General features: G+C 31.5%; 5 protein-coding genes across 5 annotated transcripts; 3 read left to right on the forward strand and 2 right to left on the reverse strand.

The window, feature by feature from the left end:
* Positions 1-14176: 14176 nt before the first annotated feature.
* On the forward strand, positions 14177-15727 carry LOC112798070 (dirigent protein 9-like). The gene has a single exon (XM_025841229.3). It carries the CDS (start codon positions 14425-14427, stop codon positions 15529-15531), a length of 1107 nt encoding a protein of 368 aa, XP_025697014.1. The 5' UTR covers positions 14177-14424; the 3' UTR covers positions 15532-15727.
* Positions 15728-16766: 1039 nt separating this feature from the next.
* Positions 16767-25811, reverse strand: LOC112798069 (histone-lysine N-methyltransferase ATX2-like). Its single transcript, XM_025841228.3, has 25 exons — positions 24819-25811; positions 24388-24439; positions 24204-24278; positions 23853-24075; positions 23556-23676; positions 23346-23450; positions 22892-23094; positions 22325-22417; positions 22069-22166; positions 21533-21703; positions 20939-21082; positions 20675-20722; positions 20394-20505; positions 20246-20311; positions 20102-20163; positions 19814-19870; positions 19516-19584; positions 19195-19390; positions 18576-18848; positions 18360-18421; positions 18193-18270; positions 17778-17873; positions 17560-17663; positions 17262-17404; positions 16767-17147 (listed from the first exon to the last, which is right to left on the reverse strand). Exons 1-24 carry the CDS (start codon positions 25517-25519, stop codon positions 17263-17265), a joined length of 3351 nt encoding a protein of 1116 aa, XP_025697013.1. The 5' UTR covers positions 25520-25811; the 3' UTR covers positions 16767-17147; position 17262.
* Positions 25812-35274: 9463 nt separating this feature from the next.
* On the reverse strand, positions 35275-38723 carry LOC140178790 (uncharacterized). The gene is made up of 3 exons (XM_072216052.1): positions 38633-38723; positions 37369-38507; positions 35275-35349 (listed from the first exon to the last, which is right to left on the reverse strand). The coding sequence occupies exons 1-3, from the start codon at positions 38721-38723 to the stop codon at positions 35275-35277; spliced, it is 1305 nt and encodes a 434-aa protein (XP_072072153.1).
* Positions 38724-42572: 3849 nt separating this feature from the next.
* Positions 42573-46352, forward strand: LOC112798071 (WD repeat-containing protein VIP3-like). The gene is made up of 2 exons (XM_025841230.2): positions 42573-43114; positions 45549-46352. The coding sequence occupies exons 1-2, from the start codon at positions 42776-42778 to the stop codon at positions 46161-46163; spliced, it is 954 nt and encodes a 317-aa protein (XP_025697015.1). The 5' UTR covers positions 42573-42775; the 3' UTR covers positions 46164-46352.
* Positions 46353-47205: 853 nt separating this feature from the next.
* On the forward strand, positions 47206-56296 carry LOC112798072 (importin beta-like SAD2). Its single transcript, XM_025841231.3, has 22 exons — positions 47206-47970; positions 48423-48558; positions 48648-48735; positions 48889-49038; positions 49334-49496; positions 49755-49939; positions 50022-50195; positions 50602-50747; positions 50838-50961; positions 51035-51215; positions 51823-51982; positions 52073-52114; positions 52191-52309; positions 52602-52800; positions 53053-53184; positions 53710-53813; positions 53936-54115; positions 54377-54516; positions 54648-54787; positions 54924-55084; positions 55338-55464; positions 55550-56296. Exons 1-22 carry the CDS (start codon positions 47881-47883, stop codon positions 55708-55710), a joined length of 3102 nt encoding a protein of 1033 aa, XP_025697016.1. The 5' UTR covers positions 47206-47880; the 3' UTR covers positions 55711-56296.
* The last annotated feature ends 607 nt before the right edge of the window (positions 56297-56903 follow it).

The raw sequence follows: 56903 nt of genomic DNA on the forward strand, positions 1-56903 counted from the left end.
AAAACTCCTAACCACTATTACTAAGATATATATGAGTGTTGAATGGAGTACTATATATATATATATATATGTAGTTGTAGTAGTTGATATGTTATAAGTGGATGATATTGTTGAAAGATTGATGGAGAAAATATATTTTTTTTATACGGTATTTTTCAATTCAATAGGTTAAGAACTAATCTATTGCGAATCTGAACTCTATTTATAAAGTTTGTTGCTGATTAATAGGTTGCTGTATGCACAAGCTGGAACTCGAACCCTAACACTACTTGATTAAGCGAACGAGTGAGATGACCACTCGACCGACTCAAGTTGGTTTGACGGAAAAAATAATTATGATGGAGAAGAGGGAGATGGAGACCCTTGGCTGCCCTCTCTTGCTGAAAAGCTGGCCCTCTTCTTTCCAGCCCATCAAACATGCAACCAAAGCAGCTTTAATTCGAAAGAAACCATACATGACTTTCAAAGAATGGTCAATCAACCAATTTCCTAACATAAACTATCTCATCCAACATATTACATATTCCTACATACACATATATACAAATAATGGAGCAATATTATATATGGATATAAAAAATGATTATCAATGATGAAAATTGAAAACAAAACAATAATACACATGTCTTTGTTGAATAATAATGACTTCACAATTAACTTGTATATGTACAAGTAGGTGCATTATTTGGCAAACATAACTTATTTTAAAAGTTTAAGTGGATATTAGTTTGTCTTATGTTGAATTTTTTTTTGAAGATAATAAAAATTGAACTTAAAATATTTTAGTTATATAGACTTTGATACTATATTATAAAATTTTTTATTTAAAAATTTATACTGATAAAATGAGATATATAAATAATTATATTTAATAGTATAATAGATGATTAGGTGATCAACTAATATTTGCCTAGCTTTATCTTTGACATGAGATGGTATATATTAATCATTCATATGAAAATAATATTTTTAATTAACCCATCTAACTTTATTTAAATATAACTTAATTAGGAATTAGCATAATTAGGATGTGTAGTAGTGGACTAGAGGTAATAAGCAAGTTGCAAATTTGTAGAAGAGAATCTCAATTTGAATGTTGAAAAAGACAACTAGTGAAAAGGGCCTTTCAACATTAATTTCCAAGGGTTTAAAAAAAGTAACTTAGGAACTTATATATATTATATACTAGGTTTGTGAAATAATTTGAGCATGTTATTTTCAAAGATATGAAAGAGTAGAGTTTTTCCAAGTTTCCTCTTTCTAATGGTTTAATTAATATGTTTTAGTGTACATAACCAATCAATTATAATTGGAGGTCTATTTTAATTTACTTGCACCAAACATAAACTTTTAGAATGATAACTTTCATTACTACTAATGATAATCAAGTTGGGTTCGTTCAGTAGTTAGCTCACTAGTCCGTTTAAGTAAGTGTTGCAAGTTTGAATTTCGACTTGTACATATATAGCAATTTATTGGCTAGTGATAAACCCTTAAATGAAATTCAGTATCACAAGGAATAGTTTTTGACCTGTCGGATTGAAAAATACTGTGAAAAACTAATGTATGTGTGATACATAAGGTGTGAGATGTTGTAACCTAATTTTTCCAATAAAGAAAATGGGTTTGCCAAATAGAGAAAAGAAGATATAATGTGTGATGCGCTTATAAAGGCAGCAAGAAACCAAAAGAGATGAGAGGCGTGACAGTGCATGGATTGGAATCAAAGGGACGCTCTCTCCTTCTATGATGCTGATATCTTTCTACCCTAACATTTCGTCTTCAAGATTCATGCAAAATATATATAGGGCGAAAATTCACATGCAATTGTTTTTATGTAAAATTATTAGTTGATAATCATTAAATAATTTGATATATTTAATTAAATTATTATTTAATAATTTTAATTAATAATTTTATATAAAAATAATTGCATTTGAATTTTTATCATATATAATACATAGTAAGAAGTTAAAATTTAAACCCATTTAGATAAAATTATTTATCTATTTCAATAGTATCAAAAATCAATTAAAATCGTACTTATTTAAATTTGATTGGATTTCACTTTAAAAAAATTACATGAATAAATTGAATTTTTAGGTTTATTTTTTAAAATCGACAATTTGAGATAAAATTTTATTTTATATTTAAATTTAATTTTTATTTATAATATATTTAATTTGTTGTTAACTTTTATCTTATTCATGTACGTATTATTATTTAGAAGTACTTTGTGAATGTAAAATAAAATTTATTTATTATTTTTCAATCTAAAATTATTTTTATTTTAATAATAAAATATAAAAAAATTAAATAAATCGAACCGCAATAAATTATGTATATATTTTGGATTTATTTATTTATTTTTAAACCGATCCAAATTGTACTACTATACAAACACCTATATAAATTAGTCTGAATTTTAACGCGTATAATTCACATCTTTCTTTTTATATTTTCATATTTTTTTGCACAGTTGTCTATTCTGATTGTTTATATAGTATCATTGTTGATAAAAAAAAATCTCATAGGTATAAAATTCGTGCATGAAAATGATTTCGCACAAAATGTGGATATATATAAATAAAATAAATAACGGGTGAGATAATTTAATTAATTAGATAAAGGAAAAAAAAAAAAAAAGGAGAGGCGAGAATAGCTACTTTGTCAACTAAAATTCTTGATAGCAATCATAAGAGTATATATTTCATATATAAGCACAAATCTTATAATATATATATATATATATATATATATATATATATATATAAGTGTGAACGAAACCAAGTTAGACGTAAGTAGTGTTATTTAAAAATAATAGTCTCACAACCAATCACAATTCACAAGTTTATTGGTATAAAGTTGGCGCTGAAAACAACTCCAGATTAAGAGTTTGTCTTTTTGTGTTTTTCTTCTTCTTCTTCTTTTCCCTTTTCCTTTTCTTTTTTCTATCTCTCCTTTTTTTCCCATTTTCCATAATGAGGTTCGTCCATGTGTCACTTTAATTAATTTGTTTCGAATTACGGTCTTAGACTTAATGCTTCAATTATATAATATTTTAATTAACCATGAATTCCATCATCAATTATCCTTACAACAGTGTTATTATAAAATTAATTAAGAACTAAAAAAGTAAATTATATAATTGAATAAATTATTATTTGTAGTTATAAAAAATTTAATTACTGACAAAACTAATCATAATAAATTAATACTAATGTAATACTTATAAAAAAGAAAATATGTTTAACAAAACTAATAAGATATTGATTAATAATTAATTCGGTTAATAAATTTCTATTAAAACTTTTTTAAAATTTTTTTTCATTTTTTATTATTTTCTCTTACCTCTTTATCTTTTGAAATTTTCTTTTTCATAGTTACCTCTTATCTCTTTTTACTTTTGAAATGTCATACAGATTTGCTAAAATTTTGAGTTTGATGAGCATTTTGGTTTGCTGATAGATTAGGAATTTTAGTTAATATTAATTTTTTTTAAATTTTAAATTCTGAATATTAAATTTTAAATTTGTAAATTATTCTATTTTTTTAATTCTAAATTCTAAATGATTAAACTTCCAAAAAAATAATTTTATAATAAAAAATTAATTAATATTGACTGACTAAAAATTAATTTTTTATATTTATTTATAGGGGGATATTTTTATAAAGACACTTAAAACGTCTTTTTGTAAAGACGCTTACATTTCGCATTATTATTTGATGTATTAATAAACATGTTATTTTAAATTTCTTAACAAATTAGAATAAAACCGATTTTTTTTATAACAATAACAATAAACCTATTTTTTTTAGATATTTAATTGTATTTTTAAATTTTTAAGGATTTAAATGTCCACAAAACAAAAAATTAAGAATATATTTGTCTTTTTATCAAAAAGTTTAAAGATATTCGGTTTAGATTGTGTAATTCGATCGGATCAAATCGGGTCTAATAATTATAATGCAAACAATTGGGTTTATTATTATTGCCATAATAAACTGATTTTGTTCTTTTTTATTAAAAAATAAATTATTAACCAGTTTAATAAAAATGTCTAATAATAACATGACACGTATAAACGTCTTTTAAAAAAACACATTTTTAGTGACATTATTAAAATAGTCTCCTTATTTACAACTAACCGCTTTTAATTTGGATTTAGAAAAAGAGTATAGAAAAGATAATTAAGGAAAATTTGTACGAATATTATTATGAAAACTCAGATGAAGTCGACTTCATGTAAAGTTGATATCTGAGAGCCGTTAGATAAAAATTTAGTCAAATCATCTAACGGCTGTCAGGTATCAACTTCACATAAAGTCGACTGCACCTGAGTTTCCACCGAATATTATTGTGGTTGTGTGTATACGTAATAATCATGCATGGGGTGGCTAGCATGACTTTTAGTAATTGGTAACACAATAGATTCCATGGGCTATGGTGTGATTTTGATTTTGATTTATGATTTTAGCATGGTACTAAGGGAAGGGGACCAAGAACAATGATAGCTTTAGCAATGTACATGTTCCCATTAAGAGAAAGTGCGTTAGCTTAGCTAGACGCTATGCTGTCTTTTTCCCACTCTTCTTCATTCATATATGAGTGCCCAACTAAACACAGATAAGTCTCTCTCTCCCTTTCTATATTTTTTTTTGTATTTTAATATGTATTATTATTGGAGAAAATTTTTTTGTTTAATTATTTGTTTTAATATATATCGTCATGATGGCATCATCAATACCATCATCATCACCGATTTATGTATCCATATATAAGACAAGAGAATGAGGCCTAATTTAATTTATCATCACATAACACTCTAACTACCATGTATTATTATTTAATTTATTAGCCTTGTTTATTTTATTTTTATTTATTTTTTTCTTGCTTGCATTGTATAGTACTCAACATTGACTCTAGACTATATTGATCAAACCATGAAAGGAAAAAGGAGAAGGGTTTTGTTTGTTTGCTTTTTTGGATGATGCATTTGCCTTTAAACCAAGAGAAGATGTAGTGATAGTTAAAGAGAAAAAAAGAGGGAGAGAGAAAAGGAATCAGTACCAGAAATAATATAATACTTTTACTGCAATATTTTTGTTTTTTTTTTTTTAGAAAATTTATTGTGTTATAAAAGTAAATGAATATTTTTATTTTGTGTCGTTTATTTGTCATATTAATATTAATTTTTTATTTTAGAATTTAGGATGTAAGATTTTATTTTAGGTTTAAAATTGAAAAAAAATAATAGTAAACTTATTGGTAGAGATATAATCATTTATATATTTTTTTCTGTCGGTTTAATTTTTGAAAGAAGTAATTTTATGACATATTATCAAAATATTTATCATCGAAAAATTTATAATCCAATCATTGTTAGACTCTAAAAAAAATTAGCACAAATCAATTAAAAAAAATAATGGAATATATAAAAATTTAAATAAATTCAAAAAGAGACTATATTACTTTAAAAAATATGTTAAAAATATAATTTTTATATGTCTCTTTATATTAACTTAAATTTTTTGAAAAATGAATTTCATGAGACTTATAATGCTGATGTAGAAATCAATTAAATTTATAAGAACAAAAATATTGATTTACTCTCAAAACACCTTAACATTTTTCCTTTTTGCAGTTAAAAGAATATTACGACATGTTGTGACAAAAATTGCTATAAAAAAAAGTTTTCCAACAACTTCTCAAGTGGAATGTTAATAGGCCATGCCATCTAATATTTATTTTGAAAATATTTGTGATTATTTAATTTTTTAAGTTTTTATATACTACCTTAGCTTATAGATATTCTAAAGGTTTAATTACTCTGTTGATCCCTATAGTTTCGCGAAATTTTCAATTACATCCTTATACTTTTTTCTTTTTAATTGAGTCCTTGCACTAAATTTTTTTTTAATTAGGTCCCTACACTTTTTTTCCTTTTATTTAGGTTCTTATACCAATTTTTTTTCTAAGTTAGATCCCTATAAAATTAAGCCAATTACTAGTTACTACTAAGAAGGACTTAATTGAAAAAAAATTTAGTGCAGGACTCAATTAAAAAGAAAAAAAAGCATAAAAACCTAATTAAAAATTTCACGAAACTATAAGAACCAACAGAATAATTAAACATATTTAAAATAAAAGAATTTGCTATGAATATTCTAGGACACGTTCAAATATTTAAAAAAAAATGATTTGTTTAGTGTATTAGTGTGTTTGCATGTGCATGTGTTATAATGAGTGGCTATGTCAGGCCATGCATGTGAGAGTGTGGGGGATAACTGTAAGTTTTTGTGAGAACCGAGATAGAGAAGAAAAAATAAAAGAGAATATTGCATGGCTTATGGGGGTTTATGTTTTTGTCAGATTCGTGTGCACGGTCCACTTTTCAACCTTAGCTTTAATTTATATATATAGGAGTGCCATGTGAATTAATTTAAGGCTATGCTACCATACATTATGCTATATATATTCATATATATATATAATCCACTACCAAGCATGCATTTTGTTTGGTCAACAAGTGCTTCTTCAAAATTGATACTTCTTTTTTGCATGTTAGCATTTGCATTGTCATGTTGTATAGTATATAGTGGTATCATTTCATGCATGCATGTTTCAGCAATTATGATGTGATACTACTATATGTGGAATATATATTTATAAAGTTGTTCATGAATTTTATTTTATTTTATTTTATTTTGTTTTATTTTATTTTTCTCATGAAAATATATATCTAAATATAATAAATTTCATCAACTAATTAACTTTTGTCTTTTATTTAATTAATAGATTAATTACCATAATCTATCCCAACCTATATGTATGTAGAAATTGAGAAAATTATTAGGAGTGAGGGAAATCTTCTGTTCACTGTTCAGTTATTATTAGTTTTAGATCTTGTAGTCTATCAAAAGCAAAACTTGTTAGAAAATGTCTTTCAATAATGTTATTAATAATAATATATTTGGATATAGACTTAAATGTTTTTTTTTTTCTTTTTTAAGACCTACTACTCTATTAGTTTATATTATAGTTATGAAAAATTTTTAAATGTACCTAACACACTAATATTTCAATAATTTTAACTGTTAATTTTAATTAATATATATTATATATTTTTTATAATTAAAATTAACGATTAAAACTACTGAAATATCAGTGTTTTAGATGCATTTTAAATTTTTTTTATAATTATTGTAAGTTTATAATAATTGATGAACAGAAAATATAACCATTACCCAATGTTAATATTTTTTTATAGGTTTAATTACTCTGTTGATCCCTATAGTTTCGTGAAATTTTCAATTAGGTCCCTATACTTTTTTTCCTTTTAATTGGATCCCTGCATCAAATTTTTTTTTCAATTGAGTCCCTACACTTTTTTTTCCTTTTATTTGAGTCCCTGCACGAAGTTTTTTTTAGTTGGGTCCCTATATAATAAAGTCAATTACTACTAAAAGGGACCTAATTGAAAAAAAAAATTGGTGTAGGGACCCAATTAAAAAGAGAAAATGTATAAAGACCTAATTAAAAATTTTGTGAAACTATAAGGACCAACAGAGTAATTAAACATTTTTTATAAACACAAAAATATATTGTTGAATTCTTATTATAAGTGTCAAATACATATACAATAAATAATTTTGCATAATTTATTTTTTTTTAAAATATGATTTAGTCTCAATTACAAGCCTATTTATTTGTATACGTACAAGACTAAAGAGAGAAAAAAAAAAAGATAATAAATAAGTTTATGAAAATAAAAAGAAAACATATAAAACAAACAAATAATTGGCAGATACATATGACAATCATGCTCATTCACTGTTAGCCTCTTGGGAACAAGGAAGTTACAAAATACTATCATTGCTACCTACTCTATTCATCCTACTTCCTATATATATATAGCTACGAAAGTGAGAAAAAAAATTAAAATAAAATAAAATAAAAAAATATATAGGGCAATGTGTTCAAGAATGCAAATTACAGACCGTATTGTCATAACCATGCATGCATATACACAATAAATTAAAGAGAAATTAATGACATCTTCCTCCTTAGTCAGTCATAGAAGAAGTAAAGATTCTTCATCTTTTATAGAAAACAATTATTTCCCCCTATATAGTGCTCATCAGCGTAGCTTCTAAGCTCAACAAATAAAAAGTGGAAGGCATCTCCATTTATATTATTTTATAATTAAAACAAATCATTTTCCTTTTAATTAAGCATACAGATCGATATGCTTTAATATTTAAAAAACTTTTTAAATGTTTTTAGAACATTAATTTTTTAATAATTTTAGTTGTTGATCTTAATTATAAAAAATATATAATATATATTAATTAAAATTAACGATTAAAATTACTAAAATATTTAATTTTTTTAATATTTATTGGGAAGGAATAATACGAATAAAATTTAAATTCTTAAAACCCTAAACTCTTTAGCTTTACTTTCCTAGACTATTCTTTTCTTTTCCATTCCCAAACCAAAATAAATTATTTTCTATTAAAATTTAGAGCAATTTTTGAAGAATAATTCTAATAGTATTGCTTATGTTCTTGTATATGGAAGTATGGAACTAAACACAATATTATTATATTATATCAATTTTAAAGAGATATGTCTTTTTTTGTTTTATAAAAAAGTTAACAACGTAAGAGTTTTACACAGTCATTTTATCCTATATTGTTATATCAGCAAAAATAATTAATTTTTAAATTCATTACTAAAATGATTTTGACACATAAATTTAATTAGATGGTCTTCTAAAATCGTACTAAACTCTTTTTAAAATAGAAAAAAACAATTATAACAACTATCTTAAAAAATAAGAATTATTTATCATTTTTAATTTAATTTTGGATGCATGCTGCAAATAATTAACTTTGGTACTATGACATGAGTACAATATTCTGTGCCATTTCTCTTTATCTAATAAATATATATATAAATAGATAGATAGCCTGTGCAGGGTTGTACAGTATTAATACAACACAAACATGCACATCTTTTTTACAATCCTGTGATGGGGACTAGTCTTGTGAAAGAAAGAAAGAAATGTGGTTTTAATTTTTTGCAAGAACATAATTAGAATTGAAAGAGAGAGAAAGAGAGAGGGGTTTGGTTTTGTAATATAATTTGAATGAAGTATTGGTTTGGTTTTGATCCTATTTTGGTTTTGGGTGATGGAATGTTATACACACACTACTCATTTCCCAGGGTGAAAAGGGTACCAACTTTTTCTATAAATTCTTCCCTTTTGGTTTTATTACCACTTTGCATTGCATGTATGTCCCCCTTTCAAAGCAAACCCTACACCCTCTTTTATCATCACTACATTCAAGAATATTCTTCAATTTATTTTTCCAATAATTCTTTTGGGTTTCTGCTCCAAAAATTTCTCTATCTCCTCTCTTCTTATTAGATAAATAACAATTTATTAATAAATTAATTAATTAATTAAACTCTTTTGTCTTATAAGGTAGGTGTGTCCTTATGGAGGGACCAACTAAACCAAAACAAAATGTCTAATTTAGTGCCAACACTATTATTATTGCAGTTAATTATAAAATTATATTGGGTTTGTTAAATGAGAGCATTAATCTTAGGGTTTACTAATATATATTAGGATAAAGTATATTTTTTGTTCTTGAAATTTGACAAAAATTTTAAAAATATTTCTAAATTTTATTTTGTTTCAATTTTGTCCCAAAAGTTTTCGATTTGCATCAAATATATTCCTAACAGCTAATTTTTCAAAAAAATTTAAGACCGATTCAACAATAATTTCATAAGAACAATTCCTCAACACAAGCAAATCAATCAAGCATAATTTTTATGTATTATTATTAGATTGGTTTTAAATTTTTTAAAAATTTAGCCGTCAAGAGTATATTTGATGTAAATTTAAATTTTTTAAAATAAAATTAAAACAAAATAAAATTTAAGAATATTTTTAAAATTTTTGCCAAACTTTAGAGAGTTTACCCTATATTATAAGCTGAATCTTCTACCCATAAGAAGATCCATGTCTAATATGCATTTATTATATAATATATATATGTGTATTTATAGGAAATTAAATTAAAGTTTCAAAGAATATAATAAATTAAAGTAGCATATTTTTCACAAGTCCTAACTTCTTAATTCAACAATAATAGTGACATTATTTTGGGTTTGAACCTAGCTCCTATATTAAATTTACAAGAGATTGTATATTTGATTTGACAAATACTATGATATATAATAATAAGTGGTATAATAATTGATTCATCCAAAAATAAATAAAATTTTTAATTTCAATTTGCTTCTCATTTTTTAACCTTTTTTTTTTTTTCAAAGTATAGGCATGATTTAACCATGCATGACAAATTAAAGTTGGTTCAATGCAACTTGTATGTGTGTGTTTATTATTTACAAATTAAATTTGAACAAGAAGAATATGTTATTACCCTATTGTCTGATGGCAAATGGCAAATAAATATAACATAAAGTCAAATCCAAGTTGCTTAGACAGTTATAGATATAAAGCAAAAATTCCTTTTATCACTTTGCACGCATTACAATTATTTAGTGTAGCATATGCTGCCACAACACTCTGCTCTCTAACTAGGAATTGTTCAGTATATCCATCACTGCATTGCAGGCCACGCTTGCCTAATTTCTATTTGATTAAAGCACAACACAATTATATAATATAAAATACAACAATACTAGGGACTCAAGAAGGTATCAGCTAAAAATTAGTCAAATATCTTTTAGTGAATTCAAAACTTTTACATAGATGGTGTTTATATTAGGTATTAGGATGTTTCTTTTTTTTTTATAAATTAGATGGCTCTGAATCTATTTTCTAATTTATCATGTTTTAGACATTTGGAAAGGGAATGAAGGTGAAGAGACCGAAGCTAATTGAATCAGTTTTTGTGATTCACGTTGCAATGATACTGAACGTATCTCTTCCTAATTTAAATGTGGTGAAACATTTAATAACCGATGTTTTAAATCATAAATAAATAAAACTAATTACTATATTTATAATTAATTAAGTTATTTTATTCTTGGCTGATTTAAAGTTGGTTCCATATGCTTTTCCTATAAAATAAGAATTTAATTTTGATGTACTGAACAGTAACATAATTATGTAATCATAATTGTTTCTTTTATAACTATTAGCGCAGTTAATATAAAAACTAAAAATAGTTATTTTTGTTAATAAAATATTATGTAATTGAATGTTCGTGTAAAACGATTTTACACTGATAATGTATCAAAATTAAATTTATAAATAGGAATTTATAAATATTTACAGGATCAACATGCATTAACATGTTACTATATTTTATTATTCTTAAATAATTAATCAAGTGATGATGATCAGAGAAACCCTTAATTTGCATGTCACCAAACCCTAAATATTCCATTCTTTCGTATATTTAATTATTTTAGTCTTCTTCTTGGCTGCTTCAACTTCATCATTTCCAACCCTATAGAGTAACAACATTTTCTTTCTTTCTTAATTTTTTTTCATGTTATTTTATTATATTGTTTTTCCTTTTCTTTTTTGCATAGTTTGTTGACTAAGAGGTGTACTTTTTCCCCTTTCTTTGTAACAATAATTATTCACGTTGATAATCTTTTGCTGACAAAAAGTGCTTGTAATAAGTCTCAAATTAACTAGGAGAGATCCCCTTTATTACAATCCCCTTTTTGCATACTTTTCAACCTCTTTATTAAGGGATAATGTGATTAGGAAATAGTAAAAGAAAAAAAATATAATAATAATAATAATAATAATAATAATAATAATAATAATAATAATAATAATAATAATATAAAATTGATTAAGGTCAAGAGATATAAACTGTATAGTATATATAACTATATATTAGTGAGAAAAAATGAATTATTACACATTTTCATAATTATAAAATTCAAACTTCTAAATATATAAAATCATCACTTTATAATTATATCAAGGAAATACTCTGAATGTATAAATTATTGGCATCTCTTTTTTTTATGAAACCAAGGACCCATCTCCAAAACTTGAAGAGAATAATAATTAAAAAAAAACAAGGTGTATTCACGAATTAATCTAACTCTCAAGTTAAAATGTTTGAAGTTGCTATTATTAACTTCTTATTTTAGTTTATGGTTTTATAGTACATATATTGTAGGAAAAAAATTATGTAATATATTAATTAATCTATTACCGAGACTTATTGTTTGGGATTTGTTTAATCATTCCAAGTTCATTCAAATAAGTTAATTCATAAATTGATCATTTATATTAAAATTATCTCACTACTGCCTCATTTGTAGATATTGTACAGAAGTATATCGGAAATGTTTGGTAACCAAAGAAAATTAGTCAAAAATAGCCATAACTTGCCTTATTTAGTATTTATTAATTGTTGCGACAATTAATTAATGCTAAATAAGACAAGTTTTGGCTGTATTTTTTGTCTCCCTAGCATTACCCGAAGTATATATGCTTGAATTTTAAATTAAAATATATGTAATTACTCAAGTCCATCTTAATGATAGTTGCTCAAACTTCACTGCACCCCAAAAGAAAAAGAGAGTCTAATCAAAGCAAGTAGCAAAAGATACAAAAAGTTTGAGCTCATGCAAAGATTCAAGTCTTCTACAAAAAATAGTAACTTGTATTTATTAGGCCAACTCACCAAAATAATCTATTAATTTATGTCATATTTTTCGTTATTTATCAAAATCAATACTTCTTCCTCCTAAATCAATGAGGTGTATATTTAAAAATTCAAAATAATTCAAATTCTATGGATATTAATTTCCAAAAATAATGGATAAGGTTGTTTAATTATGACACAAACAAATTCCTAACTAATAATTAAGGGACATTTTATTTCCCAAGTTAAACATATATGTCACAAGACAATTATAGCAAATATTGTGACAAATAATCTAATCATATAATATTTGATCATCAAAAGAAAGCAAATAATCCTAATCATGAAAGAAGAGAAAAGAGACACCAAAGTTTAGAAGGTAAACAAATTGCTAAAAAGGGGTTTTTCTTCTTTGGGTTTCATAAAAATAACGCTTTTTTGGGTCCAGATGAAAATAACCTTTTGCTTCAACTTTCAAAGCAGCCCAAAATAGGTGCTATTTACAAAAAAAAAAAAAAAAACCCAAAAAAAGTTGTGAGATAGCTAGCAGATGTAAATTCACAAAAGACCCAAAGAATAACAACTCATCAGATGGCATCCTCTTTGTGATTGGATCACTCTCAACACTGATGGGTCTATGAATGGGTTCACCAAAAAGACTGGCTGCGAAAATTTATTAAGAAATGAGAATAGTAAATAGATAGGGGGATTTTCGTTCAACATAGGTAGCTGCACTGCCTTCAAAGCAAAGTTGTGGGGAATAGATCAAGGTCTCAAATTGGCTTGGACTATGGGTTTGAAGAAAGTTAGAGTGGAGTGTGACTCAAAAGCTGTCATAGAGAGTATCAACAGCCCCAAAAATAGAAAAAATCACCCAAATGTGTTGATCAGAAACATTCACAATTGCCAATGAGCCTTAACTCAGACGACATTTCGCCCCCTCCCCATCCAAAAGGTTTCGGACTCAACTCCTACCAACTGCAATCGAGGAAGAAAAAAATGGTAAGTATGTGAGGGACGTGCAATAGATGTGCTGATTGCCTGGCGCATAAAGATTTAGAACTAGATATTGGATTCCACTTTTGGGATACTCCTCCAAATGAGGTAGTAACTTTTTTGTCTGATGATGAACAATGGGTAGCTTTGCCCCGTTTAGTTTGTAACTGGGGCTCTCTTCTTTTGGGTTTCTTTACCCCGTTTCTAAAAAAAAAAAAAAAAAAAAAAACGGTCTTAACTAAAAATTTAGAAAAAAAAAAGTCATCATATTATGCAATTCAAAAATATTATTTGTACATTAAAATCAGTTATTATATATTTGTATACAAATATATATATTATTTAATTCATTTTCAATGTGTATTTTATATAAATAATTAATTTTAATGACTAATTTTAGTATACATCTAACATAGTTAAAAACAATTACATAAATTTAATAGGTTAAATTTTAATCACATCATTAACAGTGTAATTTTAATCAAATTGGTTTCGTTGGTGACAAATGAGAACACTAATTCTAATTAGTGAGGAGTTGTTTTAACCAAAGCACACACTCCATGGACAAATATCCAACCACTCCATAATACATATATCAACATATATATCAACTCCACTTCAATCAAAGATTTAATTACATATCCTCTCCTATATTCTTGTGTGTGTGTGTATATAACAGAAAGAAGAAATCTGCTTCAACAACAAAATCCTTCTCTCGAACTCAAATCATCACTACAACACATACAACTTTCTGTGTAAATTAAAATGGCCAATGGTTTTTGCATCTTTTTCTTCCTGTTCACAATATTTTCAGTTGCTTACTCCGCAAGAAATCTAGATGAAATTAATCCCCAACCCCAACAACCCGTAGGCAATCTACCAGGACCTGGAGTTGCTACCATTCCTTCAGTCACAACAGGACCAGTTCCCACCACACCCCAAATAACTCCGGTCGTAGCCGCAACCCCAGCCACAGCCACAGCCACTGCCACTGGTCCTGCAACCGGAGATTCAGGTGTTGAAGATGCCAATGCGGGCACAGGCATTGAAGTTACCAATGCAGGCCCACCAGTGGCTAGTCCGGCCAACAAGGGAACTCCGGCCGAACTTCCACAACCACAAGCCCAAGTCCCGGCCATCCCTGAAGCAACACCACAATCAAAAGAGCCGTCACTTTCTTTCTTCATGCATGACATCCTTGGAGGATCACAACCATCAGCCAGAGTAGTGGCCGGAATCATCGCGAGCACCGATGTAACCGGCCTACCATTCTCAAAAGCCAACAACAATATCTTCCCAATAAGTGGAGGAATCCCACTAGTTAACCCCAAACTCAATGGAATCATCACCAATAACAATTTGCCACTCCTTGTAGGCCTAAGTGGTGGACAAGCCTCCCCTGTGTTCAAAAATAGTGGTACCGGCAACACGGTTACAGGAAGCAGTACCCAGCCGTTTATCACGGCTGGGAACCTCCCGGCCGGGTTGACGGTCCAAAAACTCATGTTTGGCTCTGTGACTGTGATTGATGACCAATTAACAGAAGGGCCAGAGCTAGGTTCTGCTGTGATTGGAAAGGGACAAGGATTCTACTTGGCTAGTTCATTGGATGGTTCAAGCAAAACAATTGTGCTTACAATTTTGATGCATGTTGAAAGTGAGAATCACAACAATGGAATTGAGGATACTATAAGTTTCTTTGGGATTCATAGGACTGCATCAACAGAATCTGAGGTAGCAGTGATTGGTGGAACTGGTAAGTATGAGAATGCTAAAGGGTATGCTACTGTGGAAACACTTCTCAAGGAGGATCAGCACACCACAGATGGGGTTGATACCATACTCAATTTCAATGTCTATCTTTCTGAGTAGTGAATTATAGATTGACTTTCATATTTGTACTTTCAATGTGTGTGTGCGTGTGAGTGGCTAAAATTGTCACAATCATAGTCAATGTTTGACTAAGATTGATCCATCATTGCTAAAGAAACCTTTGGCATTCTTATACTACATGTGTGAAAATTATTACTATGTTATTATTATGTCTAGTTTCATGGAAATTGCAAAATCATAAATGACAATATAAAATGAAGTACTTTTGAACACAATTTTGTATGATTTCCTTTTGCAATAGGTGTGATCTTCGTAAGAAACATCCATTAAGAAAAAACGTGAACATAAACTTCATTATACTAGATTTGGTGAAAGTACAGTACATACCTCTTGTAGAGATGTCTTTAACTCCAACCAAGAAGTCAAGAACTCAGTGCTTTCACTGCTCAGTTAGTTTCATGGGCCATAACAGAAATAATTTTGAGAAATTATATTTGTATCATTTTTTTGGCACACCACTAAGTGATATTTTTCTATGGTATAAAGGATATAATTTTATTTTTTTTAATTTATTAATCACTTTTAATACCAAAAGTGAAAGATATATATAAAAATTGGTGTATATAAATATTCTTCAATAACTTTTGTATTCATCATTAGAGACTGTTGACTTATTTTCTTCTATTATGATTAGGTTAGGTATGTATGTTATGTGGATTCAACATTCTATCTATGAGAATTTGAAAACTAATACAATATAAATTTATTTTGAACTAATTTCTTGAAAGAGTATACTATGTTTCAATTATATATCATATTTTAAAAATATTTTAGCTAAAAAACTTAGAATAAATGAAATGTACAATAATATTTAAGTAATAATCTAGTAATAATCTCTTAGAATTAAACTCAATATCCTGACATCTCAGCATTATTTTTGTCCTTTACAAAAGTCAATTATGTATTGAGTTTAGTGTAGGGGATAAAATTGGCTTTTTTGGAGTAAGGAGCTAGTGGCTCCTCAGTATGGGCAGAAATGAACCAAACAGGTTAACTTTAATTAAAGAACGAGACTAAATCACTAAATGCATAATTGATGAGCTTGGGCTAGCTCATGAATTGCTCAGTCTCAATGAGATAAAATTCATGGAATAGCTATCTTTCAATACAAGAATATAGCAACAATAATAAAAATAATAAGCATAATAAGATAAGAGTAATAGTAAATGTGCATTTGGCATTCCTATGATGGGCAGGCAATTTTGCAATCAGCATTTGCTATAATTCGAATTCTAAATTTCATTTCATTTGTATGAAGCTTTAATGTAATTACAAATGTGTACCTATCCAATGGCAAGTTACAATATCTCAGCAAGTTGGTTGAAGTTAAACAGAGGCCTTAATTCTGGCAATGAATTTCAAATGTGGCATTTGTAATAGGTTTGGTGGTGTCTTTCCAAATTACTATAACAGTAACACCAAAGGAACCCCACAATCGCGAGCCTGACATAAGCTTCTCAGTTGGAGTTACGATGAAGCAATGGGATATGTACAACAATGTCGTTCAGGAAACTCGTAGAATCCATGGCAGAAGTAGTTGGACAAAAAAGGATCCAGATGGATCTTACAACTTCTGTGCATAAAGATTTAAAAATCTGCAACAAAAGAAGAAAGAGAAATGGGGGAGACTCTAATAGTCTAATTGGGAACCTCAATCGACAAGAAATGACCAAAGGTGTCACACTGCAAGAGCACTCGCAATTGCTTACCTCATTCTCCTCTCCAATCTATCAACTCGTTCCGAGGTGCATACAGAGCAGTAGCTCGCTCTTCTGCCTCAGTATCGTTAACTATACCTCGGCATTTTGGGAAACCACAGTAACAAGAAAGCCGCTCATCAATTGAGAAAAATCTGTCACATGAAACAAATATAGTCAGCACAATATTAAACAATGAAGTATAATATATTTGAAAACTGCAATTTTGCACAGAGCTAAAACCAATATAAAAGTCAGTTGTATGGTTGTTTAGTGTGCATATCATAATTCTTTTGAAGAAGAGAGAAACCTATAATCATATGTAAGCTCTTCCCATTGTTTAATGTCCCTCTTTGCAAATATTATAATATGCTCATCCCCATTAGCATTAATAACTCGCGAATAGCAATTCGGCTGCACAGAAACAGAAACTATATAGGTGAGCAATAAATTGAAGATCTGACTCTTGTTCTTCATCCAACATGCAGGTACAAAAACCGAATCAAATTTAAGAGAGAAAGGACGCACTGCACAAGAATGATTAATTAAATGAGCTATGCTTCCTGCTCTAGTGGCATCAATGACTCGTTCATCATTAACCCGGAACATGTATGTTCCAGCACCCTGTACAAGGGAAAGAGACAAAGTGAGAACATCCTGCACAAGCATATTCCAGAAGATAAAATATAGTAACTAGATTTATTCATAACAGATGCTGCAATAGTTGTATCATTCTTGTCCATGTTGGCAATTGATGAGCTGAAATTTGAAAATATTCCTTTTTTTTTGTGTTAGGGTAGGGGGAAGATAAAAACAAAGAACAATGTAATATCACTAAATGATTGAAGCTGATTCAATGGACATCTAATTCTCAAACAAATTAGTTGCCAGACAACAATGTCACCTTTAATGCAAGCAGATATAATTATTCAGAAAAACTTACCACCAAAGAATTGTATATGAAGCGCTCTCTCCGGTCAGCTATGGGAGGCCTAACAAGTTCACCAGTGTATTCAATCACCTGGAGAGAGGAAATTATTACAATCACCCCTTCAAGATTAATTTCTCTAATATAAAGTAGGGCCATTTAAATGAGAATGTTATCTTTACCATGTCTCCACCTTTATATGGATGCTTTGCAAATATGCCAAATCCATGAATTCTTGATTTCCCTAAAATTTTGGTAGACACAGAATATCGAATATGTTATAACGAGACAGGACAGCTTCATTGCTATGAAAGTAGATTACGATGCTTTAGGCCAGCAATAGGCAACAAATACATATATAACATTTCTGATCATATAAAGCAGAGAATGATTCCTACCAAATGCTAGCCGTTTGCGAAAAGTTTTCCTCATGTACTTGTATTTCTCTGAAATAGAAAGTATGTCACCCGAATCATCACCCAAAGAGGTCCTCAGCCTATGTACTTGGGGGAAGACTCCTCTGCCAGAAGGTTCTAGCTCATTAGACAACCCATGCTGGCAGTACCCACCTACTAGGTATGGTTGGTTCTCAACAAACAAACGTTTTGACGATGCAGCTGCAAGAACTTCAGGTTCTTTCCGTCCTCTCCTGCCAAAATAATCATATGGTTCTGCCCAAGAAGAATTAAAACAGACGTTTTAGTCAATCCCATTATCAATTAATTATTTGTACTGAAGAATTCATACAAAGCAACATGAGAACCCATATCTAGAGAATAGGAATCCATTTCCTGTAGCCAATATAAGAGCTAACATACAGAGATAATGGGCAGCCCAGTGCACATAGCATCCCGTGTTAACACAGGGTCCCGGAAAGTGCTGTACCCAAACACCCATAGAGAGATAAAACATCCAGAAAAACCTTTTACAGCTTTACCTTTCCTAGTTTTGGGACCCTTTTATCAAGGCTCCACTATGTGCTTCAATAAAAATAAAAAGGACTGGTAAATATTTTACCACTTCGAGCACATCCAGATGGGTTGGGTGGTGGTTCATAGTCAGAACATGGACCCGCAGCTCGAACAATTCGTTCATTGGCAACAGAATGTTCATTAGATGGCTGCCTATGTTTCTTGCAAAAAGAAAGCAGTCGAATGCACTGCTCTTCATCATCATCAACAGAAAGTAGATAGAGCCTGTCCTCATTCTCAAGCTATAAATAATGAAAATTAAAAATAAATAAATGGATAAAGAATCATATCAAAGCCAACACCACACTCTGTCAAACAGAGTAATCAATAGAACATGGTATATTGAATAAGAACAAAGGAGAAATACCTCAACACAAAGACCAGCAGCACGAGCACAAAGTGGATGATATGCTACTCGGCAAGAATTGTTTGAACACTGCAGAATTGATATGTGAAATAGAGAAAAATACAATTAAGTATCGCATAGAGTCTTTCAAAAAGAAAGAAAAAAAAATCATGCACATGATTGTGCATTTAACCACTAACTGGTTGTTCTTTATGGTTCAGTTAGTGCCTTAATGGAGATTCAGTGCTCTACTGCTCCAACTAGAAAATGCTTACTTAAAGTACTCTTCTATTAAAAGCTCAAAAGCCAAACTACTTACTTGGATGCAAGCACCATAAGATACACCACATATGCTACATAACAACTTCCAGCGGTCCTGTTCAGATTAAAAAATCTCAGGATCAATAGGAAAGTAAATCAACAAAAGTTGTGCATGAACTGAATAAAGACTCTGGTCAAAACATTATCACCATGAAATAAATGACACAAGCAATCAGATGGAGATTATAAAAGAAAAAGATAAATACTGGAAATTCTGATCTAACCAAAAACTTATAAACTAAAAAAATCCTTGAAAATAATAAAATTCTTAGTCATAGAGGCCTACCTTACTGATTCTGTTCAAACCATCAATAGGTTCCATCTTTTTGACATCAGCTAAGCAAGTCTCTGACAAATTTTATAAACTCTTAGCAAATATAAGCAAGCTATTGAGTGAAATAAAGAAAATTTAAGTCATACACAAACAAACCAGGTATCCACATAGCACAAGCCAAATGTGCCCATCGGCCATCTGTTGTAGGCTTCATTGCCCCTCCTATAAGAAACTCAATTATAAATACTAAATGTTGTGTAAGTCAATATTTAATACAGCATAATTTGTACAGAACTCATCATACCTATTAGTGGACATAAGCAACAAGGTGGTGGAGGATCACCCGATCGACATAAGTTGCACAACCATAGCACTCCATTAACAGATTCCAGTTCTCCATAGCATCTAGCATGCACCTATGAAAAATATAATTCATGGCTCACTATGATAATACCAATAAATGGATAAACCACTAGAGCTTTTAATGATTCACTAGGAAGTAAAAGACAGATGTTAACCTCAATATTCATATATAATCTGCATAATCAAGAGAAAGAGTTGCATAAAAGATTTTGGGGGTCATACCATCATCCTGCATTTGTCACACTGCAGAAACAGATTGGTCTCGTACTCCTTACAACATAAATAATTCCCATTAGCATGCAAGACATAAAACCAAATAATAAATAAACAAGCAATAAAGTAACATGTTTTTATTTCCTTGAATGAACTGGGTCACAAAAGAAAGGATAAATAAAAAGCGAAAACGTTAAATAGAATGCTTTGGAGGATTAAAGATGTGTGTGTGTGTGTGTGTGTGAGAGAGAAAGAGAAAGAGAGAGGATATACCTCATCCATGTGGCAGACATTGCACTTATCAAGATCAAACCAATTAATATGAACCGGCCTATAACCAACAGGTAGGTCATTATATCTTCTGGAACCTAACTTCAAACTTGATTTCTTTGAAGAAACTTTGGATTTGGATAATCCCTGGAATTGACAAGACTTCGTTCAGTGAAAATTAAGCATCGGGTGCATAGGTTGAAACATGGGTATGATAGCAAAACAATTGGCTAACTCAAGTTGACATGTGAAAGAGAGAAAGAGACTGATTAAATAGAGATAAAAGAAATGATTATAATATGGCCAATAATAAGCTGAAGATAATGTACAGTAAGAGAAGTAGAACAAGTGAGTAGACTGACAATCCCTACAAGTGTCAGCTTCTCAGTAAAACAAGTAAGCTTTAACACGAGGTAGGTTCATTCAACCAGCTGCATGGATCAATCAACACAAATATACCATTAAGTAATGGAACTCTTTTTAGGTTATAGGTCTCCTATAGGGTATAGCTCAAAAATTTCCAGTCCATTTCATTAATTTCGAAAGTATTGACTTTATGTTCGAGGTCAAAAGAAAAAATAGAATGAAATAGAATACCTGTATTAGTTTAGCCACTTCAGGATTGGAGAAACCAAACATATCAGTCCCAGATTCATATCCGCTTTCTACCCTATCTTCCGCAACAGAAGCTTCAGAACCATCCCTTTCTAATTTATTTATCCTTTGGTATATTTGGGTCCAGCAAGCTGATGGTGTATGATTGTTGAACTGTACCAGACATTTGATGTTATATTAACAAAACTCAAAGTAATAAGCAAAATAGGTCCCTCTCTACTCTTTTTTACATGGAAAAATACGAGTTGAATAGTAAGGTCAAGACAACAAAGGAATTCAACAATGATCAAATAAACACAATTTCCTGTCATAAAAAAAAAAAGACAGACTGAATGCCGCCATAGATCACGGTATTTTGTCAAACAAAACGGGAAATTTAAAAAGAATTAAAGAGGACATAAAAGTTTTTTTTTTATATATATAAAACAAGTGGAAGAACATCAAATATTAGTAGAAAAATGTATCCAGAGAGACAAATGTATCCAGGAGCAAAGTCATTCCTTAGAGTAGAAGCCAACCTGCTCACCACCATCAACTGTCACTCTAAATAGAGGTCGTTCTTTGGACTCTGGATCTCTCAGGACCTCCATTTTATAAGCAGCAGATACTTTAGCATCTAAACAATCGAAGGGAGAAAATAAAGGGCATTAAACAACAGAATGAAAACTACTATATTAACATGAAAAAGAAAAAGTTTACATCATCTTCGACAAACATAAGAATATGACATACAAAGAGCCCAAATAACCATAAATAGATAAATAAATGTTTCACCAGTGACTGAAGTAAACTTCCTCACTGCAGTGTACCCTTCAGGCCAGATGGATTTTCCATCACAGAAAGATGAAGAATCTTCAACTACTTTCCCTGAAAAAGATGAGTTTTAAATTCCATTTGAGTACAATGCTCTTTGATAACTTGAATCTCATATATGTGGTGCTCTCTGCTGACATATAATTACATAATATGCATGCTGTAAATCTATACAGAAGTATCATTCAGCCATTATATTTATTCTTATGGGGAAAAATCAGGTTCTGTTGAAAATGCCATAGACTTGAGCCATATTGATCCATGTATTCAAAGCTATTAAAGAATTTACATTTAATCCACTCTGATTGTAAAACTTTATGCAATTAGATATCAGTAGGCAAGAAAGTACACATTATAGCATTTGTTCCCCTGTAAAAGCAAAAGATATTAATGGTTGATTGATCATGTAAAATATTCTATGAAAAATAACCAAAGCCTTTTGTTTGGACACTATTACTTGTCACGTTTAATACAACTACTTGCTGCAGATACATAAGGGAAATATAACTGCGGATATTGACAAATTACCAAGGCTTATAATTTGTAGGTCTCCTACTTCTAAGGGAAATTTAATGTTTTCCAGTGCTATGGAAGGCTCTTTGTCACTCAAAGAATCTTCTCCTGAATCTGTACACTGTCCATCCTCTCCAGTTACATTTTTACGGTCATCAGCTGTACATCCTTTTTGCAACGCTAGCATCTCTGAGGGAAGTTTCTGTTCATTTAAATACCTGTTATGTCAAATTGAAAAACCACAAATCTGAGCTACCATGTGAACCCTATTCAATTTTGAATGCCAAAGCACAGTACGTAAGGAACTAAGGACCAAAGATAAACATTAAGAATTCATAACTGCAAAAAATGCTAACTGGTCATAACTTTGACCATTAAAATTGAAACAGCATTTGTTCCCTCTTTTTGATATTATAGTTGCCAAAAGTGAGACCTGATGAACATAAAAGGGCGAAATGGTTAACATTACCTCTTTGCCTCTTCCATACTGTCAAAGAAACTGGTTTTGTTGCACTTTGTGTATAGTTCAGTAAGAAGTCCACTTAGGAACGATTTCACCTGCTGCAGTCTAACCCTGAAAAACAGGAAAAGGTAGAATGAGTCTAGAGTGAAAAGGCAAAAGTCTTACACTGAACACAAAGAACAACTTTTTCCCATTAATTTTAACATAATACTAAACCTTGCAAAGTCATGGGTGCCAAAAAACTGGACAGGAACTGAGTTTCCTCCCAATGTATTCAAACCCTTGCACTTGCGTGCAAGTGATTCATCCAGAACAACAGCTGGCCACATTGCATGGCCTACAAAACAAACAAAATAATATGATACGAAGTCGTTATAAAAATACCATCATCGACTAGTAACAGATAATGCAAGAACTAAACAAACAACATGGATTAGACATCACGTGACCTCCCTAGTATACAGTTTGAGGAAAGAAGTGAATACAAGAAAAAAAAAAGTAATTTTAGCAAACCTGTTAGCTTAGCCCATACGATGTCTCCAGGTTCAAATTGTTGACAATCATTCAAACTTGCAGCCATCGCAAGCATCTCTTCAACATCACAATCAGAGACATTACTGTCACGAACTTTGCCATAACTCAAATTCAAGCGCTTCATCTCCTCGCGGGAGATATGAAATTTCACATTTTCATTTGAAAGAATTAAATTTTCTTCCTCGCCATCATCATATTTAACCTGCATATATTTTATTTATATAGATCTCTCAAATAAGAAATCGTCCGGTATTACCAAACACAGAAATCAGAGACTTGCATAGCTTTTCAGTTAAGGTAAGTAATAATTGAGATAAGTGAAGGCCTTACATGGTGTATCTTAGTTTCGATATCATAACCTTTGACATGGCCAGCGTACCATTTTATATCCATTGGCCAAAACACCTGCATAAAACAATCACCTCCATTGTCAGTAATCTGCAATAAAATAGCATGAACAAACTCGGTGTTACAAACACAAAACTTGTAACCGAAGAAAAGTACAGAATATTGCCTTGCATCGCAACCCAATGAACGCCTCAGGGTCAGCATTATCAAAACTCAACCTGCATTAAGTGCAATTAACATTCACTTAAGATTCCAAGAATGGTTCCTTCCCTTCTAACATGCAGATATCATAAACCCTTAACAACAAAATACACATAGCCTTAGAGCCTCTTTTGCAACATATTATTTCAATAAACTTATCATCACATTTGAAACCTAAATTAAGCTATAATCCAAACACACTAAATGCCGGAGCTCAAAACTTCCAACTTGCCTATATATTTAACCAGCAAAGTTCAGCTCCGTGGATTTTTTTTTTTTTCGAAAACACCCCACAAAAATAACAAAGTGGATACATGCTCAACACGAATTCCCCAATTTCAATAACTGGTATTTTAGCTGAAGTAGCAAGAAACAAAAAAAAAAAGGAAATTTTACCCAACCCATCTCTTCACTGTACGAGATTCAGATACCAACTTCTCCACTGAAACGCCACCACCACCACCATCGTTATTACTAATGCGGCATTCTCTCAATCTAGGCCCGTTGTCAAGCACTCCCAACGCGCCCAAATCCACTCCCAATTTCTCCAGCTCGGTGGTCCCAATCTTCCTCTTCTTCGCAGCCACCCTTTCCGCCGGGTCCTTCCCAGCCCGACCCGATAGTGAATTGTAAAACGACGCAGTAGTAGAATCAGAACCACCCCTCTTTCGCCGCCGAGAGTAAACAAAAATTAGCGGTGGCTTATCATCATTGCTGTCAACATCATTCGGCGGGACAGCAACAACAGAACTATCAGTAGAAACATTCTCAGCATCATCATCACCGTTGTTGTTGCAGTTCGTCGTTTTGGCGCTAACGTCGTCGTTTTGGTGAAAATGCGGTGTGAGCTTGCGAGCCTTAACTTTCTTGGACATGACGTTGGAGGAGCCACTGCAGGGTGACGTGGCAGAGTAGAGATGATCCAATGGAAGGTACCTTATGGTTGCGCCTCTTGTTGTATGAACGTCGATGGTTCCGTTATCTTCTTCTGCTGCTGCTATTGCTCTAGCTGTAGTTGCCGCTGTTGCGGTTGTGACAATGGTTTCTTCGCAATCTTCGGGTTCTGCTGATTCACGTGGTTGTGGAAGGAATGCCATTGCAGAAAGAGAGAGAATTGGATAGAGAGAATGAAGCAACTGAAAAAAGGGGAATTTTTGGGAATGTTAGGGTTTTGGAGGGAGAAAGAAAGAGGGGCGTTATTGGATTTGGGCACAAACAAAATGTGTGTTTTCCCGCCGTGTGAAGAATGGGAGAAAAGAAAAACTCTCTCTCTCTCTCTCTCTTTTCTCTCTCACACACTCTCTCTCTCTCTCACTCTCTGGTCAAGTGATGAAGCTGCTATGTTTCTTTCCTTTTCTTAATTCTTATGTTGAGCTGAAGCTGTCAGCATGCAAAGAATAAATTATTAATTGTTGTTATTTTGTTAATTATTATTTTTAAGTTATCACTTTTATTTTTTTAGTTATTAATTATTAATTAAAAGATTAAAGAACAAAACAATTTATACTTTTTTTTTACACCATTTATTTGATTTAGCTGAGCATAGTAGTGAGCTGAATGAGGAAGTCTTTGATGTGTTTGTTTTTTTCCTTGGCAACTTCAAACGTGCATTGAATCTGCTGTCTGCTTCAAACTCAAACAAAGCGATCAGCTGTTTCAGATTTTTCAGATCTTGTGTGTCTAATGTGTTTGTGTTTTTTTTTTTTTAATTTGTCATGTTCTAACTAATTTCTAAGCAATTTTAAATTTGGTTAATTTTAAGATAATCCTTTTTGATAGATAGTTTTTTTTTTTAAATTTAAAGTTTTATTCGATATGCAAATTTTTATTACAATAGCTGTTTGAAATAGGATCAAATAGTAGATATCTTCGCTTTTATCTGAAAATCAAATTTATATAATTTGTAAATTTTTTGAGGAGGAGTGTTAGAAGTGAGTAATTTTTGTATTTTATAACCATTAATTAGTCATTAATAGTATTTTTAATGGTATAAAATTATATCTAATAATAAAAGATCACTCATTTTTCTTTTGATAATTAAATATTGGCTATAAAATACAAAAATTACTTACCCCTTAGACTTTTTTTTTTAAAAATTACTTTTTTATTCAATAAACCACGGGACTAATGTCCAAAAAGAAAAAACTAAACGTAAACTATTTTAGAAAAAAATAATTTTAATAGTCACATAAAAATGTAAAACAACACAATAATAAAGAGAAAACAAATAACATCTTCATTACAGATAACCGTCAAATTAGGGGTGGCAAATGGGCTTAAATCCGTCGGGCCGGTCCACGTAACCCGCCAAAAAACGGTTCGGATTGAAAAATTGGGATCGTTAAATAGCAAAAGCCCGCTTAACTCGCACCGCTTAAACCGCGGGTTTTGGCGGGACGGGGCGGGGCGGGCTTCCCCGCCGGGCTTAGTATTGTTTTAGTAAGGGGTATTTTTATAATTTTTTTTACCAAAATCCAACTTTCCCCAACCCAACTTACAAGAGAATGAAGATGAAAATTGAGTGTTTTAGATTATGTTTGTTTTGTTTTAGAGACAATATTGTTAATTATGTTTTGGATTATGTTTATTTTGCTTTGGAAACAATATTTATAATTATGTTTTGAATGAAAACTTGGTTTATAATTATGTTTATTAGATATTTATAATTACAAAGATTTTAATATTTGTGAATACAAAAATTATAATTTGTTTATACTTTTTAGAAATTATAATAGTTAAAAGTAAAAAATAAAAGAGATTTTTTTTATATCTTTATATATATTATTTAATAGTTAAAAGTAAAAAAAAATGATATGTGGCGAGTTTAGCCCGCCGGCCCGCCAGCCCGCCATTAGGCAGGGCGGGCTGGGATTTTGGGACTGCCTCACTAGGTGGGGCGGGTGGGCCAGCCCGCCAAATGGCGGGCTTTTGGCGGGGCAGGGCGGGGCGGAGCGGGCTTCCCCGCTTGCCACCCCTACGTCAAATATTGTCAATTTATATTAGCTTTTTCTGAACTTGTGTCGGACAAGCATGTTGATCGGATTATACTTCGATTGTGGGAGCCATAGATAAAGGGTGTGTTTAACAAACGCGTTATAAGAGAAGAAACACGTTTATCCTTCTTAAAAGTTTCAATTTTTGATTTGACAAATTATTTATTTATGAACGCAAAAGTGATTTTGCTTTCAAAACCACGTTTACAAGAAGCTATAATTTTAAGTTTCTGCGTTTTACAACGGTTTTTTAGCCATCAATATTTTATCTTTATTTATCTTTTACTAACTTTATCATTTATGCATGTTATTATATTATTTATGAAATTCTTATTATTTTTGTTTACATGAAGTCTCTTTTTCTATTATTTATTATTTTTATTTTTTATTAATTATTTATTTGATATTATACACTTTATAATTGTAATTTTTTGTATTATTTTTATTATCTTTTTATAATATGATTTATTGATTCTATTAGGTAAAGTAAATTAAACAAAAAATTAATTGTAAATAATAATAATAATAAATTATAACATACTAAAAAAGAGTACTAAAAATACTAAAAATATACTATATAAAAAATATCATAAATTTTTTTTTTATTTATTTCAATTACTACCAAGATAAATATTTAATTTTTTTTATTATTCTTAGTACTCTCTAAAATTTATATTTTGTTAGTTTTAATTAAAAATATATTTTGTCAATTTTTATATATTATTTTTATTTTAGTATATAAATATTAATTTTATTATAGAATTAATTAATAAGATCTATTCAAATATCTAAATTAAAATGATAAGAAAATATACAAAAATTATTCAAGTTGGTGTCTATTTTAGTAATTTTTTATCTAAAAGTGATTTTAAGTAGTATAATCCAAACATTTATTTTACTATAATCCATTTTGATATAAAGATTACCAAACACAAATCACCTTAATACAAACTTACTTTTCATCAAAATCAAGTTTGCAAAATCAATTTTATTCAAACTCCCATTTGTAAACTGTAATCCAAACACACACAAAGATGTCTAAAATAATTTTTAAAAAATATTTTTTAGTAATTAAAATTTAACATATATAATTAATTAAAGGGCAAGTTACTTAAATAAATAGAATAGAGAAAATATTTACCCAAATGTGCAAAACTGGTTCTTGTTACCTGTATGTGCAAAAAGCCATTTCTATGTAATCCGTGGCAACCCACCACGGTTTCAAAACGTGCATAAACCGTGGCAGGTCCCAGCGGATTATGGCCAAAAGATATAGAGTGTAAACCGTGGTAGGTCACCACGGTTTACTAAGGAGAGATGGCGTGCATAAACCGTGGAGAGTCACCACGGTTTATGAAGAAACTTGTTTGCACATAAAACCTTGTGGGTCACCACGGTTTATGTGTGGTAAATAATGGCCAGAAAACCTTGTTAATTTTATGTGCAAGAGACACAACTTATTTTTTATTTTTTTATTATTCTTGTTAATTTTTTATTATTATATTTTTCATCTCAAATTTTTTTAATGAAAAAAATGAGAATAAATTAGATTTTCATAATTTGTTCTAGTTTATCACCAAGCAGAATTACAAGAACACAAAATTTTGTGTCTCTGTCTATCAGTGTCTTGTCCTATCCTATTTTCAGTGTCTTATCCTATTTTGTTGTTGAAAACAAAGGCAGCCTAATAAATACACACTATATAGTACATTTTATAAAGAAAAAAAAATCATCTATTTCTATTAAATATTTATAATAAAAATTTTTCATTCTCTTTATGTATTATTGACTAATATATACTATAAAATTTTTACATGTATTATCAATTATTTTTTCATTATGTTTATCCCTATTTTTCATTTTACACTATATTTAAATATTTATTATACTATAAAAAATATTAATGAACATAATAAAATAATTACTTATTAATAATTTTTAGAGTACTCATTAATATTCTTATAATATAATAAATATTTTTTATTTTAAATTTAACAAATACTAATGTATCAATATACACTTATACGTGAATTTATTAAATCTATATAAAAGATTTAATCAATAAGCATGTTAATGAATATTAATATACCAATATTAACAAGTAATTATTTTATTGTACTCATTAATATGTTATAGTGTAATGAATCTTTATTTTATAAATGAAAAAATAAAGATGAATATAATGAGAGAGGTCACCTTAAGCTTAAACGAACTTTTGAGTAGTTTTTATAAGTTCGCCTAAGATTTTGAAAACTTCATAAAAATTCAAAATAAAAAATAAAAACACAGATTCCAAACATTAATGTTAGTGTAATTTATTTTTAAAAATATTTTTTTATTTTATAATAGAAAAAAATCCAAAAATTTCATGGTGTTTATTATTGGAGTCTAATTTTTTTCTAATTTATTTTACATAAAAAATTTTAAATATTTTTAATTTATTAAATTTCATCATTTTAAATTAAATATTAATTTTTTATTTTTTAGTAAATAGACATCAATTTTTTAAGCACTATAAAAATCATTTTCTTAGTATTATCTGATTTTTTTTTTCTATTGTACTCTTTCTATTATAAAAAGCTGTTGTTGATAAGACATAATTTAAGATTCTGCTCATAAATTTATTGTGCTAATAAATTCATTTTCTATTGGACATAAAATTAACAAGGTTTTCTGGCCATTATTTACCACACATAAACCGTGGTGACTCTCCACGGTTTATGCACGCCATCTCTCCTTAGTAAACCGTGGTGACCTACCACGGTTTACACTCTATATCTTTTGGCCATAATCCGCTGGGACCTGCCACGGTTTATGCATGAAACCGTGGTGGGTTGCCACGGATTACATAGAAATGGCTTTTTGCACATGCAGGTAACAAGAACCAGTTTTGCACATTCAGGTAAATATTTTTTCTATTCTATTTATTTAAGTAACTTGCCCTTAATTAAATCGTGTTATTTTTGTCAAAATTAGGTTAGATAAATTAATTTGACTGAAAAAATAGTGAATCAAAATTTGAACTGATATAAATTAATATTATTTTTTATAGAAAATGACTACAATACTCTTATTATAGAAAATAACTAAAATACTTGTACTATATATATTAATTTTGATAATCCTAAATTCTAGTCATTTACTTTTTGTCGTCATAGGATTAAGATTTAGAGTTTTTAAAAAATATATATATAATAGGAGTATTTTAATTATTTTTTATAATGAGGTATTATAGTAATTTTTTATATAAAATAAATAAATTTAAATCGGTTTAAGATTTGATTCACCATCTTTTCGATCAAATTAATTTGTCTGGCCTAATTTTGACAAAAATAACACAGTTTAATCGATCATATATATTAAATTTTAATTACTAAAAAATATTTTAAAAAAAAGACGTTTTAAATGCCTTTAGCTGAGTAGCTCCCTTGAATTGTAGAGACTAAAAATCTATTAAAGTGCAAATTTTATTGATATTAGAGATCCAAGTTCACTGCAGTTTTAGAATAAACTTTTATCTCAATATTTGTAAAGCTAAGATTCAAAACCAAGAAGGATATCTCAAATTTCAGTTTTGAGTGACCATGCATAAATCAATGTTGATACCGAAACAAACAATAAATATGGCCGTACAGTCTTTACAATTCTATCGCAAGGTACTTTTCTATTCTTAGTGATTGTAATTTAGCTTGATAAAATTTTATACAAAATAATGCTAATATATCTGCTTTTTCTCAAAGACATTAACTTTCTTTTTAATTAAAGAGAATGCAATTTGGGTAAAGTGATAATTTTAGGCTAAGAAGAGAGTTGTTTTATGAATTTTATTTTCTTTACGGGTTTTGTCATTCTCAAAAATAAACTTGTTCTTATAACACTATAGAGCACTCATTGTATTGGAGAAAAAGAGCAGCCAAAGAACCTCTTTAAGGGAGGAATGAAGAGACAAATTTGCTGTTAGATAGAATCATAAAGGATTGATGAAAAAGTTGTTTGATCTTAATATATAGACACACTAGTATAGGTCTATTGTTTGTTTATTGAGTTTATAAATAATATATATTAGGGATAAGTATGTTTTTGGTCCCTAAAGTAGGGGCAAAAAATTTATTTCGTCCCTCGGCTTTTTTTCGCAACAAAAAGGTCCCTTAGGTTCCGGTTTGTTTTAAAATCGTCCCTCTGACAATTTTACCCCTGTAGTTGTTGGATTTCGTTACGACCGTTTATTAACGGATATGGGAAACGTTAATTAATATAAATAAATAATAATATAAGGATTAAATCAAGAAAGTGAATGAAAATGAGGTGCAGGGAGGGAGGAATAACGACGAGAGTTGCTGCTGAAGGTCGACGGCTAGGGTTTAGGAGTCAGTGGCGTCCATGGCTTCCCAGAGCTCAAGAGCCTCACGTTTTCGTTCAGATGCAAAGGAGTTGCTCTGTGGCCATGGTGAGAGGCCGGTTTTGCGAACTTCGTCGACGAATGATAACCCTGGACGAAGATTTTGGGGTTGTGTATACTATGAGGTAAAGTGTTCTTCCTATTTTGCTATTGTGGGTATGAGAATTTGAGATTTCTTCATATGTTTCTGTGGCTTGTACTAGGTTCAGGATGGGTGTGATTTCTTCAGATGGGCAGATCCGGAACCTGGAGCTGTTCAGAAAGAGGTTGAATTTGCAAGAAATAGGAGAAAGATAACGAAATTAAAGGCAAGATTGAAGGAGTTGGAGACGAAGCTTTGGGTTGTGGCTGCTCTATGTTTTGCTGGGTGGGTGGGGTTTCTGTTCTTATTCCTGCAGAATCATTACAACTTGAAGCAGCCGAATGGAATGCACTTAGGTTATAGATGATTTGGTAGGGAATGTTATGAGGTTTACTGTGTTGTGTGGGTAGAGTTTGAGGGTATTCTCTGATGTTACAGTGGTTTAGGTTTGTAGCAACTTTGAAAGTGTTTGAACTAATGAAGAAAAGTGTTGTGTAATGTTGCCCAAATTGTCACCTTCTTTGATAGTGGACCTGTTTTATTTTGTAATGTAAAAGTAGTTTATGAGCAAAGCAGAAAAGCATTCAATAGAAGATCTGGAAATTCAGTAATTAGTAATGGAATATTTCATTTGATGACTAGTTAAAACATACATAAATATTTTGTCTTTGGATCCACATGCCTAGTACCAAAAAACAGAGAAGCAACACTGCAAGTGTCCTCAGGCACTTAATACCAAAATACAGTACTCAAACCAATGTAACTAAGGTAAAGTTCTTAATGTAAATATCCAATACCAAAATTAAAAACACTTTTTGCAAAACATTAACACAAGAGTCACAGAAAATTTCACACTCAAATCCTAAAGATTTCCCCACTAAGATGGGGTAACTTGGCCATCAACCTCAGCTTCTGCATGGGTAGATGAGGTGCACTGCATTGAATGACAGAAAAGGGCCTCTTCCTCACAGATGGCTGGCTAGGAGGCTGTTTGTTGCTGGTGGAGGTTGCAGAAGATGCAGCCTTGTTCTTGGGCTGGGCCAAGATGTTGGGCTGAGTGGAAGCTTTCTTGGGCTTAGTGGAAGCTTTCTTGGGCTGAGGTGCTTCTGTGGTGGGCCGGGCTTCACGTTTCTTGGGCCTTGTGGGGGTTTTCCTGGTATGAGATGCTGGCAGATTGGATGGTGATGGTGTAGTAGTCCTCTTTCTCCCTCCCCAAGCTGTCTGACCAGGTGCCAGCTTAGCTGCATTCTTCTTAGCTCTGTTGGTTGAACTTTGGGCCTACAATAGTTATGTAAATCATATAGAAAGTAACTCACATATCATATAGTAGTAAACTTATATAGTTGGCAATCATGATGCTAGTTGAACCCTAGAATAGCATATCACAAACCCTCTTACCCTCTTCTTAGGAAGGCTGCAGCCGCTTTTCTTGTGTCCAACTCCACCACAGTTGAAGCATCTTTGGACTTCTCCCCTCCGTGACATATGAGTCTGGCTTCTAATGTCTTCATCTGCAGCCCCTATTTTCCTCTTCTTCACCGGTCTGTGGCTTGGCCTCCTGTAAGGAGGTGGGATGACATCATCATATTGAGTCCTCTCCCATAGCTCCGGGTCGTTTACAGGGTGTATCACCGCCTCGTAGCACCTGATGTAAGCCTCCTTCTTGTAGCATTCATCCACATATGACTCCAAATTAAGGCCCTTGAAGGTGATGCAGCTGATGGCATGAGGACAAGGAATCCCACTAAGTTGCCAATTCCTGCAAGAACATTCACCAGCTGCCAGATCCACAACATACTTATCTAGACCACTCATAACCTCGTATTGGCTAGCAGATGACCAGTAAGGCCTCCAGTCCCTAGCTAAGCTTGCCTGTTTCTCTAATTTCTTACTAATCATTTGCATAATGTTTCCTGGATAATTAAGAACCCTTTCCCTATTTGCAGCCCATCTAGTCATCATGTAAATCCTAATATCCTCTAACATGCTCACAATTGGTTTCTCTCTTGCTTCTACTAACACATAATTGAAACTCTCACTCATATTATTAACAAGACTGTCACATTTAGATAGGAAGGTAAACCTGGATCTTGACCAGAACCTTGGTGGAATGCCATTGCCTTGGTAATGGTCAAGTTCCATTTTTGTGAGCCTTTGCAACTAGCTCCTTCACCTTGATCTTTGGGTTGGATTCAACTTTCTTCTTAAACTGGGTACCCAACCATTTGCTGTGCATAATCTCAACCCGGTGTGTCTGCATGCAGGTATGTTGGAGATTCATGCTTCTTAGTTGCCAAGTGGACTCCTCACCCACCCTGTGTGCATATAACCAAAATGGGCAGCCTTTCTGACAAACAGCTCGGACCCTCACCAAGTCGCACTTGCTGAATTTAATGTTTCTAGCTGTGTTGACTGCATAGGCCGCCACTGTGTCCTTGAACTCCTGCCGAGATTCATACAATGTGCCAACCTTCCATTGGTACTTTCCCATTTCCTTTTGTGTCTTATGCACTGGAAACCTCTGCCCCCCTCCTCAGCATGATCCTCCCCATCATCATCACCCATCCCTACTCCTGCAATTACATGATCCTGCTCCAATTCATCACTGTCAACTGCATCATCATCATCCAAATCACTTGTAACAACTTTTTTGCCCTTCTCCACATTGCAGTCCTTCGGCACAGCATTATCTTCACCAAATCCACTTTCATAGTCGTACACCTCATCACTGTCAGTGAAGTGGATGTCTTCCACACTGTTTTCCTCTTCATCAGATGGCAAGTATGTTGGGTCATCACTGTCTTCGCCACTGCTAGCATCATCACCATCCGCCTCATCTCCCTCTTGGCCTAATTCCACTCCACCATCCTTATTATCGCACTCTTGTTGATCTGCAACCCTAGCTCCATCACTGTTATCTACATTGCCTTCGAACAACACTAAATCCATACCACCACCTAAGGGTTTCTCATTCTGGCCACCAACCGTTTGTCCCCCCACGTCCAGAAAACCCACCTCCGGAAATCCCTCGGCATCCTCAACCTCATGCACCACAAACAGATCAACAAAGCCTCTCCTCCCTGCTATGGTACACATTTCAATTGCCTCTGTGTCACCTACCAATAGCCTCAAATGACGCTCATAATCATCCTCAGTTGGGTCTATGTACCATAACGCTGAAATGTTGGATTTCAGGAATCCAAGGTGTCTCAGTTCCTCGTATGCCTCAAACACACTCCACCGATTGCCATCAATGTCCTCCACAACTGTAGATTGACCCTTCAAGTACCTCAGCACACCATTATCATATCCAAATAACCCACCATGGTGCACCCGCATGTTGAACAGCGCCATCTCCTTCCCGAAAAACCCTATTAATCAACACAGGGAGTTACTCAACCAACTATGAACAACAACAACTACAATCAGTTCAAACCCTACCCTTCCACACACCTTCGCACAATCCACATTAAGAAACGAGAAATTACATTCACATAATGCTTACCTTGCCGAGGGATTTTTGTTGGAACGAAGCCAAGTTAACAAACCACGAAGTTTTCCGGCAACCTCTCTCAAGCTACCAACGCCGGACGTCGCAGGAAGGCCTTCCAAGGGTTTCGCACAATCGTTTCACACAAACGTTTCACTCTCTACTCCTATTCTCAGTCGAAGCGTTGCTTGGGAAAGGAAATTTGATCTCGCGTGAAGTAATACCAATCAACAAGGGCATTTTCGTATTAAAAAATTATTTTTGGGGGCAAAGGACGTTTTTAAAACAAATCGGAATCTAAGGGACCTTTTTGTTGCGAAAAAAAGTCGAGGGACGAAATAAATTTTTGGCCCCTACTTTAGGGACCAAAATCATACTTATCCCTATATATTATTATTTATTAAAATAAAAAATATTTTAAATATTTATATAATTAAAAGAAAATATTAAACACAGTTAAAAAAATATTTTATATTTTAATATCAATAAAAAATTAAAATATTATTGTAATTTATCTAAAAAATACTTTATATTTTATATATATGTCGTATTCTGTGTCTTATAAAATTTTAAAATTTATATGTCTGTGTGTCTCGTATTGTATCGTATCCGGTGTCAATATCCATACTTCATAGGTCATTTTAATATAAATGTGAATTCTGTGTACGATTGTGTATGCTGGTGTCAAACAAAATAAAAATTTTATGTATATTTATATGGAAAAGTATAGATAGACAATGAAAATACTAAACAATGTGAACAATAGATATATCGGATGTTCATTTCATTAGGTGTACGAATAGTTATTCTAATATTAAGATTTAGATAAGTAATTTAAAGATGTAGTGTATTTTTATTTGATTGATAATTATTCACATTATTAAAAAAAATTATTGATTACTAACATAACCCTATTTATATTTGTGTATTGTACCGTTTTTGTGTTTCTGTCTATTGCTGGTTAAGACAGCAAATAAACGGAGTCTAATAAAGGTCATCGTGTGACATGGGAGGCCAAAAAAATTTGTTGGTGTTTATCTTTTAATTATTCATTAATTTTAAATTTATTATCTTTCTTTTAAAAATAAAAGAAGTGTTGAATTATTTAATTCATTTGTCAAATTATACTTGTGCAATATTTTATTACAAAAACTAGTTGATTAATTGGTACTTTTATAATCCGTTTTTTATATATAATTTAGAAAATAATTAATATGTATAATATTAAATAAGATGATAAGTTTTTAAGATGGTTAATACGCGATTTTGTATTTAAGTTCTAATAATTTATGATAAATGTGTATTTAAGCTTATAACATGTGAAATTTATATAATATACAAGTTTAATCACCCGTGCCATGCACGTGATAAAATTAAAATTATAATTTTAAGTTGTTATGTTAAATTTCATTTTAATTATAATAATTTAATTAATAAAAAAATAACTTGTATGCATTGTTTTTCTTTTTTTAATATAGTATTAATTGTATTAACTATAAAATAGTTATTTAATCTACTTTTTTCAATAAATCAGGCATATATACTCAATATGACCATAAATAATCTAGTAATACTTAAATCTACCAACAAAATTTTATATGTTGGTTTAATGTGAAGTAAGAAAATATCAAAATCAGCTCAAAATGAAGAACAAATTAATAGAGAATCCTAATGCAGAAAGTTTTGTAATAAACAATAAATAATTTAAACCTACTGAATAACAATTCAATGCTATCTTTTGATACCTGCAAAATATATACATGAAACAATACCGTATCAATGTTTGTATATAAAATTATAAAATTTTAATGATAATTTTAATATTTTCAAACTATTAATGTATAATAAGAATTCATCTATTAGTTCCTAGAATTTCTAAATTTTTTTAAGTGATAGTAATAAATTTTAATAAATAAATAGATTTAGTAAGACATTTTGTTATTACCTTTTTATTATAGGCTCTTAAAAACTTCTCTATATACCACATTCATCATGCAGTTATCTTCCAAGTGTCCATGATCTTGCAACAACACTCGCAGATCATCTTTACTCGTTACCCTTGATAACGTAACATACAATTGACCATGGATGAAAACTGGCCTTGGAAGTTTCAATAGAGTTTGTCCATGGGACTTATTTATTATCATTGCAAATGACATGATAATTGGGAATTGTCTTCTTTGAAACCTGACCGGCAATGTTTCATTATTTGGAATTAGATTCACTCTTGGGATAAGAACAATACTTCTAACTTTGTTACCAGTTAAAGTCTTGCATTCTATCACATGGTTTCCCATTCTTCTAACTTGCATCCTCGTTCCATTGCACAAACCATTAGTTTGGTCTATATTCCGTAGCAACATAACAGGAACGCCAACCTTCAGAACCAACTTGTGTGGTGGTAGACCTGAACAATTTATTCCATTTAGAATCTCCGGCGAGAAAGCATCTAACTCAAGTTCCATATTTCCCTCTTCAGCACACACAGAGTTTGAACTTAAGTAGACTATTTCTTGTCCAGGTAGCCCTGCAATCATCTTGTTGTTGACATCAGTGACACAAAAATCCAAAGTTGGTGCAAGAATTGCTCTATCCTTGAAATAAATTTCAACGGATAAATTGGATAACATATTTGGATACACGAAATCAATGAGGTCATCCAAAACTGTCTCAGAGTTCTTAATCAAAATGTCAGATGGTATATAAACGATCGATTCACCATCTGTTGTATCACCAGCCAAACCATCACCAATTTTGAGTAGCCATTCTGCAAAATTTCTGAGTTCTTGTATATTGTTGTTTTCACCTAGTGACAATCTCGTGTTTTTTGTAAGCTTCAAAACCTTACAGTTATGCCACAAATATGAAGAATTAATAGAAGACTGAATTATATCTTGCCTTGAGTCTCTGAGAATTACAGGTAAAATTTGTCTAAAATCTCCTCCGAGAACAACAACCTTACCTCCAAATGGCAAATGAGCATTATACGAATCTGAGCACCTTAAGATGTCTCTGAGGCATTTATCTAAAGCTTCGTAATAATACTTACTTATCATTGGAGCTTCATCCCATGTGATTAATTTGGCCTTAGCTTGGATATTAACCTTGCAAGAGGACTTCCCTGTTTAATGCTACACAAAGAATCCTCATTTATGGCAAAAGGAATTTTAAACCTTGAATGTGCAGTTCTTCCATTAGGCAACAAAAATGCAGCAATTCCACTCGAAACAACATTTAAAACTATACCTCCTTTAGACCTAATTGAGCATGATATAGTTGACCATAAAAATATTTTTCCACAACCACCTTGACCGTACAAGAAGAAAAATCCACCCATATTACCGCTAACAGCACTAATTATTTGATCGTATGCAAATTTCTGCTCATTAGTTAGCCTTTTTAAATACCCACTTAGTTCATTCGCAAGAGTATTAACGTCAAAATAATTGAAATAATTGACTATTACGACTTATATATATATATATATATACTAATTACAAACGATATGAATTTTTAATGAAAATACTTGATACTAATAAAAAAAATTATATAAATAGAAATTATTTAATTTCAATTTCAATTTCATATAACAAAACAGTAGTTTTCAAAAATTATGGAATCTTTTTTTGACATATATATTATGCCATACGTATAAATTATACGGGTTATTATATAAATTCATATATATGCATAACAAAACAGTTTAATATTATATATTTTCTACATTAATTATATGTCAATATTTTAAAAAAGAGATAAAAGAAGAGATATATAAATATGTATAATATTATTGCTATATATGAAGCAGTTTTATATTGCTTTAATTATAGAGACTTACTATAATTATATAAAATTTAATTTGAGAAAATAATTTCCCTTGTCATAAATAATATACTAAAACTGTTAGTATATTATCTTCTTTATGATTAATTGAATTTATTAATGATTTTCCCGTATAAATCGTTATTACTCAATTTTTAATAATTACTTAATATACAAAATTTGAAATTGGAAATTGTTATTACTAATTCAATTAACTGGTTAATTGAGTAATAATTGTCAAATTATTAAGGTACAAAATCATTGATTTACTCAATTGATTTTCATATATTATTTATATTTCAAGTAATAATTTAAAATTATATTATTTACCCAGTTAATAATACTATTATTAAAAATTATATTTTGCATTGATTTTTAAATCAATTATTAAATAATTATTTTGTTAAGATAATTGTTTATAAATTATTTCAAATTATATTTTGTTAAGATATAATTATTTAGATTATTACTCATAACACGGGTATAATTTTATTTTATACCAATTAATCAATTATAATTATATGACACGGGTGTAATTTCAATTTTATCTACGGATTATTTTTCGTAATAATATACAACATATTATTTACCGTGATAATTTAATTTGATTGATTTCTAATTATTTACGTACATAAATGATTAAAATATATAACATAAATATCGTAATTATTATAATTCTATGATATAATTATAATTAACATATTTTATCATAATTAAATATTGATTTGATATAATTATAATGAAAATACTTTCCCAAAATAATATAATCTACTATTATTCATCCAGTAATTATTTGGAAATAAACCTTAATATATTTTTTACATCTCCACTATGAAAAATAACTACTTAGATATACCAAATAATATGTAACATATTACTACTTGTATAAGTTAAGGCACAAAGACAGGATTTAATTAAGGTGATTAAAACTTTCACCAAATAGAATATGACCTCAATCGAATAAAAAAAGGTACTCGATTTTGCATTAATTAGCTAGTCGAAGAAATAACATACTCATTCATTATTCATGTTTCATTATATTTTTTAAATAATATATAGAAAACATATATCTTGTGTATAAAAATGTGACTATTAGTAATTTTATTAATAAACCTTTTTTTAAACTATTACTAATTTCAATTTTAATAGAAAATATGAGAAAATAATTTCGCTTGCCATAAATAATATACTAAAACTGTTAGTATATTATCTTCTATATGGTTAATTGAATTTATCAATGATTTTCCTGTGTAAATCGTTATTACCCAGTTTTTAATAACTACTTAATATACAAAATTTGAAATTGGAAATTGTTATTACTAATTCAATTAACTGGTTAATTAAATAATAATTATCAAATTATTAAGGTGCAAAATCATTGATTTACTCAATAGATTTTCATATATTATTTATATTTCAAGTAATAATTTAAAATTATATTATTTACCCAGTTAATAATACTATTATTAATAATTATTTTTTGCATTGATTTTTAAATCAATTATTAAATAATTATTTTTGTTAAGATAATTGTTTATAAATTATTTTAAATTATATTTTGTTAAGATATAATTATTTAGATTATTACTCATGGCACGGGTATAATTTCATTTTATACCAATTAATCAATTATAATTATATGACACGGGTGTAATTTCAATTTTATCCACCGATTATTGGTAAATAAATTTTATTCCAATTATAAATAAAATATGTTTTTATTGACAAATAAATTGTCTTTAGGTCAACGATTTAATATATGTGTAGGTTCATTTTTTGTCAAATATAATGAAAATACAAATAAAGAAATAAAGGATAAAAATAAAGTTAATAATATCTTACACTACTTTATTTTATTAAATTATTTAAAAATAGCACATCCCCAAAAAATAATCGTAATATATAAATTGAGACAATAATTTAAAATTCTATAATTATAATTTAATCAAATACTAATAGTAAAACCAAATTACCTAAACAATATTGAACCTATTCTAATCCTTATTCACGTATAGTATAGAATCATTCTTGTAACAACAACCAACTGAAATAACATCGTAAGTTTTAATATTTAGAATTCGTGCAAAATCAGACCATCCTCTTGTTAGATAAGTTTCATCATCCGCTATCCATGCAATGCGGCAAGGTATAGAATTGCCACACCGAGAAACCAAACTAACTTTTATTTCCCTCAATGGCATTGCATACATGCAAAAGAAAGTTGGTAATTTCTGAAAAAAATTAAAATATGTTAAAAAATTATTCTAATAATGAACATCTTAAACTAAGAAAATTTAAATATATTACCAATCGTTGAAATTGCATATCTGAATTTGTCATGAATTTAGCAAAACTGAACGCTTACATCCTTCGGTAAAGTAGAGACTATTGCCTCTTCTTTGAACGCTTACATCCATGTAGTTGGAACCCGAATCAGTGAAGACAACTCGATGAGGTATTTTATGAATGTGATGCATTGTAAATAATTGTGGCAAAAGACAATCGAACTGGAACATTAGACGATAAGAATAACTTAGAGTAACAACAAATAAAAAATTATCAAAAGAATAATATAATAGAACGAGTATATAAAAAAATATTATAAAAAATTATAAATTGTACCTTAAAAGGATCGGATCAACTTCAATAAAAAACGAAGAATACATTCTTATTCTATGAAGTAGTAAAAAAAATACTACATATAAAATTATGAATTGACTCTCAAATTTAGATTCATGTACCACACGAAAACACTATATATAGACTTTAGTAAAACAAAAATAAATGTGTAAATTATCTATTATTAAGGTAATTTTTTAATAATGCATTAAATTTTGATTTGATACAATTATAATGAAGATATGTTTCTAAATTAGTATAATTATATATTATTCATTAAATATTAATTATAATATAATTATATTAAAGATATTTTTTATAAAATAATTTAAAAAAATTATTTGATATACGTGAATTGGGTAACAAATATTTATTATTATTATTATTACTATTATTGATATTATTATTATCATTAAAATTATTAAAAGTATTTTTAATTGATAATTGATAAGTAGTTTAATAGTGTATTAAATATTGATTTGATATAATTATAATGAGGATATGTTGCCAAATTAGTATTATTATATATTATTTATTTAGTATTAATTATAATATAATTACAATAAAATAATTTAGAATAGAAAAAAAATTTATTCGTTTTGGAGGGAAAACGGAGGCATGAGAGATCGACACGTCACCTTTAGTAGTTGGGGGAAAACCCAGTTTTAGTATATTAAGTAGATATTTCTCATTTTGGTTTCGTTTCTCAAATTTTTATAAATGATTTTATTTTTATTGGGCTAGTGTATTACAAAGAAACAAAACAACACACTATTGGTAAAGTCCATTATCACAAAAAAAAAAACCATATGTAGGTATACCAGGGTTGAAATCAAAATCACTCCGAGGGTGAGCTAAGCTACCTAAGCAAGTTAGGTTGAAGAAGAGAAGTTGCACTTCACAAAACTCACTTCTCCGCAACACTTTTTCACTTTTGGCTTTCCTAAGATGAAACTGGCGGGGATCAAATCGGTAGAGAACGCTCACGATGATTCCATTTGGGCTGCCACGTGGCTCCCCTCAACCGCCTCCCGACCGCCGCTTCTCCTCACTGGCTCTCTGGACGAGACTGTCAGGATGTGGCGCTCTGACGAGCTCGTTCTTGAGCGCAGCAACACGTGTCACTGCCTTGGTGTAGCCTCAGTTGCCGCTCACCCCCTCGGCTCCATCGCCGCCTCCTCTTCGCTAGATAGCTTCGTTAGGGTCTTTGATGTTGATTCCAATGCCACAATTGCTACTCTCGAGGCTCCTCCTTCTGAAGTCTGGCAAATGCGCTTCGACCCTAAGGTTAATTGTTTATTCTCACGTTGCGATTATTTTCCATTTTTTCTATTCGTTTATACCAGAGCATAAACATAAATCAACCCAAAAATTTTGAGTTCTTCATAACTTAGAGTTTTATTAAATAAAATTTCATAGGGTGATTTGGAATTTAAAATTAAAGGAGGTACTTTATTTATTAAATAAAGTGCATGAACAATGGCATATGACCAAAAATAATTAGGGAGATTTGACTGAAACATAAGAGTCTCAACGGAACTAAGTTGGTGAATTATACTTTAGAAGAAAAGAAATATGTAAGGTAAATTCTAGACCATTATCTGAAGGTATACTTTTGACTTTGGAGTTAAATTGTGTTTCAATCAAGGCAATGAAATTTTTAACATGTTGTGAATCGAGTTTTGCTTGAAAGGACCTCATATGTCTAAATGCAATAACTCAAAAATGGTATTAGCTCTATTAAAGCTTTGAGAAAATGGCAATTTTATTTGCTTTGAAATATGATATACATCACAAGTTTCTATATGGTGTGAGGAAATAAAAGGAACCTGTCTAGGTAAAATATTAAGTCATTGTGTGAAAATGCCACAAATTGGAAGGTATGATAGGTGAAGTTTGTAAGGAGTTTATTTTGTGAAGTGTAGAAGATGGACCATTATGTAGAGCTTGCTTAAGATATATAACCCTGATGAGAAAAGGTAAGTTCACAGTGAAGTTTGTGTGTAATTTTAGAAATGGAAATTAAATTGAAATTAAAATGTGGTAGGTAGAAAACATCATGAATAATTAATGAAGAAGAGAATTTGACCACCCCTTTGTGAGCAATAACATGTGAACCATTAGGCATGTAAACAATGATAGGTTTAATAGGATAATATGATGAAAACCATGATAAATTGGAAGCCAGTACAAATCCACACTGGTGTAGGGAAGAACTAGCGGCATTGGAGTTGAACCAAACATAGTCTCTGGTTGATTTATGCTTGTGCTCTGATCGCTTATTCAAAAATTGAAGCTTGTAGATGTTGGTTGAGCTATATATAGTGACTGGTGTGACTATGAAAATGCAATAGCTGATGATTATGCAAATTTAATGGCTGGTTCTATTCGTGTTAGCTAGCTTTGCTTGATCATGCAGTTTTGTTGTGGGAATGATCTATTCCGACATTTACATTTACTTTTTTATTTTTTTGGATTAATGAGAGACATATTCTTTGTTGAAAGGGGAATACCTATCTGCTAATCAGAATTCCGGTTGCTTGCTGCATGATGAACATATTTGTTGAAACAATAAACAGGGAATATTTGCATTCTTATATATGTATGCATCGTTTTTCTTTCTGGAGGAAGTTTTTTTGCTTCCCACATGTAGCCTTGTTCTAACGTCTCTTACGGGGATGGTCTTAGTAAGACCAAAACAAGTAGAAACCATGATAGTGGACTTATGGTCAGCCATGCTTATTGAAAACATTATTTTTTTCTTTCGAGTTGGCTGAGGATCGGATAACTAGGTTCGTCCTTTTCCCTTATCCTTGGTGTTTATCACTGGTGTGAGTATATTGTTGTCACCATAATTTTTGTTATTGTGAAAGCCATGTTATAGTTTGACAGATTAAGCACATGCGTTGATTGAGTTTCCTTTGTCCCTTTTGTGTTTCTTGTGTAGTTGCATTAGCAATTTTTCATGCTTAAAACCTACGTTACTTATACAATATACTTGTTTGTTTACCTTTTCAAGAATTTTGTATTTGTCTTTTATCCTGATTAAAGGTCAGTTTGTACAGTGTTTCTTTCCTTTACATATGTAATATGTAATTCACTTTTTGTTTTCTTTACCTTTTCTTCTTCCCTAAGTCAAGTATCCTATTCATAGATACGAGATTATTGTATTGATCATTTCAAAATTATTTTCTAATTATTTCAATGTTTGATTCTATATAAACATTCTTCAGTGTTCTAAGTAAATATTTTCTAGCTCTTCCTTATCACCTTTATGCCTTGAATTTTGTGAGTCCATATACTTGGCATTTATCATTTTAGTATGTTGTTTCTTTTATCTTTCTCCTTTACTTATGGTGATCCGGTACACCTTAAAAATTGAGATTGAAAATTTTCAGGTATACCGTATATGTGAAATTTTGTACTGAAAAGAACACATTTATGAAGCTTTCACCCACAGTTGAAACTTATTATATCTCAATTCTGTTGGTTATTTATTCAAATTAGTACTTTGTTCTGTGGACCCGCTGTTAACTTGTGCCCATTTATGGAATCTGTTTGTCAGTTAGTGTATGCGCGCACTATAACAGAAATTTCTGTTGCCCTGAAGCCTTGCAATAGCAGTAAATAAAATTGACCATTTTGTTGTGAACAGATTATTTTGTACATTTTAACTATATATGTAGTAGTTATTCAATTGGCAAAAAATCTTTTTCTTCAGGGTGCTGTTTTAGCCGTTGCTGGTGGAGGTAGTGCGTCGGTCAAGCTTTGGGACACTAACACATGGGAACTCGTTGCTACTTTATCAATTCCTCGTCCAGAAGGATCCAAACCCACGGACAAAAGTGGCAGTAAGAAGTTTGTCCTATCAGTTGCTTGGAGCCCTGATGGCAAGCGGCTCGCTTGTGGCTCAATGGATGGCACGATTTCTGTCTTTGATGTTCAGCGTGGCAAATTTTTACACCACCTTGAGGGTCACTACATGCCAGTACGGTCTCTTGTTTATTCTCCTTACGATCCAAGGCTACTATTTACAGCCTCAGACGACACTAATGTCCACATGTATGATGCTGAGGGGAAAGCTTTAGTTGGCAACATGTCGGGTCATGCTAGCTGGGTATTGTGTGTTGATGTGAGCCCAGACGGGGCTGCCATTGCTACAGGTTCGAGCGATAAAACTGTAAGACTATGGGATCTTGCCATGAGGGCGTCCGTGCAGACAATGAGCAACCATACAGATCAAGTGTGGGGAGTAGCATTTAGACCGGATGGACGAGGTGGTCGCCTTGCTAGTGTATCGGATGATAAGAGCGTATCCTTGTACGATTACTCCTGAATTAAACATGTACTTTTACTTTCTGTGGAACCCTGGTAAGTGGTAACTTCTTAGTGCATTATTTACGGCAAACTGACTTGAACAAAATGCATGGTTGTAAATGTTGTATCCGTATTTGATTGAGTATCCTTGTTCCCTGATTTGTTCCTCGTTGCGATCAAGCATTAAATTTATATTGCCATTTTCTAATTTATCCTTAGCAATGGGAGTGGTCCTATCAGACCTAACCAAATTTGTCATGAAACAAAATCTTGGTCTAAGATTATTCTAGTGTTGCTTTATGCTTTGTTCCTATAACTGCATTTTTATTATTTTATCTCTTTCACACTCTTTTGTTACTTATATATGTTGTACAATTTATACATTTAAGGAAGTTCATCTTTTCTTTTCCAATCAAATCACACCACTAAGCACTAACTTAAAAAAATGCCGTTAAGTTTTAATGGAGATATGTACTATCAAAGTCAGTCTACTCGTATCTTATTACTCTAAAATATATATAGGATCCATATCTGCGCAAATTATTTTTGACATTGGGGTGGAAATGATATTTTTTAGGATTATGGATAATAAGGGTGTTATTCTCAAATGTGGAATTTTTTTATTTAAAATGTGAAAATTGGACCCTCCGATTTGTTTGGGAATAAAAATCGGACCATCTGATTTATAAAGAACAAAAAGTTAGACCTCCGATTTGTAATTTTTTTTAAAAAAAAATCATAACAAACAAATCAGACTCTCTGATTTGATATTTAAAAAATTTAAAAAATCAAGTTACAAAGTAATGGATAGGTCCGATTACTGATTCGCATATCAAAATAAAACACATGCACACACCAATAGAATTGAATAGCACATATTTATCTTCCATAATAAAAATTTTTAGTCTCTATATCTGTCAAAATTTACTAATAGTAAATGTCAATGTTAGCTTTTAATGATTAAATCACTATGTTCAAATTACTCTCTTTGTCAAAATAAATAAATAAATGAAAAATTGTCTCCAAATACATTAAGTAAGCGCCAACGAGACAAAGTAAAAAGGGAATCCGGAATAAAAAAATGGGAAGCGGTAGATGCTGCAGTACGTGAATTAGGTGAAGTTGGCAGCCAAAACCCATAAAAGCAGCACCTTCCATCCAAACAGTGAAAAAGCCCAATGTACTTACCAAACAAACAGAAACAAAGAAGTTACCACCACTGACCTTACTCCCCTACATCAACGCCCTATACGACGTCGTTTAACTCATTCCAACGTAAAACCCCATTACCGTACGGTTTTAACGTATTCCTTGATCCAAACAGAGAAGATAACCAACCAGCTAGACAGAGAAGTGAAGAGTGTGTGCGTGGGGTATATGGGGAATTATAGTGATTTTTTAAACTACGACGAAGAATCGAAGAATGGTTAAAAACCCGTAAAAGCGTAAACCCTAGTTGTTTAAATAGCCTCCAGCTTTCTCCACCTTCGTCTTCGCTCTCTCTCCAACTCTCTCTCTCTTCTCTCTCTCTCTCTCTCACTTCGGAAACTGCACACACACAGAGGGAGGAAGACAGAGAAATAACACGCACGCTCGCAAAAACTCTCTGTTCGATTCGTCGTTGTTCTCTCTAAACCCTAGAGAACGCGCTTCCTAGGGTTTAGATTCCTTATCTGTTCTGAAAATTTTGAAGTTTGGCAGCTCTGATCGGAGTTTATTTGATCGAGGTGGTTGATATGGATCTTCCTAGTCTCGCTGTTGTGCTCCAAGCTGCTCTGAGTCCGAATCCCAATGAACGTAAAGCAGCTGAGCAGAGTTTGGATCAGGTTTGAGCTTATTCAATTTCTGATTGTTAAATTTAGATGCTGATCGGTATTGAGATTGGGATTGAATGGGGTATGGGTTTATTGATCATTTTGTTGAACTTTTGAATTGCTTGGGCGATTTGGATAGTAATTAGACTTTGTAAGCTTGTGCTATTTGCAAAGTAACTAGATTTTGAAACGAAATTTGATTTTGTCGTTGGATGTTGGTAGTGGTGTCAATTTTGTGTTGCAGCATAGCTTGCGAATTTTAATTTGATAAGTATTTCATTGGAGTGAAGTGTTTAGGAATAATGGGCACAGTGAAAAGAAAAGGATAATTCAGCTTTATGGTTGGTTTAGGTGTCAATCTCACTTATTATAGCTTGTGAATATTTTGGTGTGGATGGTAATTGAATCTAATAGTATTCAACTTAAATGAGTTTTCTAAGTTATATTATATATGTCTTCTACAGTTCCAGTTTGCGCCTCAGCATCTGGTGAGGTTGTTGCAAATCATTGTTGACAACAACTGTGATATGGGTGTACGTCAAGTTGCTAGCATTCATTTCAAGAACTTTATTGCGAAGAATTGGTCCCCTCTTGAATCTGGTATGCCTTTATATTGCTTCTAGAATACTAGTTAGACAGTGGATCCTTTGTTTGATTGCTGATTGCACACCATTTCTTGTTTGAATTAGATGCCCCAGAGAAGATATTGCAAAGTGACAAAGATTTAGTGAGGGATCACGTCCTTGTGTTTGTGACTCAGGTTCCTCCTCTATTGAGGTACTATTTTGTGGCTGGTTCGTGTTTTATACCAACATGTTCTTTATTTTGATTCAATTTGGTTGATGCCACATGTATCGTAACTTGCTGGAAGATAATAATAACATAGTTGTTTCCATGTTACTTGTGTTCTTTGTCTACTTTTATTTGTAGGGTGCAACTTGGTGAGTGCTTGAAAACAATTATACATTCTGATTATCCTGAGCAGTGGCCCCATCTTCTCGACTGGGTGAAGCACAATCTTCAGGATCAACAAGTCTATGGTGCCTTATTTGTGCTGCGGATTCTTGCCAGGAAATACGAGTAAGTAGCTGTTATATCACTCAATTTTTTTTTGGCGTGCCCTTTTCTTTCTGATCCACGAGTTCCTATTTATGTTGTAATTGTAGATTGGAAAAAGAAAAGCAAAATTATATTGAACTACCAACCTCCTCTTTCATATCTTATGATTATTTAATTTTATCATTTAAAATCTTGATGAGTATTAATTAGAATCTTGGAAGGTTTATGTTTCCGTTTATTTCATTTTCTTTTCCCTTTTCATATTGTTTTTGCTTATAATATGCTGGTTCTATAAATTATGTGATTTTGTTTTCAGGTTTAAGTCAGATGAGGAGAGGACACCAGTTTATCGCATCGTTGATGAAACATTTCCTCACCTTCTCAATATATTTAATAAGCTTGTCCAGATTGCCAATCCATCGCTTGAAGTGGCAGATTTAATCAAACTCATATGTAAAATATTCTGGTCATCAATATATGTAAGTTTTCTTTTATGTATTTCTTAACTGAAAGGTTTATTATAGCCATAGATAAGAGCCTCCTGTTCTCAATTATGGAGCTGAGTTTATGACATGAACAAATAAAATGCCAACTTTATGTTAATGCTTGTTTAGTTTTGATAATCTTTGCCAGAATCTCAATTTTTTCTGTGAAACTTTATTTGGTGTTTTTCTTCTGCTTGTTTATGTAATTTACTATTGCAATTCTTAGATTGTAGTCATATATATATTTTGCAGTTGGAGATTCCAAAGTTACTGTTTGATCAAAATATATTCAATGCTTGGATGGTACTGTTTTTAAATGTATTGGAGAGACCTGTCCCAGTGGAAGGCCAACCTACGGATCCTGAGCTTAGAAAATCATGGGGTTGGTGGAAGGTCAAGAAATGGACAGTTCACATCCTTAATAGGCTCTACACTCGGTATGTTTGATTTATCAAATTTAAATTGATAAGTTGCTGTGAGCATTGTTGTTAGGTTGAATATTTTATTACGTTGTTACAGATTTGGAGACCTGAAGCTTCAAAATCCGGAGAATAGAGCATTTGCACAAATGTTTCAAAAGCATTTTGCAGGACAGATTTTGGAGTGTCACTTAAATTTATTAAATGTTATTCGCGTTGGTGGCTATTTACCCGACAGAGTTATCAACTTAATCCTTCAATATCTAAGCAACAGGTAATTTTATGGTTTTTGTTGTAATTTTGTATATTTGAACTACATAGCTTCCTTCCATTCATTATGGTGCCCCTTTGTTCCCCTTGCTTTAGGAAATCGTAGAAGATACACAGCTTTCCCAACATAGTTTCTAGAAAAAATATAAATACTAATCCGTTCATTTATAGTTATTCTTGTTACTAGTCTGTTACAGATGTTAGCTATGAATGACTTTTAAGCACATAGTTGAATTTTACATCTGATGGTACATCTATATTGTTTGTAATTACCAAATTTCCAATTAGACCCTGGAATATCTTTATGTTATTTGATAAGTTATGAATCCTTAAAATTTACAAGTAGTTAAATTGTTAATTTGCCCCAATAATTTGGAATTTACCCTTTCTCAATTTTTTATTGTATGCAGTATTTCAAGGAACAACATGTATACTCTGCTACAGCCTAGGCTTGATATCCTCCTTTTTGAAATAGTCTTCCCTCTTATGTGCTTTAATGATAATGATCAAAAGCTTTGGGATGAAGATCCACATGAATATGTGAGGAAAGGCTATGGTAAGTACCATTATTGGTTGAACATGTAAACAATGTTTTAACATTTTGTAATTGGAGTGAGATTGCTTATGTCTTGGCTTTCTCTTGTAGACATTATTGAAGATCTGTACAGTCCGAGGACTGCGTCCATGGATTTTGTGAGTGAGTTAGTGAGAAAACGTGGGAAAGAAAATCTTCATAAGTTCATTCAGTTCATTGTGGAGATTTTCAGAAGGTAAATGTCTGATTTATTGTTAGTAAATTAAAGATTACAGTTGGTTGCAATATTTATGTTCTTATTCTGGTAGGTATGATGAAGCTCCTGTAGAATACAAGCCATATAGACAAAAAGATGGTGCCCTTCTTGCCATTGGGGCACTCTGTGACAAATTGAAGCAAACTGAACCGTACAAATCTGAACTTGAGCGTATGTTAGTTCAACATGTTTTCCCTGAGTTTGACAGTACTCAAGGGCACCTTAGGGCCAAGGTATACTGTCCTATTATCTTACACCTCCCTTTCTTTCTTTTACTCCTTTGTTTAGAAGCAATAAGGACGTCTTAAAATAAAATAGAGGAAATTTGTAAGTCATGAATGGAAAATTAGGGTATGAATGAATGATTAAGACTGCCTCTTATGGGGGAGGAAGGTGGTACTGTTTGGTTCAATAGCGAACCACTAGTCCATAAAGAAAAAAGTGGCGTTACTAAATTATCCAAAATTCAGAAAATGAGCTTAAAACGATGAAAGTTTATATATTGACGACGTTCATCCCAAAAATATTATTCTCTCCTGCTATGAGTTATACCTTGCATTGCTCTACAAGTTGGGAGTATTGCAAAATGTGGGGTCCATTCAAGTACAGAACATAAATGCAGGGAAATAGTGGAATTACCAATTACATAATCTTTTGAAATTTCAATTTTCTTCCTGTTGGCTTTACTATAAGTTAAACAAATTATTTGTTTGCAGTTCCATATTTTAGTTTAATTTTGTGTAAGCTAATTTGAATTTGGGTTAAAGATGATGATCATGAAATTTTAATTTCTCAATTCTTAATAATTTTTGGTGCACTTTATTTTGCATTGGAAAACAGGCTGCATGGGTTGCAGGACAGTATGCCCATATTAACTTCTCAGATCAGAACAATTTCCGAAAAGCATTGCACTGTGTTGTATCCAAAATCCGAGATTCTGAACTTCCTGTTCGAGTTGATTCAGTATTTGCTTTGCGATCATTCATTGAAGCTTGCAAAGGTGGTACCTTTTTTTTCCTTTTTGGTTTCAGTACTTCTCTCTATGTGGTTGATATTATTTATTCTTAATGTCTTTTCTGTGTTGTTGCAGATTTGAATGAAATCCGTCCTATTCTTCCTCAGCTCCTTGATGGTATATGTCTGGAAATTTTATCTTCAATACTAATTTGTCTTACTGAACAGGCAGGGCTGAATTGAATTTTTTACAGAATTTTTCAAACTGATGGATGAGGTTGAGAATGAGGACCTTGTATTTACTTTGGAGACAATTGTGGACAAATTTGGGGAAGAAATGGCACCATATGCTCTTGGGCTGTGCCAAAATTTGGTAATTTTTTTTTCAGTTGATTCTATAAACATTTACTTGAAGGGGAGCCTTGGAGCAACGGTTTGAGTTGTCTCCGAGGTCACAGGTTCAAGCCGTGAAAACAGCCACTGATGTAATTATCAGGTTAGGTTGTCTACATTACACCCATTGGGTGCGGCCGTTCCCGGACCCTGCGTTATCCCGGAATGCTTGTGCACTGGGCTGCTTCTATAAACATTTACTTGATTTTGATAGCTAGGAATTTTATGTTGAATAACAATTGTGTCTTTTATTTTTTATCCTTTTTCAACAGGCAGCTGCATTTTGGAAGTGCATGAATTCTGCAGAAGCTGATGAAGAAGCCGACGATCCAGGTGCTCTAGCTGCTGTTGGCTGTTTGCGTGCCATAAGCACAATCCTCGAGTCAGTGAGCAGGCTTCCTCACCTTTTTGTTCAAATTGAGCCAACTTTGCTTCCCATAATGCGTAGAATGTTAACAACTGATGGTCAAGGTACATGCCCCCTCATTTGATACAACTTTCTATCTTACTGTTGAATCTTGATGTAAATTTTATGCTATGTTCCCCTTCCTCAAGCCTTTATATTCGTCGTTTTAGAATTATTATATATGTAATGAGTTCCAATTAAAAGGTGAAGTTACAAACATGCTTGTTTAATTTGCACACTGTTTATAGTTTACAAATCAAACTTACTTTGCTTGAATGCTCATGCTTGTATCCATTGTCATCTGTCCATGCCTGCAGAGGTTTTTGAGGAAGTTTTGGAGATTGTATCGTATATGACCTTCTTCTCTCCAACAATATCATTGGATATGTGGAGTCTTTGGCCATTGATGATGGAAGCACTTGCAGATTGGGCAATCGACTTCTTTCCAAGTATGTTAGCACTTCATTAGCTATCCACTCACTTTCATGCGCATATTTTTGATAATATGTGGATTACTTATTGCTTTAATGGTGTACTAAAAGCTGGAGATAGTTGGTGTATCGCACTAAACCTGAAGATAAATTCGTTTTTTTCCCCTTTGATAAAAGAAGTATAATCAAGAAAAGATAGATGATACAAGAAGATGGGAGGCAGGAGATCCTCCATGAAGAAGATAAATATTCTTATTATCTGATTAGAAAATTAGGTCATCATCATTTGATAAAGAAAATAGCTAAAACCATAACATAAGCTTTTTTCTGCTTAAATGAGATGAGTTTTACATTATATAACTTTCAATTGGTACATTAACCCTGTGCCTGTACTGGTCCAAGTACATTTGGTGTAGGTTCAAATTATGTGCTCATTCTTTGGGGGAAGGGGGTATTTGTGCATATAGGTTGCCTTGTTAGATATTTTTCATTGTTTTCCATAACTTCTAATTTTGATACATATTAACCTCTAAACCTTTGCAGATATTTTGGTTCCTTTGGACAACTATATTTCAAGAGGAACTGCTCATTTCCTTACTTGTAAAGAACCTGACTATCAACAGAGTCTGTGGAATATGATTTCATCTGTGAGTTATTTTCTCATTATTGCTTGAGTTATTACCTTCTATGGTGCAATTTGGTTGTTCAAAATGGTGGTTATTATTTTTGCTCTTACTAATGTTGTCACAATTCATATTTCATGTTGCAGATCATGGCAGACAAAAATATGGAGGACAATGATATTGTGCCAGCTCCAAAACTTATTGAAGTTGTCTTCCAGAACTGCAGAGGACAGGTGGATCATTGGGTTGAGCCATATCTTAGAATCACAGTTGAACGTTTGCATCGAACCGAGAAATCGTATTTGAAATGTCTTCTCATACAAGTGGTAAGGGGTTGCCGATAAAATTAGCTTCTGTTACCGTAGCTAGATTTTCTGGGCCCATTTTTCTCTTGCTAAAAGTTAAAAAAACTTATTCTTGACAGAATAATTATGGTTTTTACTTTTCCGATATGTTTTGAAATTCCAACCTAGATGTATTTTTGATTGACCACAGATTCAGTTAATCTAGTATAATTTTTTCAAGCTTATGTAAGGTTGTCCGGGGCTAAAGATATAATAATTCCCTCTAAGAGCTAGTTTTTCCAGATTGCAGATGCTCTTTACTACAATGCAGCACTTACCCTCAGCATATTGCAAAAGTTAGGTGTTGCAACTGAAGTGTTCACTCTCTGGTTTCATTTGTTGCAACAAGTCAAGAAGAGTGGTGTACGCACTAATTTCAAAAGGTTTGTTCTTTTCTTACCCATTCTTTAGCCCTTATTCTAGCTTTACTTGGCTGTTTCAAACAAACAGGAGAAGCTGTTTTCTGTGATAATTTGAAGGTCTTACTTGTCATAAATTGATAATCTTTATGCAGGGAACATGAGAAGAAAGTTTGCTGTCTTGGTCTTACATCTTTACTGGCACTCCCAGCCGATCAATTGCCTGGCGAGGCTTTAGGCAGAGTGTTCCGTGCCACACTTGAACTTCTAGTTGCCTACAAGGAACAAGTTGCAGGTATCTATGTTTGCCCTTCTGTTGACGAGATGTCGCATCTTGTATTCATTAAGGGCAGTTGATTTCTCTGTTTTTCTTGGCCGTATAACATTTGTGTAACCTATGTTGTGCCTAACATTCAGTCTAACTCATGCAGAAGCTATAAAAGAGGAAGAAGCTGAAGATGATGATGATATGGATGGTTTTCAAACAGATGACGAAGATGAGGATGTCAATGGTTCTGACAAGGAAATGGGAGTTGATGCTGAGGATGGGGATGAAGCTGACAGTATGACCCTTAGAAAGTTGGCTGAGCAGGTGAGGTTATACCTAAATAACATTTGCATTCATATGTAAAATTTGAATCTAATATAGAATACTAGATTTATCAATTCCACCAACATAATATGGCAAGTTCCAGTTGACCAGTTGTATTGTCTTAACAGGTCCACTTTTCAAAAATAGGGCCTGACCATTCATATTTATAGTTTTCTGGACGGTGTTGTGTTGCTTTTTTTTTTTTTTAAATATATATATTTTTATTTTTTTCCTTTATGTCTGTTGCCCATAGGCAAAGTCATTCCGACCCAATGATGAGGATGATGATGATTCTGATGACGACTATAGTGATGATGAGGAGTTACAGTCCCCAATTGATGAGGTGGATCCTTTTGTTTTATTTGTGGATACAGTCAAAGGTAATCTTGAAATTGGTTACATTTGTTATATACAACAACATTTATTTTTGCTGTTGTCTGACATGCCCTCATATAACTCTTGTAGCTATACAATCATCAGACCCCTCCAGGTTCGAGAACCTTACCCGCACACTCGAGTTCAATTATCAAGCTCTCGCCAACGGCGTTGCCCAACATGCTGAGCAGAGAAGAGCAGAGATTGAGAAGGAAAAGTTGGAGAAGTTATCAGCTGCAACAGCCTCTTAAGCATCTGAATGTACATTAATAGTGTTGTTCCATTCTCTTTTGGGGTTTTCTCTCAGGTTTTCAGTTTTCGACCCATTCTTTAGTAGGATCACAGGGGTTGCCTATTTATTTGAGGCGTTTGCTAGCTCTGGTCGCAAATTAGGCTTTGGGCCTCAAAGAATTTGCAGTTTTGAAGCGGCCAGAGCTTTTGTTCCCCGTTGACTGGGAAGGATGTTGCTTTCAAACAACCGTGGGAGTTGACACTTTCTCCAGGTCATGTCAAATCTATTGGTTTTGGTGCTTTTGGGGGGGGCATTCTTTTGGTGGAATGTGCCCATTCAATGGAAATGAGTTATGTAATATTTGTTGCCTGTCACATAGATGGGGAATGTATTAGGGTCGCCAATTTGCCGAATTGGTAAAATTTTTTGGTGAAGGGTGGTATTAAGAAAATTTTGTTTTTTCGTAAAGAAGCCTTTTCTTTGTCATAATTTTTCGGTCATCAGATGAGTTATACAAGCCTCTTAAGGGTGGTTGGATCAATGCAGGTTGTAAAACATTTATGATCAATTCTTCATTTGTGTAATATGTTGTGGGAAAAAAATCAGCTCGATTTTTGTGTTTTTCGATCACTGTCCCTTGCAAATTGCAATGGAGAAAGAATGAAAGATTACACTGGCAGTACAAAATACCTAAAATAATGACATTACGGTATTGCCTCATTTAAGTTCGATTAATTCTTTAAATTGTTGTCTTAATTCGCTCATTTCCAATTCTCTGAGCCTTGATCACAGGTGCCCCTGTTAAGAGAAGAACAATGTTAATGTACCGGAAAAGAAAAATAAAGTGCTTCTGGTGTTTCCATTTCATGGATAAAGAGATGCATATAAATCTTAGTGGGTTGGCGCTTGCTTTTACAAAAAGCATCACGTTTGTGTTGTCACGTTGTCACACTCGATCAAATCGGATTCTCTCTTACTCAGTTACGATTACAATTACCTAAAATGTTTCAAGTATGAATTCAGTTAAATTCATCCTAAAAATTTGGATTCTCTCTTACCCAATTTCGATTAAAAGTACGTAAAATGTTTCAAAATATTTTGTTAAATTCATCCTAAAATACTATAACTTCAGTATAGGATTGAGTTTCTCTAAAATAAAGGAGTTGATAAAATGATAAAATAAGAGAATAATCATTTTTAAATTAGGATAAT

The sequence above is a fragment of the Arachis hypogaea genome, chromosome 14, assembly GCF_003086295.3.
Source record: "Arachis hypogaea cultivar Tifrunner chromosome 14, arahy.Tifrunner.gnm2.J5K5, whole genome shotgun sequence".
Classification (NCBI taxonomy): domain Eukaryota; kingdom Viridiplantae; phylum Streptophyta; class Magnoliopsida; order Fabales; family Fabaceae; genus Arachis; species Arachis hypogaea.

What these genes read in the sequence shown, in the direction of transcription:
- LOC112798072 (XM_025841231.3), top strand. Translation starts at nt 47,881, where the DNA reads ATGGATCTTCCTAGTCTCGCTGTTGTGCTCCAAGCTGCTCTGAGTCCG. An exon ending in ATATGTGAGGAAAGGCTATG is followed by an intron (nt 50,748 to 50,837) that starts GTAAGTACCATT and finishes TTTCTCTTGTAG; the next exon opens with ACATTATTGAAGATCTGTAC. An exon ending in TCTTCCTCAGCTCCTTGATG is followed by an intron (nt 52,115 to 52,190) that starts GTATATGTCTGG and finishes AATTTTTTACAG; the next exon opens with AATTTTTCAAACTGATGGAT.
- LOC112798071 (XM_025841230.2), top strand. Translation starts at nt 42,776, where the DNA reads ATGAAACTGGCGGGGATCAAATCGGTAGAGAACGCTCACGATGATTCC. An exon ending in AAATGCGCTTCGACCCTAAG is followed by an intron (nt 43,115 to 45,548) that starts GTTAATTGTTTA and finishes CTTTTTCTTCAG; the next exon opens with GGTGCTGTTTTAGCCGTTGC.
- LOC140178790 (XM_072216052.1), bottom strand. Translation starts at nt 38,723, where the DNA reads ATGGGTGGATTTTTCTTCTTGTACGGTCAAGGTGGTTGTGGAAAAATA. An exon ending in CTCAATTAGGTCTAAAGGAG is followed by an intron (nt 38,508 to 38,632) that starts GTATAGTTTTAA and finishes AGCATTAAACAG; the next exon opens with GGAAGTCCTCTTGCAAGGTT. An exon ending in ATAACTGCATGATGAATGTG is followed by an intron (nt 35,350 to 37,368) that starts GTATATAGAGAA and finishes GATTGTGCGAAG; the next exon opens with GTGTGTGGAAGGGTAGGGTT.
- LOC112798070 (XM_025841229.3), top strand. Translation starts at nt 14,425, where the DNA reads ATGGCCAATGGTTTTTGCATCTTTTTCTTCCTGTTCACAATATTTTCA.
- LOC112798069 (XM_025841228.3), bottom strand. Translation starts at nt 25,519, where the DNA reads ATGGCATTCCTTCCACAACCACGTGAATCAGCAGAACCCGAAGATTGC. An exon ending in TTGCTTATGTCCACTAATAG is followed by an intron (nt 20,312 to 20,393) that starts GTATGATGAGTT and finishes AGTTTCTTATAG; the next exon opens with GAGGGGCAATGAAGCCTACA. An exon ending in GAGCTTACATATGATTATAG is followed by an intron (nt 17,405 to 17,559) that starts GTTTCTCTCTTC and finishes TTCATGTGACAG; the next exon opens with ATTTTTCTCAATTGATGAGC.